The sequence below is a fragment of the Phascolarctos cinereus genome, unplaced genomic scaffold (genome assembly GCF_003287225.1).
Source record: "Phascolarctos cinereus isolate Bilbo 61053 unplaced genomic scaffold, phaCin_HiC Scaffold_2;HRSCAF=192, whole genome shotgun sequence".
Lineage (NCBI taxonomy): Eukaryota > Metazoa > Chordata > Mammalia > Diprotodontia > Phascolarctidae > Phascolarctos > Phascolarctos cinereus.
Window position 1 is genome coordinate 18109994 of NW_027555625.1, and position 72089 is coordinate 18182082.

Below are 72089 nucleotides of genomic sequence, written 5' to 3' on the forward strand. Positions count from 1 at the left end.
TCTCTAAGGTCCCTTCTACCTTTAAATCTATTATTCTAATAATAACAAGGGACCATAATTGTCAGTGAAAATCCAGGGGTCAGAGTGGAGCACAAGATAACAATGAAGTGAGATCAGTGCCTTATAGATAGTAAATAATGTGATGGGACATTTCCAGGATTCTTTGCATTTTTAATCAGCATGACCATGGGATATGGGGCAGCTAGGTGGTATAATAGATAGAATGCCAGGCCTGGATTTAGAAAGACTTGAGTTCAAGTTCAGCCTCAGATATTTACTAGTTTGCGACCCTGGGCAAGTCACTTTTCCCTCTTTACATTAGTTTCCTCATCTGTAAAATGAGCTGGAGAAAGAAATGGTAAACCGCTCTAGTATCTGCAAAGAAAATCCCAAAGGGAGTCATGAAGACTGACAGGGTTGAAAAATGACCAAAGCATGGAATGTACTTAATGGTATCAGAAAGGGTACCACAATGCCATTATAGGTGGTAAGAGGTACTTGGAAGTCAGCCTGGTTTCTGTGGATGCTAGAGCATGGAAAGGCAGAGGTAGTTGTGGTGAATGCAGTTTAGGAATTCAGTTCAGTTTGAGAGCAACGTGAAGGTGTGGAAGAGTAAGTGTTGGGAGTCCTCAGCCCTTCCAATACTGTGTGGATCTGCTCCTGCTGGGGTGTGAAGGTCTACACCCAGATCTAGGGCTTGCGGCTCAGTTACTAATACCCCACCCCCCACATAGTGAATGCCAGGACAGAGGGGGCAATGAGAGCTGTGATTTTCGATTCTGTTTTCTATTTTTATTTGAATTGTGAGCATGTCAGCCCGAAGTCCCATTTCCCTCTTTTGATGGATCAGGCATTACGTAAACCTGGGATCTTCTGTCCTACCTTCCTTGGATTTTTTATAGCGATCCTATGTAATAGGCAGCCAATACAATTTAGTCTATCAGACTTCATACGTCAAATGCACTTTTTTTTAAACCAGGCTGATTTTGAACTTAGCTTTCTGACACTCTAGAACTGGAGTGTTCAAGCCCTGTGGCATCCTGCAGAAGGTCAGATTCACAAGCTCTTCTCCAGCCACCTGACTTACTCCTTCCTCATCACCACACCGCCAGACCACCCCAGACTGTAGCACCATCCCCTCAGCTTCCAAGGCCAATTCTTGAAAATGAGTTTGCCCCACTGACAACCATTGGATTCCAAGCCTTAACACCTTTTAAAATGAGCAAGTGATACAATGCTGGGAAAGATTCAACTTCCTCAAATGAATTAATTAGATTTCCAAAAAGAGCAAGTGGGCTTGCTGTGGTGTGTTATTAAACAGCTTCCTAAGTGGCAATTGAAAGGGGAAAAAAAGAGCACTTGATTTTAAATTCCCTCCCTGAGGTGTTAATTGTGATGGCGAGGAACCACGGAGGTGGAGATCCCTGAGTAGACTGTAATAATTTCTTGGTTTCCAGGCATCACCAGGGCAAAACCAAATCATGTTGGCCTTAGAATGCCTGCTCCTCTTGGGGTGGGTTGGGGGGGGGAGTGTGGAAAGGAGGCTGAGAGATGCCAGGCATTTTGCCAGCTTCAGGGGCCCTGCAAGACATACTGGAAAGGTAAATGGAAAGGTGCTTTTAATTCTGGTTCTATCATATAGGAGACCCAGATGAAATTAAAACTATGTAACACTAGCTCCCCGTTCCCCACGGCTCAATACATTCCCTGAAACATGTGACACCAGTGCAGTGCCAAGAGACCTCTGGGGTGCAGGGCAAGTGAGGGAGAGTACGCTCCATTCCTGAGGAGGGCTCAACAATCCGAAGAACTTTCTGAACTGATGCAAAGGGAAGAAAACAGAAGTAGAGGAACAATGTATCAATCAACACACGTTTATCAAGCTCCTGTTTTACATGAGGCAGAGGGCTGGGTGCTAGGGACTCGAAGGCAAAAACAAAGTATTCTTTGCCTTCAAGAAGCTTACATTCTAGACACAACAGTCAATGACTATAGTAATCTACCATTTGATAAATCCAAAGACCCCAGCTTCTGGGATAAGAACTCACTATTTAACAAAAACTACTGAGGAAACTGAAAAATAGTATGGCAGAAACTAGGTATAGATCAACATCTTACACCAAGATAAAGTCAAAATGGGCACACGATTTAGATATAAAGACTGATACTATAAGCAAACTTTACCTATCAAATCTATGAAGAAAGAAAGAAATTATGACCAAGCAAGAGATAGAGAACATTATGAAATACAAAATGGATGGCTTTGATTACATTAAATTAAAAAGGTTTTGCACAAACAAAGCCAATGCAACCAAGATTAGAAGGGAAGCAGAAAACTGGGAAACAATTTTTACAGCCAGTGTCTCTGATAAAGGCCTCATTTCTAAAATATATAGAGAACTGAGTCGAATTTTTAAGAATACAAGTCATTCCTCAATTGATAAATGGTCAAAGGATATGAACAGGCAGTTTTCTGATGAACAAATTAAAGCTATCTATAGTCATATGAAATAATCCTCTAAATTACTATTGATTAGAGAAATGCACTCTGAGGTACCACATCACACCTATCAGATTGCATAACATGACAAAACAGGAAATTGATAAATGTTGGAGAAGATGTGGAAAAATTGGAACACTAATGCATTGTTGGTGGAGTTGTGAACTGATCCAACCATTCCGGAAAGCAATTTGGAACTATGCCTAAAGGCTATAACATCATGCATATCCTTGTCTAGCAATACCACTTCTAGGTCTGCATCACAAAGAGATTATAAAAATGGGAAAAGGACCCACATGTATAAAAATATTTATAACAGCTATTTTTGTGGTAGCAAAGAGTTGGTCATCGAGGGGATGCCCATCAATTGGGGAATGGCTGAACAAGTTGTGGTATATGAATGAAATGGAATATTATTGTGTTATAAGAAATGATGAGCAGGCAGACTTCATAAAAACCTGGAAAGACTTACATGAACTGATGCTGAGTGAAATGAGCAGAACCAGGACAACATTGTACACAGTAACAGCCATGTTGTGCAATGACTAACTTTCATAGACTTAGCTCTTCTCAGCAACGCGAAGATCTAGGACAGCTCCAAAAGACTCACGACAGAAAATGCTATCTACATCCAGAGAAAGACCTATGGAGTCTGAATGCAGATGGAAGCAGACTATTCGCTCTCCTTTTCTTTTGTTGTTTTGTTTTGTTTCTTCTTTCTCGTGGTTCCTCTCTTTAGTTCTAATTCTTCTTTACATCAAGTCTAATGGGAAAATATACTTAATATGAATGTATAAGTAGAGTCCATATCAGATTGCACACCATCTTAGAGAGGAAGGAGAAGTAGAAGGGGGAGAAAATTTAAAACTCAAAAGCTCATGGAAGCGAATGTTGAAAACTAAAAATAAATATATAAATTATTTTTAAAAAGAAGCTTACATTCTAACAGTATCAGTCACACCAATCAACAAAAACTTAGTAAGTCCTACAATGTGCCCAGCACCTCTCACTGTGGGCACAGTAATCACATCAGTACTTCCATTACTACGGGATGTCATGTAACACTTGGTTTTCCTATGTTCATCATTCTTGTGTAGGACAGGCTCAGTCAAGGGAGGAGAAACCTTCTAGAAGAGAGACCTACCAGAAATGCCATCACTCTGGAAAATAGGGTCCATGACATTTGGAGGTGAAGTAGGGGGAGGCTGCCAGAACAGAGGAGAGGGTCCTTGGCCGCAGGATGCTGAGGGTTCTGGACAAGGATGGCTGCTCCCCTGACTACCCAGAAGTACTTAAGGTGAGCTGCAGGGACAGCAGGGCTTTGGGAGGAAGCACACTCCCCTTCCCCCAAAGTTGGCAACCTCCACCCCATGTCAGTTATGACTCTGATTGCTGTCAATTAAGTGCCTCGGGTCATGATCTTGCTCTAGAAGGCTGGGGCTCCTTGGCCCCTTCTAGACTGAAACTCCAGTCATTCTCAGCCTGTTGGAATCTTTTGTCTTGTGTTCCAAGAGCTGACTGGCTTCTTATCCAGACACCTACAAATCTCCAAGTTTCCCAGGAGGAATAGGAGAGAATTGTTCATCTGATTTGAATTGAAGTAGGGGAGGAGGAGTGTGAAAAGAGGGAGAGTCTGAAATGAATTAGCTGGATTGCTTTCAAAAGCCTAAATCCCAGCCCTTGCACAGGCTGGAGAGTCAGAGAATCATGGCATCTCAGAGCCAGGAGGGCCCTCAGGGGCCATCAGTCCAACCCCTCCTTGAAAAGAATCACTACACACACACACGCACACACACACGTATGTATGTATGTAATATGTATGTATGTATATATGTGTGTGTATGTATGTATGTATGTATATATGTATGTATATGTATGTATGTATGTATATGTGTATGTATATATAACATCCCTGATATATGACCATCCATTTTCTGCTTGAGGACCTCCAAAGGATGAGGACTCACTACCTTTCAGGGCAGTCCAGTCTTCATATCATCATATCATAAGCAGTTTTCCCCAACACCAACCTAAATTGGTCTCTTTATAACTTCCAACAGTTACATGTGGTTCTGTCCTTGAAGGAGCTGGGTGGCACAGTGGATAAGAGTGCTGGGCCTGAAGTCTGGAAAACTCATCTTCCTGAGTTCAAATCTACCCTCAGATAGGTACTAGCTGTGTGACCCTGGGCAAGTGACTGAACTCTGTTTGCCTCAGTTGCCTCATCTGTAAAATAAGCTGGAGAAGGAAATGACAAGCCACTCCAGTATCTTTACCAAGAAAACTCCAAATGGAGTCATGGAGAGTCAGACATGACTGAAAAAAACTGAACTTTGTCCCATCAGGGCAACATAGGACAGTGCTAATATTCCATGGCCTTCCAAACATTTAAATGTAACGATCTGGGGCAGCGAGGTAGTGTAGTGGATAGAGCACCAGCCCTGAATTCAGGAGGAGCTGAGTTCAAATCTGGCCTTAGACACATAACACTTACTAGCTGTGTGACCCTGGGAAAGTCACTTAATCCCATTGCCTAGCCAGAAAGAAAGAAAGAAAGAAAGAAAGAAAGAAAGAAAGAAAGAAAGAAAGAAAGAAAGAAAGAAAGAAAGAAAGAAAGAAAGAAAGAAAAAATAAATGTAACTATCATTCACTTCCACCCTCCACCGCTACATAGTCTTCTACAGGGTAAACAGAACCACTCCTTTCAACCAATTTGCAAATAACTTGGACCCAAAGCCCTTGGCCATCCTGGTCACCTTCCTCTGGATCTTCTCTAGTTAACAATGTTCTTCACAAATATAAAGCCAACTAGGTAAAGTATTTCTTAAGTGGCTGCCATGTGGCAGGCACTGTGCTAAACTCTGAGAATACAAATACAAGCAAAAAGAAAAAAAAATCCCTGCCCACAAGGAGCTTCCATTTTAACGAAAGAATACAAGACATAAAAGCTGCAAAGCAGGAGGTGGGGATGGAGAAGATATGTGTCCTATGTTGCCCTGATGGGACAAAGTTCAGTTTTTTTCAGTCATGTCTGACTCTCCATGACTCCATTTGGAGTTTTCTTGGTAAAGATACTGGAGTGGCTTGTCATTTCCTTCTCCAGCTTATTTTACAGATGAGGCAACTGAGGCAAACAGAGTTCAGTCACTTGCCCAGGGTCACACAGCTAGTACCTATCCAAGGGTAGATTTGAAGTTTTCTGAGTTTTCCAGACTTCAGGCCCAGATTGAGAAGCGGTCCAGGAAGTCAACGGCTGAGTGGGGTTTTAAGTAAGGCTGGCTAGCCTTGGTACTTCACATGGAGGCTCCCAAAGTGACCTGGTGACGTGGCAAACCAGTATCTGGATGTGTCCTGATCTTGCCCTCCCACTCCCACCAGGTGAACCTTCTTCACTGTGTCCCAAATGGGAACCATCTGGTCTCACCTATGGGCCCTGACTGAAGGTATGAAAAAGCATTAAGTGATCACTGCGTGCCCAGCACAGTACTGAGTCCTGGGGACACAGCGAAAAGGCAAGTCAGTCCCGGCTCTCAAGGAGCTCCTGCTGTAACTGACGCAGACAAGAGGGCACAGCTGCAGGGCACCCAGAAAGAACCACAAGTCCTTGAGGGCAGGGCCTGGTCCATTTTGGCCGCTGTATCCCCAGCACCTGGCACACTCCTGGCACAGAGCAGGTTCTAAATAAATGTTTGTAGATTGATCGATCGATTGAACAAGGACGTGCATATCCAGAAGAGGAGGCGGCTGAGTCCTGTAAAGAGATGAATAATGATGAACAAACATTCTAAGTGATGTGCTAGTGTTTCAATATTTGGATTACTCAGGGAAGTCACTTACTTTCTCTGAACCTCAGTTTTCTAATCCACAAATTGGGGATAAGAATACCTCCGGCACACACTTCACAGGGTTATTGTGAGGGGGAAATGAAATGCCATTTGTAAAGGACTTTGAAAACCTTGAAGTACTAGACATTTAATTTTTGGAATGGAGCTATGTGAGAACATTTTCCATGAATTCAGAGTAGCATCTCATCCTCACTGATCAAGGCACTGAGAGATTGAATGACTTGTCTACAGTCACTCAACCAGTGTAAGTCAGAAGTAGCACTGAAACCCAGGACTTGTTCTTTGCTTGGACCAACACCATGCTGCCTCCTCCATGAGTTATATACATTTTAGATATTAAAAAAAAAAAGGTCCTGGGGCAGCTAGGTGGCGCAATGGATAGAGCACCAGCCCTGAAGTCAGGAGGACCTGAGTTCAAATCCGATCTCAGACCAAACACACTTAACGCCAATTGCAAAAAAAAAAAAAATTCTAAAGGAATGCATCCAATATGTATATACTTCTCTTTTGGCACAGTGGGTGGAGTGCCAGAACTGGAGTCAGGAAGATCTGAGTTCAAACCCAGCATTGGACACTTGCTAGCTGTGTGACCCTGGACAAGTCACTTCACCCTGTTTGCTTCAGCTTCCTGATCTATAAAATGAGCTGGAGAAGGAAACGGTAAACCCTCCATCTTTACCAAGAAAACCCTAAATGGGGTCACCGAGAGTCAGACATGGCTGGAAATGACCAAGCAGCAACAACTACTTCTCTGCATGGCCCCCCATCCAGCCCTAACACCATGCTGCCTCCCAAAGTGTTAGACACATTTTAGCTACTAAAATTCATATCTAGGGACAGCTATGTGGCACAGTGGGTAGAGCTCTGGTCCCGGAATCAGGAGGACCTTAGTTCAAATCCGGGTTCAGACACTTGACACAAGCTTTGTAACCCTGGACAAGTCACTTCACCCTGATTGACTCACCAAAAAGGAAAAAGGGAAAAAATATATCCAAAGGAAGGCATCCAATATATATTTACTTATCTGTATACACATCATTTCCCCCAGCAGAATGTAAACTCTTTGAAGGGAGAGATCATTTCATTTTTTCCTTTGTATCCTAAAAACATAGTATGATTTTAATTAATGCTTCTTGAGGTGAGTTAGAAGAATACAAAAATGTTGCTCAGTAGAAACAAGAAAGAAACTTTCAGGCTGAGGGAGGAGCAGCTTCAGGTCTCATTGACCTTGAGGCCTTATATCCCTTGTTCTCACTTTTTGCCTGGTTACTCGCTGATTTGGGTCCTGGGGTCCTGGGTGCTACCTTGTTCTGACTGCCTGTCTACTTACGGACTGACCCTAGAGGCTGCCTTCTTCTGTGCATTTCTTACCTCTCTGAGTTTGGGCTTCCTGTTGTCCTGTTATCACCATCTAGACCAAGATGAAGCCCAATGAATCGTAGATTCTTAGATTTGAAAGAGACCTTGGATGTTGTCTAAGCCAACCCAAACCTGAGCCACCTCTACAGCTTCTCCACAGATGACCCAGCTTCTTCTTGAAGACCTCCTATGATGAGGAGCTCATAACCTCCCCAGGTAGTCTAGCCCACCTTTGCATAGCTCTAACTTTTTGGACATTTTCCCTTCCATTGAGCTGAAATAGCCTCCCCTGCCATTTCTCCCCATAGTTCCTACTGTAGTTCTGACCTCTGCAATGAAGCAGCATCAGCCCAATCCCTCTTCCAAGTCACAAGCCTCCAAATTCTTAGAGGTAGCTATCATATTCCCCTTTCATCTTCTCCTCTCTAGATTAAACATTCCCAGCTCCTTCCAATTATGTCTAAAAGGCTTGGTTTCCAGTCTTCTGACAATTCTAGTCATTATCTTCTTGAAATGCCTCAGTTTACCAACGTAGCACAGTAACCTAGGTGTCATTTGGGCAGGACAGAATATGGAGATGGTGCCTCTTTTTTTTAAATTACTTTATTTAATTTATGGAATAAAACAAGCATTTCCATAATATAGTACAATAAAAAGGCGATTATACATGAAACTGCAAATCTATGTGCAACTTGCTATTCCTTTTGAATATACAACAAAATTATCATGTAAATTTATTTTTTTTCCTTTTTTTCCTTTTTTTTCTTTCCTTCCCCCCACCTTGGAGATGGCTACCATTAAACATAAATAGGTATATATATGTGTGTGTGTGTGTGTGTGTGTGTGTGTGTGTGTGTGTGTGTGTATGTGTGTATGTGTGTGTGTATACTGGACATATATATGTGTGTGTATATGTATAAACACACATATGCACACACATACATATATACTAGACATATTTCTATTTACCAATTCTTTCTCCAGATGCTGATAGTGTCTTTCTTCGTATGCCCTTTATAGTTCATCTAGATATTTATAATAGACAAAATGACTTATTTACTCAAAGTTGTGGTACCTCTTTTAATACAGTTTAAGTTATGTTTCCCTAACATGGTCTTGGCTGTTACGGGAGCTATCTTGTGCAAGGTACATATGGAAGAAGATCACCTTTTAACAAAAAGTCCCTACAGCCGTTCCCATTGATGAAGGACATTTGGCTGACTTTATGGGGGCTCGGAAAACAACTGGATCTTGTCAGCGATATCCATAGGACTTAAGAGAGATCTACCTGGTCATCCACACTGGAAAAACAAAATGGATGAGGAACATATATTGCACGGATTTTGCATAGACTTGCATAAGTTTGGATGTCAATCTAACATTAGTCCTACATAGCTGCCAAATTGATATTGCTGAAGTATTCTGTGTCCTCCCCTGCTCAAGAAGCACTAGTGATTCCCTCTTACCTCTAGGATAAAATGCAAGCTTCTCTTTCTGGCACCTATTTAGTATTTCCAGGCTTCGTTTTCCTCATCTGTAAAATGAAACAGTGGGACTGAACTTCTGAGGACACGCCCAGCTCTGAATCTTTGATATTTTGAAACAATGAAACAATGTGGCTCCACACTATTTTTCCCAGACTGAGCACCCATTACTCAGCCTAACTCACTCTGTGTTCCAAGCAAACTGACTCTTGACTACACATTCTGTCTTGGGCCTTTGCACACACGATCTCTCGAGCCAGGATTGTGCTCCTTCCTCAGCTCAGCCTCGGAGAGGCCCTAACTTCTGTCAAAGCACAATTCACTTGCAGCTTCCCATAGGAGGCCTTTGGGGATCCCCCTCCCCAGTTGTTTTTTGTTTTATCTCCCTCTGACATTACTTTGGATTTCTGTATACATTTGGTATAAATTCATCTGCATATATGCGAATTTCTCCAGTAGAATGTAAGCTCTTTGAGGGCAGGGACTATATCATTTTTGTCTTTCTATCCCCAGCACCTAGCAGAGTGCCTCATACATTGCAGATTAATAATAATAATTATCATTATTATTATTATAGCTAATATTTATATAGTGCCTGCCAGCTGCCAGGCACTGTGCTAAGCAAATTACAATTGTTATCTCATTTGATCCTCATTACAGCCCTGTGAGATAGATGATGTTATTATCCCCATTTTCTGAGTGAGGAAACTGAGGCAAACAGAAGTTAAGTGACTTGCCCAGGGTCACTGGGCTAGTAAGTTTCTGAGGCTGGATTTGAAGTTAGGTTTTCCTAACTCCAGGCCTTGGCTCTATCTATTGTGGCACCTTGTGCTCCCTATTAATAAATGTGTGTTGGATTGAAATGAATCAGTGCATGCCTCTAAGATATAGTTTTCGATGAAAGCGTCTAAGGAATTGAAGCTGAGGCTACCAGTGAATGAGAGGAGGAGGGTGGGTTTGACTGCATTTGGGAAGCTGCCTCACATTTTCAGTGATTCCAGGTTGCTCCTAAAACCAATATTCTCCTAATGACGCTTAGAGTTTTGGAGCACCACGAGCTCAAAAGAATCAAAATAACAGATGGCTCAAATGGCAATGCAAATGTCAGCCCATTGTAAGTAGACTGAATTACATTTACTTAGGAGGACTTGCACATTAGAAACAGCATGAAAACATCACCAAGGACTTGCATGATCAGAAAAGTAGGCGTCCCATTCATGGAACAAGAATGATCGCAGCTTCCTTTTCTGCACAAACCGTCCCCTTCCTAGAACCTGATAGAGTTTTACAATGGATTAGAGCCATACACCCTTCCTTTGCTTGAAAGTCAGGGCATTTGCTAATCTCGAAATCCCAACCACTTCTCCTCAGCCTCATGATTCTTCCAAGCTCACAGACAATGGCTCCGAAATCCTATGGCTGCTCTTGTTTCCAGTGCCCTGGCATGTGGTTTTTCTGATCCTGGTGACTTGAAGGCATCTAAGGCAGTCAGACACTTCCTTAACTCTTGCCTCTTTTCTTTTGGGTTCTCATTCTCCATTAGCATTTCTGTTCTGTCCTTTCCAGTGCCGAGGTCATTGTCATCAGCAGTGAAAACAAGCAAGAGTTGAGTAGTCCTTCTCTCCATTATCAATGATCATTGTCCCCGTCCATCCCAAGCAGAAGTCCTATCTTTTCTTTGATCTTTTTTTCCTGATATAACTTACACACACACACACACACACACGCACACATGTGTGTGACATTCACACAAACACTTATTCATTGCCAGCCCAAACTCATTTTGAGCTTCTCCACTCCTGACATTATCCTTGAAGGACCATGTTATGCTTTTATATTCATCATCCATTGTTTGCTCTCTCTTTTATCTTCTTTACATCTCTACTAAAAATCTAAGTTTGTTGATGTTTGCTGGATCCACATTGATCTCAATTCTTTTTTTTTAATTTTTTTTTAATTTTTAGGCAATTGGGGTTAAGTAACTTGCCCAGGGTCACACACCTAGTTAAGTGTCAAGTGCTTGGTCTGAGGCCAGATTTGAACTCAGGTCCTCCTGACTTCAGGGGCCAGTGCTCTATCCACTGTACCACTAGCTGCCCCTGATCTCAATTCTTAATGCCTGTCATTTGGCTTTTATCAATTGCTCCCTGGCAGTGTAATTCCTATTTTCCTAATAGAATTTTAAGTTTATTTGGAGCAACAACTGTTGCTTGCGTCTCTCTGGGCCCCCTTAGCAACAACAATAATACTAGCTAGCATTTATATAGCAAATAACAGTTTGCAAAGTGCTCCACAAAGTGTTCACAATAAACTTAGAAAGTAGGTATTATTATTACCATTTTACAGATAGGGAAATGGAGGCAGGCAGAGTTAGTAGTTTGCCCAGGGTCCCAATCCAGCAAGTTAAATGTCTGAGACTGGATTTGAACTCATATGTTCCTGACTCTCTCTCTCTCCTTTCTGTCTCTGTCAGTTGGGAGCCATATTGTTTTGTTGTTTCAGAACATCAAAGATTTAGAGCTGGGTATGTCCTCAGAAGTTTAGTACCACTATTTCATTTTACAGATGAAGAAAATGAAGCTCAGAAATACTAAATAAATGCCAGAAAGAAAAGCTTGCATTTTATCGTAGAGGTTAGAGGGAGTCACTAGAGCATTCACCCTACTGTACCACCTAGCTGCCTCTATAATGTGTATTATATACAAGGTCACTGCTGTACTATAGTACACATTTAATATAGACTGGGTGAGAGAAGTCCAAGGCTCTCTGGGAGACATGGTACAAATAACCATGTTATCCATCCCTCTTCTGACTTTGACTGACTAATGGTGAGCCAGTTACTTGGTCGCTCTGAGGTGTGCCTGTTTTCCCACTAGTAGCTGAGGCTGACAAGGAATGCCAAGGGCAGCACGTAATAACTAAGGGACTGGAGTAAAGGACACTATCAAAGAAATGCATCATTGAAGAAGGCTGCTTACATGATAAGACCAAGCAATAACTAGATGATAGCCCCCATGTCTCACTGGCATGCTTGCCTTGTCAAGAGCAAGGAAGGAAGACATCTAACAGTGAATGGATATTGTGATGAAAAACATATGGGAAGGCGTGGACAAGCGCAAGGGAGGAAGGCCCCCAGCACAGTGGATGGATACACCGTGGAAAACACATGGGAGAGCGCAGACAAGAGACACTCAGAATGGGCAGGGAGGGATGGGTTACAGGCTGCATCATTTGAGGGAATTTCCAAATGGATGAGGTCCCAGATCAGTCAATCAATCTACAAGTATTTATGAAGTGCTTACTGTGTTCCACGAACAGTGCTAAGTATTGGGTTTCAAATAAATTGAACGATGTCTTCCCTGAAGGCGTTTACATTCTAAGAGTATAGACAACATGTACATGTGTAAGTATATATGGAATAAATACAAAGAGAAGAGGAAGTAGTTGGATACAAAGTAGCCATGAGCAGTAAAAGAATCCCAGTGCAGGAACTGTCTGTTTGGAGCTGAATGTCCATGAGAGGCTCAGGCACCAGCAGTGAAGGGAAACCATTGGCGCCCTGGAGCTGGGGAGAAATCCTGACCAGATCAGAGACCAGCAGAGCTGGATGGAGACTTAGAGACCATTTAGTCTGACAGCTTGGAGAGGGCCAGCGACTTAACCCAACTCCAAAAGACACGTTAAATGCCAGAACCCAAATATCCTGACACCCAAGTCAGTGACCTTTCCAAATACACCATTCTTCCACCTTGTCCTCATCTCTCTCTCTCTCTCTCTCTCTCTCTCTCTCTCTCTCTCTCTCTCTCTCTCTCTCTCTCTCTCTCTCTCTCTCTCGTTTCTATCTCTCTGTCTCTTTTGCACACACACAGGGGCATAAGAGTATGCACTGAAATCACATGTGATGAGATGAATTTATTCACAAAATTAAAAGTGACTCAAGCCCAATTTTGTTTTAAGAAGTCTTGGGCAGCCCCAGAGGTTGCTGGAGACTCCCTGGGCTGTGGCAGGATCCATGCTGGGAGTCATTCATCCTCCCCAGGCCGTTGCCTCTTCGCAGCCCGCTCCCATACCCCCATCTGTACTCCTGTGGGCACTGCCTGCCTGACCACCACCCAGGATGATCGGATGCTAACTGCTAAGGGAGAGGGAGGAGGGGCTGAGGCCGGCTTCCAGCAATTGTTTGGGAAGCCAGGCTGTGTCCGCAGCCAGCACATTGTGGAGGCTCATTCCAAAGCCCTCGGAACACTCCTGGCATTGGGTCTTGCTTATGTCAGCTTTGGGTGGGTTTTTCTCTCCCTCCTTTCTGGTACAGCTGAAGTCCCCAAAGCTTCTCCTCAAACAATGGAGCAGAATGTTAATTTGTTTCTTCAGAATGGTGGGCTTCCCACATCCCCCCTCCCCATCCCTCCAGGTTTAGTAGCATTAAAATGCTCAGCTGTCCTCTTTCCAGAAGACGGCCCACTTGGCTTTGGTGTCCTTCGTGTTTAATTGCAAAGTATTGATTGGGGGGAAATTCATTTTCAGCAGTTGCCAGGTTCTGCAGCTCCAGGGCTGGCTGAACCCAGCAGGACGCCAGCAGCAATCCCAGTTGGGAAGGGGGGAGGGGTGGGGTGGAGACAGCAGCCGCTCCAGTGCCTGGGATCCAGCAGGCGCCCAATGGAGGCTAGTTGAATCCAACTGTGTCAACCTGCACAATGAGAACTTGAACTGCACTGAGGAGCCCTTATAGTCACGAGGTGGCTGAGAAAGACCTGGCTCAAGGGCATCCAGCTTTACTGCCTCATCTTGCAGATGGGGAAACTGAGGCTTGGGGATGGGAAATGATTTGCACAGTCACAGCTAACTAGAAGGAGAAGCAGCACCAGCACTCAGGCCTCCTAATTTTCAGTCTGATCAAGAGATTTACACCCTTTTCACTGGCTTACACCACTCCCCTCCCCAAGAGGCCATATAGCCCAAAGGCAAATGACCATCCCTTCCCTTCCCAATGGTCTGCCTCACCAAAGCAATTTTATAATCTTTTTCACTTTTAGTGCTACACTGGTTAAGGCCCCCAGAAAGGAGAGTACAATTATTTGCAAATAATTTTAATTCTCATGTAAAAATTTCTTTCCCCCGAAATACAAAAGAGTCCAGTTTTAATAGAGAATTAAGACAATCTTCCACATTCCCCTTTCTAAGGGGCCAACCTTGGGTAGCCCATGTCACAACATTCAACCAGAGTTGATCTCTGAGGAGGTCAAGATTCTTCATTTTGCCCTATGAGCATTAATGGCACCTACAGAAAATCACTTAACTGCTCTGCGCCTCAGTTTCCCCATCTGTAAAGGAGAGCTGGAGCTGATGATCTCCAAGGTCCTTTCTAGCTCTGAATGCTATGAACCAATCTACCTGGTTGGAACTGCTGGATACTGAAGGGGGACAGGGAGTATAATGACACCAGCAAACATTTAGTAATCACCTACTGTGTACCGGGCACTGTGTTATGCATTGGGAATGCAAAGATAAAAGCAAAGCAGTCCCTTCCCTCAAGATTACATTCTATCCAGGAGACATGTCTACACATACAAGAAGATGCAAAATAAATACAAGGGAGTCGAGCAGGGATAAGTCATGTGTATATCATCCTTTAAGAACTTACAATGCACTTGATACATAATATTTCATTTGGTACTCACCACAATCCTCTGAGGAAAGTATGATTATTATCTCCATTTTTACAGTTGAGGAAACTGAGGCTCACAGAAATTAAGAGCTTAGGGTCATATAGCTAGGAAGTGTTTGAGGCAGGATTCAGACCCTGGTCTTCTTGACTTCAAGTCCAAGGCTCTGTTGCTCTATAAGCTAGGGATCAAATGAGGTAGAGAGTATAACTGGAACAAAGAAAGAACCTAGAATAGCATTCAGGAGGAACATGCAGATTCCAGGACACTTTCAACTGGCCTATCAGGGAAGACTTCATGAAGGAAGTGGCACCAGTGAGGAGCCACAATGGCAGAGAAAGATGGCAACAGGTGGGATTTTTTTCTGTATGCTCTTCCTCCCACTGTCCCCGCCCATGTCTCCACTATGCTATTCTGAAAACTAATGACCTTGCTAACTGCTACCCCCATTGCTGTGATGTCAGAGGAAGCGTCCAATCAAAATCGCATGCTAGAGACCTCACCCCTCTCTAATCTTCATCCATTTCAACCACTGAATCTGTTGTGTTGTGTACAGCCTGCCCTGCACTATGAGGAGTGACTTGAGCCTGGAATCACTGGGGAGTCAGGTCAGGAGGCTGGCCTCTCCCTGGATTAGCATCAAGATTGATGCTTCATCCTCCTGCCTTAGACTCAGGACAAGGCTTAGAGGCCCCCAGATCCTGGCCCCTCTGGAGATCAGATGGAGCCTTAGCTTCTCTCCTTGGCTAAGTCACAAGTCCTCCCTGGGGGCAGCAAAATCATTCTGAATAAAAGCCAGGAGCATTTAGCATCACTGGCCAGTTGGCCCCTTCTGGGGAAACCTCTAAGTCACTAAAAGCAGCTGCTAGGGAAGAGACGGGGACAGAAAGGAAAATAGCAGGTGAAACCTTGCAATGACTAAGAGGGAAGGGTTCAAAACCAACCCCAATTTTTTAAATTTCACACCCAACTCCCCATGCATGCAAACATGTGTGTATACATACTAGAGACACATACAGTTTTTTCAATGCACACAAACATATTCATGTATACACATGCAATAGCTAGCTGCATGTGCTCATATAATGTCTTTTTGCATGCATGCATGCATGCATGCACACTATGCCCATAGATACACATACACATGGAACATGCACATGCATTCAAACACAAATGTGCATCACTCCTACACATTTATATGCATATGTGTGCACACCATTGCATGTACATAATGCAAGCACTGCACAGTGGATGCATGTAAATACCTGCATAAATGTGCACATGTGTACAGCAGCCTGCCTGTGCATGCACATATATTCACACATGCACACACGAGAGCCCCACATAAATAAGGGGGAGATGGGAAAGCTGCCGATTTCTGTTTCCATGGAAGCAGCAGCAGATCCCTGGTGGCACAGTGAGGCAGGCAGACTGTGGCAGCAAAGTCAGAGCATCTCAGCGGGTTCCTCCACCTCCCAGCCCAGCACAATCTACTTCAGGAATGTGGGAGGCAGATTTTGCTCCCCCAGCCAAGCCAAGCTCAGTCAGTCTCCCAGGAACGCAAGGTCCCCCATTTTGGAGTATGCACAAATCTAAGCATAGGCAGCTCTTGGAGGGATCTGGGCAAGGGGTCGCTAGCATCCTTTCCAGCCTTAGCATCCTCCCTCACTAGCCACTAGACTAGGCTGAGCTTCTCACGACAATTCACTAAGGGCAGCTTAGAGCAGATGGTGGCACCAAGATGGAGAACTTAAGAGGACTGGGTCTAGGAGTGTTAATACCCAATTCCCGATCCCCCATGTTCAGAAGCACACTGGCAGGTTTCAGCTTCTCCCAATCACCTGGATGGACAGCTTGTACTATTGAGGTTGGGGAGAGTCTCAAATTTGTAAGACCTCATCCTTAATGATGAGAGGCCACAGGCAAAATAGGGCACTGCCCTTTAGGCAACTGATCCTGGATTCTCACCATTTGCTGAGCTGAGTCAGATGACATAGATGCTATTTTTCTTCCGCATGCAGTTATAGGATCCCAGATTTAGAATGAGAAGGGGACAGAGAACGCACTGAGTACAATCCTCTCATTTTACAGATGAGGAAACTGAGGTGGGGGGTTGATTATGTGGCTTTCCTATAGCCACAAAGAAAGCAAGCTTCAAAAATGGAGGAGGGTCCAAAAATACCATACTTGAAACCATTTTATAAAGTGGTAATCATCAGAATTATTTGGTATCAATAAATTAAACAACAAACATATATTAAGTATCCACTATATGCCAGGCACAGAGATAAAAATAAATTCTATGAAACAGTCTCTGTTCCCAACGTTTATTTATTTATTTGTTTGTTTGTTTTGGCTAGGCAATGGGGTTAAGTGACTTGCCCAAGGTCACACAGCTAGTAAGTGTTATATGTCTGAGGCCACATTTGAACTCAGGTCCTCCTGAATCCAGGGCTGGTGCTCTACCCACTGTGCCACCTAGCTGCCCCCAAGGGGTTTATTTTTTAATGTGGGAGACAAGAACATACAGAGGTATCTACAACATAGAAAAAGTAGATCAGGAAGACAGATTAGAAAAGTAAGTCCCGGAAGCAATCGAAGGCAGTGTGCAGTGTTCAATAAACACATGGCCACAAATTGTTGGGAGAAGGCTTCCTAACTGACAAGAATTGGGAAGACTAGAAAGAAATCTGGCTTTCCAGTTAGGCAAGTAGGTTGATACCAGTATCTTACACCATATAACAAAATGCGCTCCAAATGAATATGACACTTAGTTATGAGCCATTAAACATTGAAATACAGGAGAATGCAAGAATTTCCTTTCCACTTTCCAAGTCTCCTATTAGAGGAAGAATTTTAAACAAGGGATAGAGGTGATTATAGAAGATTAAACAGGAAATTTTTATTACATAAAATTAAAAAGCTTTTTCATGGGCTGTCAGTTGCTCTAGAATAAGAAGAGAGACTATCATTTGGGGAAAATCATTAAGTCTCTCTGAAAGGGCTTATATCCAAGATAAAGAGGAAAATGATGCAAATATTTAATAGCAAGAGCAGTTTTTTGTTAATACAGGGGAAAAGTTTCTAAACAGAGTTCTAAAAAGCAGAGATGCAAATAATCAACAACCATATAAAAATGCTCTGACCCATTAATAATAATAATAAAAATGGTAATTAATATGACCCTGAGGTTTTACCTCAAGCTTGTCAAATTGGCAAAGATGATTAAAGATGGGAGTAGTCAACATGAGAGAGTGTCCTGGAAATTCAAAATGTACTCTTGGCAAAGCCGTGAATTGGTCCTTTTCTAGAGAACAATTTAGAATGACCCTGGAAAAGTGACTCAATTATTAATACCATTTAATGCAGTGATCCGAAAGTTGAGCATATGTGTATATACATATATACATATATATACACACATATACATACATACATATATACATATACATACATACATACATGCACACACACATACATGTATCAGGGATGTCAAAGGCAGAAAGAATGTCCAAAATATTTATAGCAGTTCTTTTTTATGGGAGCAAAAAAAAAAGTGGCAGCAAAAATAAAAGCTTATTGATTAGGGAATGGGTGAATACATCATGGTCTGTGAATGCAATAGAACGACGTTGCATCATAAGAAAGAACACATATAAGGAACTTAGAAAAAGCCATACGTAAACTTGAAGGAGCTAATGCAGAGCCAAGTAAGCAGAACCAGAAGAACAATGGTCACAGTGGCCATAATGATAATGCAAGTGAAAACAATACTAGAGAGTGGCTGAACTCACATCAATTGAAATGATGAAACATTCTTTCCTTTCAGGGAGAGGTGGGGGTCTACAGGAGAAGAATACTACATACACTAGCTTTTCTATCTTATCTTGTCAATTTTTCTTAACTGCTTTTCATTGTTACCAGGGAGGGTTCAATGTGGTGATACTTGTGTTGTGAGACATTAAGAAATGAATGTGGTAGAAAGAACAAAAGATACTATTAAAACTTTTTAAATTAAAAATAAAATCCTTTACTGCACCATACAAATTCAAGAACCAAAGTAGGGAGGGACCTGAGAGGTCACTGAGTCCAACTACCACTACTCCTTCATTTTACAGATGAGGAAACTGAAGCAGACAGAGGTTCAGTGATTTGCCAAGGTCACATAGCTTGTAAATATCCAAGACAGGATTTGAATCCAGGTCTTTCTGACTCCAAACCCAGTGATCTATCCACTATACATGTTTTCTCTTAATTATTATCATAACTAACCATGAATAATTAAACAGGGCATCATTTTGTGTCCCTAGACAATGGGAAAAAAATCTTCTCTCTGTAGCCAGAAGTAGTCAGCTCTGCCACTTACTATCTGGGTAACCTCAGCCAATTCACTTTCTCACCCTGGTCTTATATATCCTAAACTGAAATGAGGGGCCTGGACTCCATGACCTTTAAAGCCTCTGAAATTCTGTTTAAACATGGCAGAAACTTACCGCCAGATGTTCCTTGAATCAAGCAGTGTTTTATTCTGAACCAGGTTTACCAGGCTTTCTTTTTAGGGCTACCCCAAGGATGGCAATGTTGCTGCTGCTACTGCTGCTTCAAGGATAGTTACCATACCTTACCACCAAGAAATGCTGTGATTTCCTTTCCCTGCTGGATGTGGGCCAGGGCCTGGCTGCACTGTCAATCTGTGGTGCATAAACCATACTCTATGGCCACATCTGGGCCCAGGAGAAAGCACCACTGTCAGCCTCAGCAGCTGCTTCAAGACACAAGGCTGGCATTGGAAAGAGCAGCCTGAGCTCACTGGTCCGTCTTCCTGAATCCAGCCTGGACAATAGCTAACCATCTGAGACAGATGGACAGACACAATGAGATAGAGAGACAGAGAAATAGACATAGAAACAGAGAGAGACAGAGACACAGAGACAGAGACAGAGACGGAAAGAGACAAAAAGAAAGAGATGAAGAAAACAGAAATAGATACAAAGAGGAATACAGTAACACACACACAGAGAAACAGACATAGAGACTAAGAGACAGAGAAATATACAGAGGCAAAGAGACACAGGCAGAGACACAGAGATAGAGAAACAGAAACAAAGCCAGAGACAGAAAGAGACAAAAAGAAAGAGACTAAGAAAACATAAATAGATACAAAGAGAAATACAGAAACACACACAGAGAAACAGACATAGAGACAAAGAGACAGAGAAATATACAAAGAGAGACAGACAGAGACAAAGAGACAGAGAAACAGAGACAGAAGGAGAAGCTATTTTGCTTGGGTCTCTGAGTGAGACAACATGTCTTCCAGAACACCTTTGCCTATTAGCAATCCCCAAACTGTCCTGTCCCCTCTCTCTTTTTTCTGTTTCTGTCTCATTGTCCCTTTCTCTCTCTTTTTGTGGTCTATCTAGAGTTATACCCAAATTAACTACAAAGGACCTATGAAGGAGGATGCTATCTGCATCCACAGAAAGAACAGATAAATAGAAGTATGTGTGTGTGTGTGTGTGTGTGTGTGTACACGCACATATTTGTGTCTAATGGTAGCTATCTCTAGGGTAGGGGTGGGGAGGAAGATAAAAAGGGGAAAAAAGAAAGTTACATCATAACTTTATTATATATTTAAAAGGAATAGCAAGTGGTACATAACAGATTTGCGATTTCATATGGAATCATTTTCCCCCTATTCTACTGCATTGTGGAAATGCTTATTTTGTTTCTTAAGCTCAGAATAAAATAAATAAATTTTTTAAAAATCCAATATGCAAAAATCTGCAAATAGAAAACCCAGAGTACCAAAGGCAGAGTAGTATATATGTGTGTGTGTGTATATATATATATATATATATATATATATATATATATATATATATATGAGTGAAACTATGATGGACTCTGAAGCAAAAGACTTGGGTTTAAGTCCCACCTGTTACTAACTAGTTTTATGACTTAGGACCAGTCAATCACTTCCCATCTCTGAGGCTTCCTTTGGGGGTTGGGCTAGTGATCTTACTCATTTGCTATACAATTATTGAGAGCTTCTATCTGCAAAGAACTGGGGGGTGGGTGGAAGAGGGGATACAAAGACACAGGAGAGACACAGTCCCTGACTTCTAGGAGTTTCTAATCTTTCTAAAGTTCTATTATTGAACATCTCCATTTAGAATCCTGCAAACCCTCAAGCTTAAAGAAACTTGGCTCCAATATGCACCCATAGGAGTTCATACACATCCCTCTAGTTGGGGCAGTGTGCTCCATCATTGAAAACTGTTTATTATTCATAATTCAGTTTATAAAAATTGCATCTCTTCTCATTCCTCTTTAAAATGTAAATTCCTCAAGGAAGGAGGATTTGTGTATCCCTGTTTTCTGTAGATATTAGAGTAATTCATATTTATATAGTATTTTAAGGCATATAAAGTGCTGTTCTTACAATGACTCTGTGAGGTACATGGAGCAAATGTTATTAACCTTACTCTACAGAATTGGAAACTGAGGCTCCAGAAGGGACTGAGGTCATACAGTAAGTGACAGAGCAGGAATCACATTGGATCCCAGAACTGATCATTGGAAGGGACCTCAGAAGTATGTAGTCCAACCCATCTCAGGAAAGGTACAGTGCACATGATGAGTGTTCATCCAGGCCCTGCCTGAAGCCCTCCAAGGTGGGGCAGTCCACCACATCCTGAAGCAGCCCATTTCACTGTAGGATGGAAGTTCTTGTCATTGAGACTAAAGTTGCCTTTTTGCACCTTCTAGTCACAGCTTCTGATTCAGACATCTGAGTCCAAACAGAACATGCTGAATATCTTTTGTGTGTGACAGTCTTTCAAACACTTAAAACCTGATATTAGGGGGCTTCTAGGTCTCCTCTCTAGCCTAAATCTCTCCATTTCCCTGAGCTTATGCCTAATTCCTTTCTCTAAAGTCTTGTCACCAACCGTGATCTTCTTGATGTGGGGCCAACAAATCCTAGTGTATTCTGGGAGTGGAGATTAGGCGAGTTCCCTTAAGGGGAAGGCAAACTTCCTTCACTTAGGTTTATCTTGGACCCAGAACACCAGTGGTCCAATGGATCTGTAATCTCATCAATGTGGGTTGCCACCATTCATGCCCGCCCATCCTATGTGGCTCTCATTCACGTCCTCTCTTAAATCTGCCTCAAGATGCCCACTCAATGCACTGTGGGCCTCCTTCGGTTTCTTGACATTGCTTAGAACCCCATAGAGCATTTGGGTTCTCATCTATTGACATGTCTGTATACTCTGCCTACCCTGAAGACCACCTTGCTAAAGGCCCCGTCCATTTACCAGACAGGGAGGGGACCTCTTTGTTCCTTATTCATTGTGATGCAGATTCTACCAGCTCGGATCTCACTAGGCTCTCCTCCTCTCCACTCTCCAACATCCTTCTGCTAACCTAATCCTTTACATTTCATCTCCCCAAATTTGACTGAAACACTTTAAGAGTAGAGCCCTGTCCTGCTCTTCTCTGTATTACCAGAGCTTGTTAGGTAGAGATAGTATATCCTTGCCGTAGAGATCTCCTTGGTCAGGAAACTCCTCCTAATGCAGGTCAGCACTTCTCTGCCATTTAGAATGGCAGAGTTACTTAGAGCACTGAGAGGTGAAGAGGCCCAGGCTCACACAGCCAGAGTGTGTCAGAGGGAGGACTTGAATCCAGATCTCCCTAGCTCTGAGGCCAGTTCTCTAGTCACATGCTGCCTCACACGAGGCAGTGCTCGACAAATGCATTATTATTTCATTCCAATTGTTGCCCTCTTTTTATGATGTCACTAGTCCATCATTTATCCCAGGCATTTGTTTCTCTAGTGATATAATTACCACCACTTCTCTTGCATAATACTTTGTCAGTAATATGTAGTGGCCTTCTCATGCCCACCATGCACCTTTCCCTCACCCTTTGCATGAGCCTCATCTTTAATTCCTAGTATTAGTATTATTCTATGACTCACAATGATGCACCAAATGTCTAGAAACTTTGGAAGGTATCTTAAGATACCCTCATTTTACAGATGGGGAAACTGAGACATAAAGGGGTTAGGGGACTTAGCCAAGATCACACCGGTACTGAGCAACAGGCTACCTGTAATTGCTTTGTGTTTCCTTATAAATTTACATGTTCTTTTTCTCTATAGAATGTAAGCTTCTTGAGGGCAGGGACCATTTCCCCTTATTCTCTGTATCTATATTTCTATAGCCATCTGATTGTAGGCATTTAACAAATGTTTATTGAATGAATGAGTGAGTGAAAAGCACTGTGCTAGGCTCTGGGGATACAAAGACAATACAAAATAGTCTCTGTCTTTAAGCAGCTTACATTTTACGGGGTAGGGGGGTAGCAGATGTCACATGTAAAATACGGAATACCCTGAGAAATTAAATACAAGTCCATTTTGGGACTCTGTAAGTCAATCTCTTGGCTCTCTGCCCTCATCCTTCCATGCTAACTGGCTAAAAGAACTCACACATGAGGCAAAGATTCTTCAAGTATACTTCTCTATCCTCACCTCTCCAATACCAGAGGGATCAAGTTAGGCTAAAAGTAATACTATCGCCACCAAAAATATGTGTCAAACAAAGACTTCTAGGTCTCATTTATTTATTCATTCACTCACTCCTTCATTCATTCATTTACTCAGTGAGTATTTATTTTTTCCTCTGTACCAGGCTTGGAGAAGGAAATAGCAAGTCATTCCAGTATCTTTGCCAAGAAAACCCCATACGGGATCCCAAAGAGCCGGACACAACTGAAAACGACTCAACTACAAGCAAACAATGTTCCAAGCATGGTGCTAGTGTTCAGGAGACAGAGGCAGTTCTTGCCCTCAGGGAGTGTACATTGTCCTGTAGGAAACAAGATATACATGGATAATACCAGAAGTGGGAAAAGTAGAGGAACTGACCCCTCTGGGTGGCTTATCTAATTTCAAGATGTAGTTTGTAGAATATTTTTTGCACTTGTCCCTGGAATGTACAGAATGTCAAAGATGGGGTTGGAAGTGACCTCTTGGTCACCTCTTATTAGCCATTGGACCTTGGTAACATCCTTGGAGCTGTCCTTCACTGTTCTCTGGAAGTGATAATAAAACACCTAGCATTTACCTAGCATTTTAAAGTTTATGAAGCACTTTATGTGTGTTACCTCATTTCATCTTCACAAAAACCCCAAGAGATAGGTGCTGTTATTATGCCTATTTGATAGATGAGGAAACAGGCTAGAAGAGCAAGATTACAGATCCTTGGAGTATTCAAGTGATCCAAGCTCCTCAACCTATCCTTGAAGACCCTCCAGAATCTAGCTCCAACTTACCTGCCTTCCCAGTCCTGTCCCACATTGCTTTTCTATGACCAAACCAACCCAGGCTACTAGCAGTGCCTCAGACTGGCCATGTTATCTTTGCTTCCATAAATTTGTCCAGGCTGTCTCCTTGACCTGGCATGTATTCTGTCCTGATTTCAACCATTCAAAAACCCATACTATCCTTCAAGGCTCAATGCAGGTGCCGCTTCTCTGTGTAGCATCCTCCTCTGGGGTCACTCTTCCAACTAACACTGGCATTAGAGAAGTAGGTGCCCAGAGGAGTGGTTACTTCCACTCTCAGGGTTCCTTGGGATAATTCTTTAGGTAGCTCATGAGCCCCTACCAGTGTGTTTCCTATTAATAATCAACCAAAAAATTCAGTTCTCAGCAAAGTCATTTACCCAAATGACATAGCAAAAACTTCAAACAGAAAACATTTCTCTCCCAAACCTGGAAAATATTTTCCCACAATGACACAGAGTCTGATGGGTGGTGGGATTGGAGAGTGGGCAAAAATTACCGTAAAATGGTAATAAGCCAAAGCAACTCACAATTCTGGAACTCAATGTCTTTTTTCCTGAGGGTCCTCACAAAGTTCTCTGCGGAGCACGGCACTTGAGATAGGCATGTTGCTATGCTGCGAAGCAAGCATGGCTTCTCACAGATCTAGGCATCTCACTTGGACAGACTCATGAAGTTCAGTTAGTTATATGATTACAGAGCTGGTGACTCCTTGGGATATGCTGCTGATGGACTGAGCCATGAAGATCACTCAGCTACTTCATGAAGTGAGACCTTTTTGCTGGATAAACTGTTCCTCTGGACTTGCTGGGCTTCCATTTTAATGGGTAGCTGCAGTCTTCACTACCTGTAGCTCCTGGCTTGGCTGGGTTGTACTGGGCTCTTTTTAGCTAGGGTGTTACAGTGCTCCTTTTCAGATGTAGATCTCTTCTTAGCCTTAGCTCTTTCACTGTTAGTACAAAGAGAGTGACCTTAGCCCAGGGATGACAGAAACCTCTCCTCTGTGATTCCCTAAGAATTTTCTCTTTGAGGTTTGTCATCTGCAGGAAGTAAGTACAAGAGACCTCTTCTATTTGACATTCCTTTCTAAGTGGGACTAGGTGGCATAGTGCACAGAGTTCTGGTCCTGGAATCAGGAAACATGAGTTCAAATCAAGCTTCAAATAATTATTAGCTGGGTGACCTGAGCAAGTCATTTAACTTCTGTTTGCCTCAGTTACCTCCAGTATAAAATTGAAATTATAGTAGAGCCTCTATCTTAAGTTTTATTTTATTTTATTTTTTCAATGAACAAATACTTATTACTTGCTTACCAAGCACTGTGATAAGTTCTGGAAATACAAATAGAGACAAGAAAAAGACAGTCTCTACCCTCAAGAAGCTTCCATTCTAATGGAGGAAAAGAACACATAAAAAGAAGGTGAAAAGCTGTGGGGAGGTAGGGGCTACCTAGCATTGAAGTCTGAAGAGGCAGAAGCACATAATTCAGACCCCTGGAAGAACTCATCAATGGGAGAAAGGGTGATAAAGCTGCAGGTGCTGAGGGGCTTGGGTTCAAGTTCTGTCTCTAACATATGTTGGCAGTGTGACCCTGGATAAGTCATGGAACTTTTCAATGTTCCAGGCCACTCTCTGCCACTAGAAGCTGAAGATAAGGTATCATCCTCTACTCTCTATAGGTAGAGGGCTGTCTCCCAAGAGTCCTGTATGTCAGCCACAATACTTGCCTATCCCCTTGTATCCTCAACCCCAAGCTCAGGGCCTAATCCCCCTGGTAAGCACAGAATGAATGTTTGTGGACATGAGTGAAGGTAACTGGCGGAGGCCAGGCAGGCCCTATCCTCTTTCCTAAGCTACCTCATGTGGTAAGCTTTCTGCTCAAATGACTTCCCTTCCAGAGATCCAGAATTTCTCTTCTCTCCTGATATCCAGCCTTGAGATCCAGTTAAATGTTGGTTTTCAAACAACTTTCCAAACTCCCCAGGGAGTTGTTAAACGTCTCTGCCTACTCAGCGTTTGTTAGTTTTACTCAGAAACATCAGCCAATGAGTCATGATCACCTTGGTCTGCTGTTGTGACAAGTCTAAGCCAAGTGAAGCCATGCACCCTGCCTCTCAAGAGGCCCTTCCTTGGTCTCCCCAGCACGTGCATGCTTCCTTTTCCTCTTCTCAACTAACTCACTGGAAAGAGAGAGTTCAGGGCTGGGAAAAAAGAGGGTGAATTCATCAACACCTCTTCAGTGACAGGAGCTTACTCACAGTTCTCTAAAGAGCCGGCGACCAAGCTGTAAAGGGAGCTCTAAGGTCTAGGGTCTGTTAGCACAAGCAACTTCCAAAGACAAGGTCCTTCTGTGTGGCCAGAACCTACTCTCACCTTCTCCTCATTGAAGAAAAATGATTCCTTCTCTCAACTTCCTTGAAATCATCAGCACAATTTGAGCATTCCCTGGTCCTGCCACCAATGCTTATGGAGTGAGTGTAGCATCTCTTCATGTTCCACTTGAGTCTTGTATTTGAAAGTCAAATTTTCAGCTCTGGTCTTTTCATCAAGAATGCTTGAAAGTCCTCTATTTCACTGAATGACCATTTTTTCCCCTGAAAGATTATACTCTGTTTTGCTGGGTAGGTGATTCTTGGTTGTAATCCTATCTCCTTTGCCTTCCAGAATATTGTATTTCTTGCCCTGCAGTCTTTTAATGTAGAAGCTGCTAAATCTTGTATTATCCTGATTGTGTTTCCACAATACTTGAGCTGTTTCTTTCTGGCAGCTTGTAATATTTTCTCCTTGACCTGGGAACTCTGGAATTTGGCTACAATATTTCTAGGAGTTTTCCTTTGGGAATCTTTTTCGGGGGGGGATCGGTGGATTCTTTCAATTTCTATTTAGCCTTCTGGTTCTAAAATATCAGGGCAGTTTTCCTTGATTTCTTGAAAGATGATGTCTAGGATCTTTTTTTGATCATGGCTTTCAGATAGTCCAATTTTTTAAATTCTCTCTCCTGGATCTATTTTCCAGGTCAGTTGTTTTTCCAATGAGATATTTCACATTGTTTTCTATTTTTTCATTCTTTTGGATTTGTTTTACAGTGTCTTGATTTCTCATAAAGTCACTAGCTTCCAATTGCTCTATTCTAATTTTTAAGGAAGTATTTTCTTCAGTAATCTTTTGGACTTCCTTTTCCATTTGGCCAATTTTTCTTTTTAGGGCATTCTTCTCCTCATTGGCTTTTTGGACCTCTTTTGCCATTTGGGTTAGGCTATTTTTTAAGGTGTTATTTTCTTCAGTATTTTTTTGGGTCTCCTTTAGCAAGCTGTTGACTTGTTTTTCATGATTTTCTTGCATCACTCTCATTTCTCTTCCCAGTTTTTCCTCTACTTCTCTTACTTGCTTCTCAAAATCCCTTTTGAGCTCTTCCAAGGCCTGGGACTGATTCATATTTTTCTTGGAGGCTTTGGATGTAGGAGCTTTGACTTTGTTGTCTTCTTCTGGTTGTATGTTTTGATCTTCTTTTTCACCAAAGTAAGATAATATAGTCTGACTCTTTTTGTGCTGCTTGCTCATGATCCCGGCCAATTACTTGAGTTTTAAGCTCTTTGTTAAGGTAAGAGTCTGCTTCCAATGTGGAGAATGTACTGTCCCAAGCTTTGGGGTTTGTACAGCTGTTTTCAGAGATACTTGTAGGGACCTGTAAATTTTCAGTTCTTCCAAGGTGGTATGATAAGGGGCGAGGTGTTTACTCTTTCCCTGGCCTGTGCTCTGGTCTATGAGTGACCGACCACAAGCAGTCTTTTCTGTCCTGGAACTGTGAGGAGGGTTTTCTCTCCATAGCCACTACAAGCTCCACCACGCCAGCACTCCTCCTCACCCAAGGACCACCGCCCAGAACTGTGACCCAGATCCAAGCATGGGCAAAGCAAGAGATTCTTGCCTCAGCACTGGCAAAGAGATCCCTGCAATCCCTCTCTGATCAGCCACCGGATTCCCCCTCAGTCTGTTGGCCGGAAGCTCAGGAGGCAGCTGCCCCCCTCCGTGGCTGTGCTCTCAGGGAATGGATCTGAGACCCCCCTCTCTTCTCTCAGCACTGCAGAAAAAGACTTTTCCCAATGACCTTCTAAGTTGTCTTTAGCGTTCATGGGTTGAGAGGTCTGGAAACTACCACAGCTGCCTGTGATTCAGCCCTCTGAGGCTTGCTTTGGGTTCCCTATGGCCTGTGCACCCATGCCACACTGTGCTGCGCTCCCAGCCCGGTGCGATACACCTTTCTGATCAACCATCCAGGTTGTCTTGGGCTGGATATCTGTTTCACTCTGTCTTTTTGTGGGTTCTGCTGCTTTAGAATTTGTTTAGAGCCATTTTTATAGGCATTTGGAGGGGTTTGGAGGAGAGCTCAAGCAAGTCACTGCTTTCACTTCGCCATCTTGGCTCCGCCCCCTATTATTGTGAGGATAAAATGAGATAATATTTGTAAAACATTTTTACACACCTTAAAGTGCTATGTAAATGCTAGTTATTATTATTATTGCTACTACTATTAGTATTATCACAGCCAGTGAGGCTCTCCACCTTTACTTATAATGGTCAGTAAAATTACACTTCCCAGACCTGGGTTGGGGTTCATACAGAAGAGTAGGTGTGTACAAAGATATTGAAGCTGTATTATTGGCCTCTTCATATATGATGGAGCTATTCAAGCTTCCTAATAAGATGCTTTCTAAGGTGTGAAACATTTTCTTTGCATCTGAAAGGTCTTTCCCTTCACATTTTGATATCTTTGACCCTTACAATATTCAACTTTTTTGAAGTCTAAGTGTGGTCCACATTTACATCTGTTTGACACTTTAATACCTCCACAACTTGGCTTCATCTTCCCTGGTCCAGTTTTCTTACACATTATTCCCTTCCTCATACTCTGTTATCTACTCATTGTTTTGAGAGAGAGAGAGAGAGAGAGAGAGAGAGAAACAGACAGACAGATGGACAGAGAGATAGAGACAAAGAGACAGAGACACAGAGAAAGACATAGAGAGAGTAAGTACATGTTATCTATTATTAGAAGGCAATGTCCTTGAGGGCAGGAACTGTTTTACTTTTCTCTTTGCATTTCCTGTTCCTAGTGTAGCACCAGGTGCATACTCAATACTTAATAAATGTTTTTTGATTGATTTTTCCATTTAGCATCTTTTGATCCTTCCAATTAAAAATTATCTCCTCAGAGATGCATATTCTACTTTAACTGAATCTGTCCTTTTCCTCTATCACTCTTTCTTATAGTACACTTACTTGTGTATTGCTATATCCTGTTTCTCCCAGTAGAATGTAATTTTGAAGGTGTTGTTATTTTCATTTTTCTCTTAGTATTTCCTGTGCCATACATATTAGGTACCCAATAAATGTTTGTTGAGTTTCAGGGAAGTCAGAATGGGATGGAAGATCACAATAGGGTAGAATGATGGACTACAATGAAATTTAATAGAAATAAATGTAAACTTTTATGGTGAGGTTTAAAAAATCAACTATATAAGCATAGGTTAGAGAAATGTGGTTAAACAATATTTGATGTGAAAAAGACCTGGGAGTTTTAGGGTATTGCAAGCTTGGTAGGGATTGTCTTCACTACCAAAATAAATGTGAGTACTTTTTTCCATTGGTTCAGATGAGAACTCACAGTTCTTCCTGTGCAAGCCTTGTCCATGATCACCCATAGAGGACCCACCCACTGCCCAGTCAATGGAGACCAGTTGCTAAATCTCCTTCCAACTCATGGGGGTCAATGCATCACTCAGTTTGTCCATTCCATTCATTCCTTGTCACATGATGGACCCACCTCCTTTTTTCAACCACACATTTCCTGAAAGACTTCCTTTATAGAACTCATCATGCATAGGTTATCATTAGAAGTGGACTGCATCCCATTAGTGCCCACCACATGTCTCTCCACTGCCCTTGGGGTCACCCTTAACTTTGATGCTTCAGAGACTTTGATGTTCTCAGATTCACAACCAAACAGCACCACCGATCTCCAGTGCTATCTCAGGCTGCATGAATAAAAGCAGAGTGTGGAGAACAATAAACTATCTGGCTCAGATCCCACCTGGAGCACAATGTTCAGTTCTGGGCAACATATTTTTGGAGGAACATTGACAAGCCAGAGCAGGTCCAAAGGGAAGTGACCCAATTGGTTTGACACAACTGGAAACCATGCCAAGTGAAGCTCAGCTGAAGGAACCAGGAAAGAAGACTTGAGGAGGGAGGGATGTGATAATGTCTTCAAGTAGTTGCATGCAGATGAATCAGATTAGTTTTTCTCAATCTCAGAATGAAGAACTAGGAGAATTTCAGGGAGGGAGAATTTAGCTCCATTTAAGGAAGATTTTTTTCTGTGGTAAAAGCTGTTCAAAAAGGGAAAGCTCAGGAGGAAGTGAGCTCCGCATCCTTGGAGGTCTTTAAGTAGTGACTCAATAACCCCTAGCTGGGGATGTTTTAAAGGATATAATCCTTCATGTAGAGATGGACTGCAGGGCCCTTGCAGCTCATATTCTGAGATTCTAGGAGGCTAAGTGACCCAGATCCCTCTCAGTGGCATCTCCCCTCTGTGCCAGCCTTCCTCAGCTGGCGCCCCATTCCAATCCTTAGCTAGTCAAAGCTACAGGCCCCCACCTGCTCTCTCGTGGTCATGTTATACCTTGCTACACGTCTTTGGGGGAAAGAGAAAGGAACATAAGTTTATTATGCTCCTATTATGTGCCAGGCACTGTGCTAAGCTCTTTACAAGTATTATCTCATTTCATCTTCACAGCAACCCTGGGAGGCTAGGGCTGTTAGTATCCCCAGTTTATAGTGGAGGAAACTGAGGCAGAGATGAAGTGTCCAGGATCATTCAGCTAGTAAATGTCTGAAGGTGGATTTGAACTCAGGTCTTCCCGACTCCTAGCCCAGTGCTTTATCCACAGGGCCACCAAACAGTATCTAGGTATCTTTACTTTCTCTTTTGAAAATTCTTTTTCTGGTTTCCTGTTTCTTCAGATTCAGGATCTCTGTGCCTTTCAAGCTGAAAACAATCACGGAGATTTTTCAAATCTATACTGTTGAGGGAGAATCTGATTAACTAATTCATGTCAGTATACTAAAAAGAGAGAGACTGATTTCACTGCTTTTTTCTCCTTAGTGCCTTCTGGAGATAGTGCCCTCATCTTTACCAGATATCAGGAAAATGTTCTAACGGTGATAATACAAACTAGGTAGAAGGAGTTAATTGGGAGAAAACTTTTGCTTAAAGTTGGGAGTGAGTCTGAAATCATACCACATCACAGAATCACAGAATTTCAAAGGCACCTCAGTAGGCATTTAGTTCAGTCCACAGAATCTACTTAACTGGTGGCCATCCAAGACATCAACAGGGAAATCTGCTTGAAAGCCTCCATTAAGAAGGAACCTGAGGTTGCCCAATCTGCTTTGGACAACTCTAATCACTAAGTTTTTCCTGATATCAGACCTAATGGCCTCTTTACAGCTTGTATCCATCTTTCCCAGTTTGGCCATCTGAGGCCAAGCCAACTGATACTGGTGGTCTGGTCAACTTGGATTAAGACCCTCTTGCACTCTGGCTTCAGCATCCTCCTCTGTAACAGTGACCGTTGAATTAGGGGACACGAAGGACCTTCCATCCCTGAATCTTTCTTTCTCTTTCACTTGATCCTCTGAAAGGAGGAGGTGTCAGGATGCAAGAGAAGCAGCTGCTTGGGCAATAGAGCCTTTTCTTTGTTCTGAATGCTATTTAAACATTGGCAGGGGGCCTCATTAAAGATGAATCGTTGAATTAGCAAGTAGCGGTGTCGCTAGAAGAGAGAGCATGTGCTCCTGTGGTGAAAACAGATTTGCACAAAGGAAAAAGAGGTTGGGAAGTGTGGGTGCGGGGGCTGATGGTGTGGGGATGGAGGGGAGAAAATATCCCAGCATGTCCCTGAATGCTATGCATTTTAGAGTCGGCAATGTCTCATCCCAATGGGTCAGTGCCACCTGGAACAGCTGGGCTTCCAGAGGTTTGGGATGTCGTATGTTGCCTCCCTGGCCGTGGGTGACACGTGGCCAAAGAGACCTCTCACCACACCACCCCTCCAGAATAATTTTGGCTATTCATCATCATTAGTCCGGCAATCTTCAGGCTTGGCAGGCAACAACCTGCTTGAACTATAGAACAAATGTGCCAAAGGACATCTCCTTCTTAGACATGAGAAGAAATAGGCCAGCCTGGCTCCCTGCACTCTCAATGGACACCACCACCACCAACCACCACCATTGCTGCCCCCAAAACCATTCAGGAGCTGGGAGATTCCAGCAGTTTCATTTCTCTGAATTCAGACACAGCTTCCAAGCTGTTTTCTCACACCTGTTACTGTTATATTGTTATAATGACTGGATTTTAAAAGAGGACTGGGCAGAAGTCAGGAAAGCTGGGTTCTCATTCTGGCTTTGCCTCCAACTATGTGGCCTTCAGCAAGTGCTCTGGTACTCAGTTTCCTCACCTGTTAAAAGAAGGGGAAGGGATTACAATATTACTCTAATATCTGGTGTTCTAAGGTCCCTTCCAGGGACCTCTGACATTCTGCCAAATGTCATTATTCAGTCATACTCTTTGTGACCCCATTTGGGGTTTTCTTGGCAAAGATACTGAAGCAGTTTCCCATTTCCTTCTCCAGCTCATTTTACAGATGAGGAAATTGAGGCAAACAGGGTGAAGTGACTTGCTCAGGGTCACACAGCTAGTAAGTGTCTGAGGTGAGCTTTGAACTTGGGAAGATGAGTGTTACTTACTCCACGCCCAGAACTCTATCCACTGCACAACATAGCTGCCCTTGATGGGACAGATAAGTGAGGGTGAACACAAAGCCATTTTGTTTGGACAGGGAGGAGTACTTTAAGGACACATTTGTGCTTCCCGCCCTGGGTGCCCTGCCTTTTAAGTACATGTCTCAGCATAGAGCAAAATCCCAGAAGTTGAGGGGTTATAAGTACACAGGGAGAAGAATAAGAAGGAGAGGAAGAGCTTGGGAATTTGCTTGGGAAACTCTTGGAAAGCATGGACAATGTCTTGCTCCTTTTGGCATCTCCCACACTACCTAGTGTGGCACCTTGCCCGTTGTCAGCACTGAACAAATGCTGGTTGAACTGAACTGAAGTTCAAAATAACAACAGCCTAACTGGAGACTAAAGGGAAGGCATATGGAAGCAGGATTAGGGGGGAGGAAGCAGAAAATATAAGCTGATTGAAGGCAAGGCTTATTTTGATTTTGTCTTTATACCCCCAGTATCTAGAAAAATGCCTGGCACTTCTTTCTTTGGTTTGAACCTGTGTAATTCACTCTGCCATCCCCTCAAGCTCTTGTCCAATATCTCTTCTATCTTTCACTGCCAAGCTCCCAAGAAGGATTATCCAATCTTATTGCCTCAATTCTTCACCTTCTAATCACTTTTTATTCCCTTGCAATTGGGCTTCTGACTCTACTACATTTCCCAACATTACCACCAATGTCTTAACTGTTAAAGCCAAGGGCCTTTTCTTAGTCCTCATTCTACTTGACCTCTCTCTCTCCAGCTTTTGACATCATCAAACAGCCCTTCCTCCTCCTAGATATTCTCTCTTGGTTCACCTTTCATCATTCTGGACACACTCCCACTCAGTCTCCTTTGCCGAATTATCATCTATCTTTCTATTCATTAAGCATGCGTAACCCCAAGCATGTGAAGACTTCCCCTGCTGGAATGGGCAGCTTGAGAACAACTTGTTCCAAAGCCATGAAGGTGTTGTAGAGTGCTTAGAGTGTGGTCGCAAGTCAAAGACACCAAGGTCATTCAGTGCATTCCTGGGCTGCCACCAGTCATCTTGACTTTTGCCATGCCAATGGACTTGGATGACTTTGAAAGAGAGAGTGAGGCTGATGGCTCTACCTCACCTAAATCCAATTCATGAGCAAGTCAATTATCAATTAATGCCATTGGTCCTCTTCAAAAATGGAGGATAAACAACAAACAACAAATGACAAATGAGTGTAAGTATCCCCCCAAACTCTCTCTCTCTCTCTCTCTCTCTCTCTCTCTCTCCTTACCCAGTTCCCATGGGTTCAGTTATTACTCCACAAGTCCAAATCTATGTATCCAGCCTGTACCAGTCCCAGTGATATATCACCAGATCTCTGCTCCTACGTCTCCATCCAGATGTCCCATTGACATCTCCAACTCAAAAGAGAATTCATTATATTTTATCCCTCCCAAAAAATTCCTCTTCCAGAACTCTTTATTTTCCTTTGGACACCTATCCTTCTAGTTACTCAGGTATACAACTCAAAGGTTTTGGGGATGGATGTGGATAAAAATCAAGGTCTGTCCTGGACATGATAGGACCTGTTCTTCCTTGTCTTTTCACTCCACCACCCATATCTAATCAGGTCCTAAGTCTTGCTGATTCTACCCCCACAACATCTCCCAATTTTGTCTCCTTTTCTACACCCACACAGTGACAATTCTAGTGCCAATTCTCATCACCTCCCACCTGGGCTACTGTAACAGCTTTCTAATTTTTCTCTCTCCCCTTTTTAATCCTTCTCCCACTTAGCTACCAAGTTAATATTCCCAAAACAAAGGTTTGGCTATGTTACTCCCTTACTCAAAAATATTCATTGTTTCATTGTTTTTAGGCTAAAGACAAATTTCTTGAGTCTGGTCTATTTCCACTATCTCAATACTATGTCACTGGCTATCCTCATTTTATTATAGTCTCCTTCATTTGCTCTATGTACCAAACTGGCCTGCCAACTGTTCTCCTTACAAGGGGAGCAGATCAGGTTAATCAAACTGAGAAATTCCCCAATCAACCTGACAGGACAATAGAGCATGGGCCACTGTGAGTCCCTGATTAAGTTGAAGAGTTCCCCAATCAAACTGATGATATCACAAAGTATGAGCCATTGTTGGGAGGCAACTGATGGGACATAAAGAACTCCTGATTGTTGGCTAACTTGGCCTATGAAAAGCAAGTTGGTGATGCTCTTTGGAGGTCTCTTTGGAGGTTCATATCTTCACTCTTTTGATTGTTCCTTCCAGAAGATAGCAAAAAGGTTGAAGGAAGGGGCAGCTAGGTCGCGCAGTGGATAGAGCACCAGCCCTGACGTCAGGAGGACCTGAGTTCAAATCCGGATCAGATCAAACACTTGACACTTACTAGCTGTGTGACCCTGGGCAAGTCACTTAACCCCAATTGCCTAAAAATTTAAAAAAAAAAAAAGGTTGAAGGAAATCCTTCCCCCACTTCACATCAAAATGACACTCATAGTAACTTACAGCAGAAGCCCATGGCAGGAGGAAACATATGCTTGCATGAAGCCTGAGAGGGGAGTTCAAGGACACTGTTTCCATATAGAGGAGAAGGGAGTTTTAATTCTTAAAGAAATCTGACCTTGGAAACTTCCAGCAGAAAAGGGAAACTTTCCTGGCAATTTCCTTGTTGAAAATTGCCCTAAGGGTAATCCCAAATTAAAGAGTTCTTGAGTGTGAGAAGTCAGGCACTGGATCTTCTAGGGAGATTTTCTGATGTAGTCTGTTGCTTGGAGAAAGAATAGAACAGCTCACATGGCTTCTGCCTGGCGTTTTGCTTGGAGAGCAAAACCAGTGAGTTACACAGATAGATCAATTCTAATGGGAAGAGTTTGCAAACTCCGAAGCATGTGTACCTTCTAGAAGACATTTGAATCACAGGTTGGCACTACACTTCTTGGCGAGGCTGTGAGAAGTCTGTGGAAAAATAAGGACCTTCTGGAACGACAGAGGGTTGCATTGACAGCAGCCTCAAGCTCAGTGCCCTTCTGTTCAAATGCTGATTTGAATACTATATGCTTCTCTATTTGTTCATGCGCTTCCATGAGTCATTACAGTCTTGTGTATGTTCTGTTGGAAATAAGGGTTATCCCATGCTCAACAATGACATTGTACATTGCAGGAATTTGGAATGTGGCCACCCACATATAGGACTTCATGAACATGGGCTATACCTCTAGACTTTTCTTGGATTAATCCAGGTCGGGTAACGAGCCAAAGGAAGAGAAATTGATCCTTTAGGTTTAGGGCGATCCCCTCAGGCTTGGACACAATCTGTATCTAATCCTTGGCTAGCATAGAGAACTCAGATGGCACTTGTGACACAGGGCTCCCGGAGAATTCCCGGAGAGCCCTGGACACCTTTACTGTCTCTCGTATCTGTATAGCACCACCTCTGGGCTGATGATCCCAAATCCCCTAAGTCTGGGTCCCCAGAGGTTGGCTGATCACTGCTTCTTTCAGGGCTAAAGGCAACCCTGATAGGTTGACGGAAACAGCTCATGAGATCCCATCTGGTGTGTGCTCCCTACTATCAATTAAATAGTTAATGTCTCTTCAATATAAATTAACCAATTAGCATAATAGACTTTTAGAAAGAGATATTTACTGAGAAAGTATAGCAAGGGCTGAAGTAGAACATCCTCTCCAAAAATCTAGGATACATTGTCCGGCTTTATCCAGAGTCCACAGGGAAATGGGCCCAGTCTCCGAGAGCCCAAATGGCAAAGGTGTAACAGAGCTTCTAGTTGGACAAAAGTACTTTGCTGTCGCCATGGAGTCCTCATGAGGTACCCCTGAGCTGTGGGTAGCTCTCTTCTAGGATCTGCGTGCCACGTGGAGTCCTGGGGTGGCCCTTCCTGTGGTGTAACTAGTTTATCCTTATGCCCCTGTTGTCTCTGGGAAATTCTGCCATCACCAAGGAAGTCTGAATCTTTGAATGCTTCAAAGGGCACGAGACTTTCCACTGGTCAAGAGGGCAGGAGAAGAGAAGACAAAGAGAAAGATTCTATCTTCCAGCCTCAAGTGATTCCCTTTGGGGGGCTTGGCTAGAATACTCCACTGCCAAGCTGGCCTGCTAGCAGAATCCTGGATTCCCGACTATCTTATCCAAGCTCCACAGGACTTGACTGATTCTCTTTAGCCAACCATAAGACATCCCCTATGTGGCATCATCTAATTTCAACTGGTTGCTCAAAGAGTTTCACTCCTTCTAAGTGGATTAAGATTTTTTTTAAATTTAGTTTATGTCTTTTTATTGATTAATTGATTTAAGAGGAGTGTCTAGAAATAGTGCATACATATTTTATGCCAAGGCAGCTAGCTACATAACAAAGAGGATCACATACTGGGCTTGGAGTGAGAAAAACTTGAGTTCAAATGTTGCCTCAGACACTTATCAGGAGCCTCAGTCTCCTCATCTGTAAAATATGGATAAAAACATCTACTTCCCAGGGCTGTTACAATCCAATGAAATAATATTGGCAAACCTTTGAGCACTATATAAATGGTAAGTATTTTGCACCCTTTACTGATGAATTGCATGCCTCAATCATGTGTCATGGACCCCTTTGGCAGTCAGTTGAAGCCTAGGGATCCTGTCTCAGAAGAGTATTCTTAGATGCATAAAATAAAATACATAAGATTACAAAGGCAACCAATTATATTGAAACAAAGATGCCATTTTATGCCCTCCAAATTCACAAATTCCCTGAAGTCTCTTTATAAATTCCTCATGGTTCCCAGGTTAAGACCACTTGGGTAGAGGATATTGTTAGTTACATAAACTGGGGTGAGGGTGATTTTATGGATGGGTTCAGTTGAGAAGCCTACGCCTTCTGAATTTGACTAGGGTAGGGTAGAGTCCCACCCAGTTATCTAAGGAACACTCTCTTCTCATCCTGGCCTCTAAAAACACCTGTCTTCCTTCAGGGTTAAGCTCACAGGTGCCATCTCCTTCAGGAAGTCTTCCCTGATACCCCCAGTTAGTACTCTTTTGAAATAACCTGATACTTACTTAACTATACTATCCTTCTAGTAGAATATAAGCTCCCAGAGGGCTTTTTCTTTTTTTTTTTTACTTTTATTTCCCATGGTAGGTCCTCACACAAGAAAAATAATTAGTAAATATTATGTTGTTGAATTGAATCAAACTGAATAGAATAGCTATAAAAGAGCTGCCCCCCCCCAAAAGGACTGGCTCAACCATGTAGTGAGGATGAGCTAAATAGCCAATGGATAGCTTATATGCTTGATTGATATCCACACATGCAATGTCAAAAGAACTAGAAAACAGGCCTCACTGTATTCAGGGCATCCTCTAGGGGGCAGCTAGGTTTGAATCCTGAGTTCAAATCCAGCCTCACTAACTGGTCATGTGACCCTGGGTAGGTCACTTAACTTCTGTCTGCCTCAGTTTCCTTATCTGTATAATAGGGATGATAATAATAGCTCTTACCTCCCAGGGCTGTTGTTAGGTTCAAATAAGACAATATTTGTAAAGTGTTTTGTAAACCTTAAACCACTATTTAAATGCTAGCTATTATGAGGAGGAAGGGGAGGAAGGTTATGATAAGGAGATTTTCTGGAAACCATAAACAAGAGTCCCACTCTAAGATAGGCAGGTGTGGTTGTGACCTACCCCATACTGATGAGTTCATAGAGCTATTGGAAGTTTGAGGTATGTCACCAATTAGAGTGTTCTAGGTTCGAAAGAAGGATCCTCACAGAGAGCTGAGGAAGAGGGGGAGGGAATAAGCATTTATTAAGGTCCTACTATGTACTAGTCACCATGTTAATCCAAGTGAATGAATGACAAAGGCATGTATTAAGTGCTTGCAGTGTGCCCGGCACTGTGTTAAGAGCTTGAGGTACAAGTAAGCAGATAGATTGTCTTTCTGCCCTCAAGGAGCATGATTTTTCATAGGGGAATGTGATTCAGGAACCAGAAAGTGGCTGGGGGACTGGTCTGAGGGTACACATCTGGAGGTGTGGTTTGAAGCAGGTTAGATAAGGTGGGAGCTCACCTATCAGAGCCCTGGGGCTAGAGGGCATTCTTGTGGGAAAAGAGGAAGCAGGCTAAAAAGCAGACAGGCACTGAGCCAAGTAGTGGGCCCTATAAAGATCAAATGAAAACACTCTCTCCCCTCAAGGGGTCCACATTCTACTGGCAGAGGGATTTAAATGTAACTCTTACAGAGTTAGGAGTTTCAGAATCTGGAAAGGTTACCTGTAGGAAGCTTTGGCACAGAGCTTTAAAGGAAATTATGGATTCTAGACACTTGACTGTGGAAAGAGGGCATTCCAGGTATGGGGCACAGCCAGAGCTAAGGTACTGAGACACTAGATGGCAGATCATATAAAGGGAATTGCAATTAGGTCAGTCTTTTTCTCTTTGTTTCTCTCTCCGAATTTAATATAAAGTTATTACTTTACAGACAATAATTAATGAAGGAGTTGCCTTAATCTGGGACTGGGGAGATTGTGGTGTCAATTAAAAAAGCTCCACTGATGGCCAGAAAGGATTCCAGGGCATTCATCGCCTGGCTGCTGGTATCCGCTCCTTTCCTTGCCTCCCCTTCCTTACAGAAATTGTCTCATAAACCCGGGTTGCACGACATCTCTAACCAGACAGCCGTTCTGTTAAGAAGGGTTTGTTTCATATCCCTCTATACCTCTGGCTTCCCTGTACTTTCTCAGGTTGGGTCATAAAAAAAAAATGTACCAAAAAAAATGTACTTGAAACTATTGATTTCTGTTGTGCTAAAGCCCCTGACATTCCGGCACGATGAAGATATTGCTCTGGGTCCTGTGTGCCTTCCTCCTACCTCTCCTCTGCTTAGGAGGGTCTCTAAGGAGGGCATTAAAGATATTGTAGTTCCCACTCTCTGACTGTGGGATATCAGCGGGAGCCCTCCTGTGTAAAGAATAATTATCAGGACTGCTGTAACCCGTAGTAAGTGTGTAATTACATGCTCAGCATTGTGGGCTCTAGGCTGTGCAATTTTAAATTATACAATAATGGCAGATTCTCTGCTTCTCTCTCCTTTTTTTTTTATTTGAAAAGGGAGGTGTGTAGTTTTGTGGGGTTTTTTTTGAGAGAGAGAGAGAGAGGATAGGACATCTCCACCCCATATTCTCCTCCCCACAACCAGGTTCAGCAGTTTATTAGGGAAAGAGCCAATCTCAGATTGCAACCAAAGGGAAAATCTCATTAAAAATCCAAATCAACTCAGTATACACAACCAGGCAGAATGATAATAACAATAGCAATATCAGTAACTGACATTTCTATGACATCGTAGGAGAGAGCAAGTCATAGCTGATAGAGAGCTGGGCTTAGAATTGGGAAGACTTGGGTTCAAGTCCCGTTTTTAGATCCATAACTAGGACAGGCAACTAAAGCTTTTCCTCAGGGGCCAGAGTTTAGAGGGACCTGACAGAACATGTAGTCCTTCTGCAGCATCAGAACAACTGAACTTAGTGTCTGGTAATAAGTGAACAGATACAGTTAAGGACTGGCTTTGTGATTTCACTAGCACAGGGAACTCCAGGGTAAGGAAAGTCTCTCTACCAGAGTAGGATGACACCTCTTCCAAAACTCAGAGAGCTGCCTAGTAACACTTACTTAGCATCACACAGCCAGAGGCAGGGCTTGAAAATAAGTTTGTTTATTAATTTCCCCTGCCTTGGAGCCCTGCTCTCTATCCACAATACCGCACTGAACAAAGAGTTAAAATAGAAAGTTACCAGATGGCGCCCTATTGGCAATCCCCCAGATGACTCCCTGACCAATCCCAGCAGCCGCTTCCACAGCTGTGTTTGAAGGAACACTCTGTGGTACTTGCCCTGGATGCATTTGGGTTTTATTTTTTGGTTTTTCTAAATGCCTTGAACACAAGAAATGTTAGTTACATCTCCGATTGCACCTGTTACTCATGAGCTTTGTGACCCTGGGCAAGCCTCTTCCACTCTCTGGGTCCCAGACAACCTCCAGGAACTTACTGACTAAGGCACAGACTGGATGCGATCTGCATTGGTGAAGCGACTCTCTGGCCTAATGAAGTCGAGCCTCTTTGGAGAACGGGGCAGCTGGCACCTTCAAGTGCCTTAAGTATAGGATTTCTTTTGGAATTCACAGCCTCCCTGGGAGAAAGTTTCAGTAGAGACTATTCCCTCTGTTTTACAGATAAATAAGCTGAGATGCAGGCGATGTGACTGTGCTGTGGTCATGCAGCTCAGGAGTACCAGAGACAGAACTAGAATCCATCGATTTGTTCCTGATCCCAAGTGCATCATTCTAGCCATGGGGGAAAGGCGATGTGCCCATGCATGCGCGCGCGCGCGCGCGCGCGACACACACACACACACACACACACACACACACACATACGCGCGCACACACACACTCACACCCACCCCCACCTCCCCCCACCCCCCACCCCATAGCAGATAGCCCAGGGCTGGTTTAGGAGTTAGGTACCTTCTGCTCGTAGTCTTTCTGAAACTTACTCTCCTCCACTATAAAATGAGGGAGTTGGGCTAGGCAACCTCTAGATTTCCTTTCAGATCTCTATGATTACGAAGGATTCGGATTTCCATTCTCAAACCACTGATCCTCACCATAACCCCCGGATGTAAAAATCACAATGCCTAGTGGCGCATTTATAAAGTTCTTCAAGGTTTGCAAATCTCTTTATTAATAATCATATTTATTATCTCATTTCATCCCCATGACAAACCTAGGAGGTAGGTGGGATTATTAGCCCCATTTTACAGACCAGGAAATGGAAGCTTAGAAAGATCAAGTGAATTGCCTAGAGTCACACAGCTAATAGGTGTTTGAGGATTTGAACTCAGGTCTTCCTGACTCCTGATTTAGTACTCCATCCACTGAGCTACCTAGCCACTTCTATAGTGTATATACCTCCCATAACTATCCCCTTTTCAAGTGATGAGAAGCCAAGACCAGCTTTTAGTCACCAAATAGCAGAGGCCATCCTTCTATTCCTCTCACACAACACTATACCTCCTATCTCCATGTCTTGTACAGGCTGTTCCTCATGCCTGATATCCACTCCATCCTCACTTCTGCACCTTCCAAATCCTATTTTCCTTTAGAACACAGCTTAAAAATCATCTACAACTCTGGATTTGAGTGCCCCCTCCCCATACTAGTGCATTCCCTCCCCCAGTTGCCTTGCATTTCCATTGTATGTACATAGTGTCTCTCTTGATAAAATTCAAGCTCCCTGAGGCCAGGTACTCCCTCATCTTAGCCTTCCATACAGCAGGTACTTAATAAATGCTCACTGACTGATCATTCCTTCTTCTTCTAGATATTCTTTAACCATTCCTTTAACAACATGTTCTTTGTTTTTGCCAGGAATCCAGCTTGATTTCATTGGCCTTACACTCTCTGGTCTCCATTCAATTTCCTTTTTGGAAACCAGGATATTTGAGTCTCTGAATCAATGGCACCCATCCACCACAGCCTCTTACATATCACCAGCAGTGGCTCAGGAGCTGTATCAGCGTCAGTTTCTCTCAACACCTAAGGACAGAGTCCATCTGGTTGGAGGGCTTGCATGTGTCAAAGGCAGCAGGATACTCTCTTATCTCCTTTCTTATCTTGGGCGTCAACTCTCTATTAGTCATTTTCATTCTGACATTTCCAGACTAGAGATCATTCTTCTTGGCAGAGAGAAGAAACATGAAGTAAGAGTCGGAGCAGCTCTGCATTCTCTCCATCAGTGGTCATCCTCATCCATCGACCCTGAGCATCAGTCCTACTCTTTGATCCTCTTCTTTTCCCCAGTACACCTTAAAACAAAAATCTCTTTAACCACTGCTTTTTGCTAACCTAAATTTCCTTGACAATCTAAACTCATGCCAAGCTTCGGTGATTGTTGACACTGGTTTTACGGGGCTGCGCTCTGCTTTCATAATCATCTTCCATTGCCTGGATTGGCTAATCATGTTCTGTAGGTGTCTTTTCAAACTCTAAATTGGTTGGTGAGGCCCCTCTGCATCCACACCCATCCCTTTGGACAACTCCCCTTTCTCCCCCTCATGATAACTGTTCCTTTTCGAGTCTTCAAAATTCTATTCTAAAGAGTTTTCCACCCCTCCTGGGATGAATTCACATATAGAATTTTAATTCTTAGGATCCTACTCAAACATTCCTTGAACCCTTGAAAGTCTAGCTCTTTTTAAGTTCCAGCTCAAGAATCCCTTTCACCTACACAAGGCATAGCCTGATTCCTGTCCTTTGGTTGCCAGTGTTTCCCCCCACCCAAAAAAAAAAAAGATTGCTTTGAATATATTTAATATTTATTTTTCCATATATTTGTTAGCCCCTGCTGCCCCTGGCCTGGCAATATAAGTAAGCTCCTGATTTGCAGAAATATTTCCTTTTTTCCCCCCTTGGTATCTTTAGACCCTGTCTGGGGTCTGCATCACATAGAAGGTGATTAATACATACTTTGTCGATGGCCCAAACAATGGATACAGATAATCATAAAGGCTAAAATCAATAATTTTGACCTAAAATTGAAAAGATTTTGCTGAAAAAAATTAGTGTGGTTAGAATTTGGAGAGAAATAGTTGTCTGAGAACTGATATAAACCTCTAAGAACAAGAATGATTTCCTACAGGTAGGTGGTCAAAAAACATGAACAGGTTAAAAAAAAAAAAAGATATACACACTGTGTACAACCAAGACTGGAAAAGACTATGGCAGAAAGGAAGTGTAGACCAACATTTCACATAACATACTATGATAACTTCTAAATGGCCACATGATTTAGATGTACAGGATGACATCATAATCAAATTAGATGAGTATGGAGGAAATTACTTGTCAGGTCTGTGGATGGGGGAAGAGTTCATGTCCAAACCAGGGATAAAAAGGATTGAAGGAAATAAAATGGATAATTTTGATTACATAAAATTAAAAAGTCTTTGCACAAACAAAATCAGTGCTGTTAAAATTGGAAAAGAGAAAGTTAAATAGGAAAAAAAATCTTTGCACAAGTTTCTCTGATAGAGTTTTCATATCCAAGATATAGAGTGTCCCAAAGGTCCTAGGATCATTTTAAACTATTATAGCTTAACTTTAAGGTTTGCAATGTACTTTACAAATGTTATCTCATGTGAGCAACAAACCTGAGACAGAGCAGCAAATCTGAGCTGCTATTTTGTCCCCATTTTACAGATGAGGAAACTGAGGCAGATAAATGTTAAGTGACTTGCCCAGGGTCACATAACTAGTATGTGTCTGAGGCCAGATTTGAATTCAGGAAGATGAGGTTTTCTGACTCAAGGCCTGGCACTCTGTCCACTCTACCAACTAGCTGCTCCACAAAACCAGAGATGCTATTATTACTTATTAAAGGCCCTTTACAACCTTTCCCTGCCTTCATGATTGTCATTACAGGTCAGCTCAAGGAGCACCAGCTAGAGTACTGCTGCCTGACAACAAGGGGTAATTTGGCTGAAATGTAGAATATGGAGGAGACCACCATTCAATAAGACTGGAAAGGGAACTTGGACCCAGGTCCAGAGAGCCTTAAATGCCAAAGAAGGGAGTTCCATTTGACCCCAGAGGCAGCATGGTCAAATCTCTGCCTTAGGAAGGTGATCTGGGCAGTTATGTGGAGGACAGATTGCATGGGGGTAGGGGGGAAACTGAAGGCAAAAAGATCCATTAGGAAACGATTACAAGAATCCAGGACTGGTAATTGACTGCAGAGCTCTGAAAGCCATCTCTGACAGCAAGCCTATCCCATCAAATCAGAACCAGGTGTAGACTCACCCAAGAGCTCAGGAGGAGTGGCAAACCTTCCCACAAAGGGGAATGGCTATGCATGCATTTCTATATTGCCATGTGTAAACAGGGCTTTGTTAATGGTACCTTCTCATAAGGCCCTTTTGTAGCTTTTAAAATCTTAAACTTGAATCATTTAGCTTGTCCACATGCTAGAAATAGTGCATATCTTTCAGGAAGCAAAGCATAACTTTTATTCTGATGCTGAAGAATTCAATGCCGAAGCCCCACTTACAAAGGTTCTTGTCTGCCACTGTTGAGGGATCTGAAAAAAGAATCCTTGTGTTATTCCACTTAGGCACCAGATCTTGGGGGGGGGGGCGGCTTTCACTGATCCCTTCAGTCCTTAGGGATCTCCTACCTCAAATATTCTTAGAATTCTCTGCTTCCCTAACTCCTTACCCTATATTCTGCTTATCTGCATTCACCATGTCTGTGCCTTGCAATCATGAACTCAGTCATCTCATTCTTGTCTTTCCTTCCCTTGCTGTGCTAGGTAAGGCTCCATAAGGCTTTTTTGATCCAAACTATTGTTAAATGGAATTGCCGTAAGCTTGAGTACATTTCAATTTCCTATCCTCTTTGTTGTCTAAATAACTGAAGTCAAGAAGACCTGGATTCAAATCCCACCTCTGATACTTAGTGATGGCAGAATCATGAGCCAAATGAGTCATGCTCCAAAGAATCCTGGATTTGGAGGGAGAGGACCTGAGTTCATGTGCTGGCTTCTTGTGCGCTCCCTGCATGACCCCACGTGACAGTGGCTAAATCACTGAATCTCTCTTGGCCTTAGTTTACCCTTATGTAAAGTGGAGGAGTTGGACTACATGACTTCTAAGGTCTCTTCCAAAACTAAATTTATAATACTATGTCATTGTTTAACTTCTCAGTACCCCCAGGCAAAACATTAAGACAAGACAGTCAATAAATTATCATTGGATCAAGGGAGGGAGCTTTCCTACTGGGAGCTCCATATAGCAGTGAAATCACTAATCTGGGCCACCCTGAGCTCCCCAAAAGGACTATATGAAAAGTCTTACATGTTTGTATACTATGGTACACTAACATTACTGGGACTGGTATTAGACCACTGAGGATCAGAATACTTGGGTAGGAGTCTCATCTCCGACACTTCCCGCCTGTGTGATCTTACGCAGATCACCCCCTGTCTCTGATCTTCACTTTACTCATTTATACAATGAGGATCAATCGACCAGCTAGTGTTTCTCAAGCACCTACATGCCAGGCACTGTTCTTGTTCTGGGAAGAGAAAGAGAGAAGTGAAATGGCCTCGGCCCATAAGTAACATATTCTTCTATGGGGGAGACACTATGGACATTTATGTAGAATAAATACGTACATAGAAAATAAGCAAACATGTGAGCCTTGAAGGGGATCGGGACAGGTTTCCTGCAGGAGATGGTGCTTGAACTGCGTCTTTAAAAAGTGAGGGGTTCTATGGAACAGAGGTGAGGATGGAGTGCATTCCGGGCATGGGGTCAGCAAGCACAAAAAACCAGAGATGACAGATGGAGCTGTTCTTCCCATCTTCCAGGGCTGTTGTGAGGGCCAATTGGAATAATGGACACTGAAGAGCCTTGAAAAACAGTAATGTACCTCCTTCTTATAAATGAGGTGCAGGAGAAGAGTAACCAAACACGGAAGAGGGGGCAAGGGCGTTAGACATCTGGGGAACTCAACTCTGAACCAAAGACAGGTTAACCGACAAGTGGTTTGGTGTAGAAATACATCAAACTCAACAGGGAAAAAATTGGGGGAGGTGAATATCAAGGAGGGAATAGAGGCAACCAAAACAAAATTCCTACTGAAGAAGAAGAAGGAAAAGAAGAAGAGAAAGAAGGAAGAGGAGGAGGAGGAAAAGAAGCAGAAGCAGAAGCAGAAGCAGAAGCAGAAGAGAAGAAGAAGAAGAAGAAGAAGAAGAAGAAGAAGAAGAAGAAGAAGAAGAAGAAGAAAGAAGAAGAAGAAGAAGAGAAGAAGAAGAAAGAAGAAGAAGAAGAAGAAGAAGAGAAGAAGAAGAAGAAGAGAGAGGAGGAGGAGGAGGAGGAGGAGGAGGAGGAGGAGAAGGAGAAGGAAGAGGAGGAGGAAGAGGAGAGGAAGAGGAGGAGAAAACAGGGATTTGGAATGCAAGGGATGGGGTGTGCATCAGTTCAGGAATGGCCAAATAAACTGGCTTTTGAATGTAATGGAACGTTGTTGTGTCATAAGGAATGATGAAGGTGATAGTTTCAGAGAATTTTGGGAAGTAGGAACTATCACAGAGTGAAATGAGCAGAACTAGGACAACACTTTATAGGACAACATTATAAAGAAAAACAACTATGAAAGACTTCAGCACTCTGATCAGAGAATCGACCAAGCACGGCTCCACAATGGAGCAGATCACCCCCTTCCTGACTGAGGAATGGGCTCAAAGCGTAGAAGGAGACCCACACTTTGGGACATGTCCAAGGAATGGGTTTGTTGTGCTTGATCATGCTCATTTTTTGCTTGCTTTGTAATTCTTTTCTTAACTGTATTTTTTTTCCAATTACATGTAAAGACAATTTTTAACATTAATTAAAAAAAAATCTGAATTCCAAACTTTCTCCTTCCCTTAAAAAGCTAAGAACTTTAAATAGGCTATATAAGTGCAATGACAGTGCCTATTTGTCATATGGATTAGGTTTTTTTCTGTTTTTAATTGGGGAAGAGAGACAGTAATAGTGATTTAAAAAAAAAAAAAGAGGATGAGGCAGCTAGATGATGCAGTGAATAGAACACCAGCCCTGGAGTCAGAGAACCTGAGTTCAAATCTAGCCTCAGACACATAACACTCACTAGCTTTGTGACTCTGGGCAAGTCACTTAACCCCAATTGCCTTCTCTCTCTCTCTCTCTCTCTCTCTCTCTCTCTCTCACACACACACACACACACACACACACACACAAAGAGGACCATTGAAATGTTTTTTTAATTTCACAGAAGTGAATAGAAGGAATTTCAGAAAGAAATACAAACAAGAAGAACAATCTTGAAAATAACATGACATACTTAAAAAAAAGCAAATAGTATAAAATGGAAATTCATGGTTTAACATACAATTCTCTTTTTACATTATTATATGAATAAGGGAATGCTCTTTTGTGTTTAAATTCAGAATAAAAAACATTAAATAAAAAGTAAACAGGAAAACACCACATAAATTCGATGTGTTATTTGTAGCAATATTACCCACAAACAGCCCAGAAAACATTTCACAGTCTTAGGTCTGCCCTTTTTCCAAGAGGAAGATGTGATGGGAGTTGGTTTACATGAGCTGTTTCAGGTTGAAATATATTTGGACAAATCTGTGACCTTGGCTGTCATTTTATAGATTGGGGGTTATAAGGCTAGCCCTACAGAGCTTAGGAGTTTATAGGGTTAGGTGGAAAGGCTAGCCCACTAGGGGCTGTGTTTTTCCTTTTGGTTTCTTCACTATATAATATCAAAGATTTAACACTATTGAGACTAACTATAAAAGCCAGAAAGGCAACAACATAATCATTGTTTCTGATCCTGAAAGTTGGGGATTAAGGATCGTGGATGGGAGTTAGAGCCCAAAGAGGTCCTAGCTCCTCGTTTGACAGAGGGTGAAGCTGAAGCTTAGGGAAAGTAATTCATCCAAGCCCACACAAGTAAAAAGCAGCAGATTCAAAAAGAGATTTAAAGTTGCAGAAAAGCAAATTTAGCCTTGGTGTAAGGGAAAACTTCCTAACAACTGGACTCTGCTAAAGTGCAGCTCTTGGCCTGTCATCCATCCATCCATTCCTTCCTTCCTTTCTTCCTTCCTTCCTTCCTTCCTTCCTTCCTTCCTTCCTTCCTTCCTTCCTTCCTTCCTTCCTTCCTTCCTCTATTGTCTCTCATTATTACAGGACTTGTTCACCTCCATTTTCCATTATACTTATTAGGAGAGTCTCTCCATCCCCTCCCCCACCATTTGATGCAATCACAGAAAGAGGTAGATAACAGAGGAAACAAGGTTAATTTAAGGTGTTCAATGAAATATTTACACCCTGTTATCCCTTTACAAGCAGCTAGGTGGTGCGTTGGATAGAATGCCAAGGCTGAGTCAGGAAGACATTTACTAGCTGTGTGACCCTGGACAAGACACTTGATCCTATTTGCCTCAGTTTCCTCATATGTAAAATGAGCTGGAGAAGGAAATGGAAAATCACTGTAGTAGTTTTATGAAGAAAACCCCAAATAGGGTCATGAAGAGTCAGACATGACTGAAATGACTGAACAAGAACAATGACAAAATCCCTTTACAAATTCTTCAGAAGTTTTGCTGATGAAATTAGAAGAGCAGCTTTTCATTGGTTGGCTGAAGACTGCCCACACCCCTGATGGCATTTAAAATGCCAAATTTGCAGCTCCACAATCAGTTGACCCGGGAAGCAGCTTTGTAGATTGTGTCCCTGGAGGATCAGGAATGAGGAAGACAATTCTTCTCCCTTCCCTAGACAACTCATTAGTTGTGGAATCTTTACCATATAGGAGATAGCACATCGAGTAAGGAGTAAATAGAAGAGAAAAGGAGAGAGAGAGAAAGAGAGAGACAGACAGACAGACAGACAGAGAAACAGTAAATAAGACAGAGACAGGAAGACAGAGAGAGAGAGAGAGAGAGAGAGAGAGAGAGAGAGAGAGAGAGAGAGAGAGAGAGAGAGAGAGAGAGAGAGAATCAGTGGAGTTGATTTCAAGGAATCTCTGGCAGCAGAGAAGAGAGCTATAGAAGGAGACACTAAGCCCTGACAGTTAAGAATAGAATTGTAGAAAGGAGCAGGTCCAGGGAACCCAAATGAGGGATCTTCCCTGAAGAAGCAGTGTGAGGACCCCGTGAGAAGAGACAGGACGTTGGGGTCCTGCAGTACAGGAAACATAAATTGTCTTGGCCATATGTGTTCCCTAACTAAGTGCTTCACTAGTAATGTTGAACTGATGTGATAACCCAGGTTTGTGGAGGAAATGTTTTGTAGCTCCTTTTCTTAATATTTTAGCTTAGTAAAAATGCTTTCCCCCTCTAGTTCTGTTAACAAGAGCCAAATGAACACTCTCATTCCTGGAAAAGACCTATTAGTCAATTGTTCTATGCTCTTACTTACCATTCCTGTGACTTCCTGAATATTCTCTGAATATTTAGAAAATATTCATTCTCTCCTGGTTGCCAGGATACACAAAATCACAGAATCTGACATCTGAAAAAGATACCAATAGCTAACCCATATTCCTGGGTTCAAGCCCTACATCTGACACATACTGAGTACTTGCTTAAATAAGTAGAGAAGAATGATTTATGACATTAGCATATCAATTATCATACGTAGACATAATGAACCAGTGAATGAATTAATGGAAACATATTTATTAAGGACTTACTATGAGTGAAACGTTGTGCCAGGCGCTGGAAATACGAATGTCAAATGCAAGACAGTCCCTATACAAAACACTTCTGTGATTTTGTGATTCTGTGACTCCAATCATTATGCCAGCCCTCTTATGGTGTTGCCTTTTGAGGACAAGTGTTAACCCCATTTTAAAGATAAGGTAACTGAGGTTCAGAGTTGTAGAATGACTTCCTCAAAGCCACCTAGTTAGTAAGTAGAAGAGACAAGACTGGAACCCACGTCCTTGGAGCCCCAGTCCAGTGGTATTTCTAAGGCACTAACTTTCAAAAAGAGTTCTGTGCCTCAGTTTCCCCACATATAAAATGAAAAGTCTGTTACTTGTCCCCATTCTTCATCCAGATATTGCTTGTAAGAAGGAATATACAAAGCTGAAATTCTCTCCCAGGGCTCCCATGTTCCTCAGGGGCGCAAAGCAGCAGGGACACTGCCGCCATCTGCAGGGCCCCTGCTCATGCTAGGCAGAGGAAGTCACTGCCTGCTGCTCATGGGAGACAGTCAAGCTGGTGCAATGGCTTCCCAAGAGAAATTCAGCAAAGTCTCTATGCTTGGTGTATTTAAAGCATTATTGGAGAAAGCTTCCAAAAACATTCCAGAAGGAACAAGCCAAGCTAGGACAGAGGAAGACAAATGGAGCCCTTTCCCAACTCACATTTCTGTCATGCAGTTAGTCCTCAGGGAAAAGGGCAGAGCGACCAGAGTAGCTTTTGGAAGATACTTGTCTAATTTTTTTTCTTTTCACTTCCTCATTAAAAAAAAAGAAAAAAGAAAAGCTTGCTTATCCCAAGTCACAAAATCAGCAAGCATTTATTAGGTTCTTACTATGTGCCAGCCATAGCTAGGAGCTCCAGCTACATAGACATAATGAATGAAACCATCTCTGCTCTCAAGGAGCTGACATCCTACTTTGGGAGACAATAAATACAAGAAAGTAGACACAAAGCAAACATAATTGGCCAGCAATGCTCCCCACCACCAACCTGGGTGATTGCTAGCTTCTTGGGGGCAGCAACTGTATTTTGAGGTTCTCTTTTCACTTTTGTGACCAGATCCACTAGCATGGCACCTTGAAGATGTTTGGTGCTTTAGGTATGACCCCTGAATTAAATTGAGTTGGAGTCAGGAAAGTTCAATTCAAATCCTCCCCAGACACTTTCTAACTGTGTGACCTATGGACAAATCACATCATCTCTCTGAGCCTCTTTCCTCATCTTCAAAATGGGGACAACCATGCCTTGAATATCCACCTCCCCAGGTTATGGTGAGGTTCAGATGCCAGTGGATGCAATGCTCTGTAATGGATGATATGAAATGTCAGCTTTCAACGTGGTGAATAGGACAGCAGCATGGTACACTGGAGAGGGCTCTGATTGCAGAGCCAGGGAGACCTGGGTTCAAATGGTTTACTGTTTGTGAGACACTGTGCTGTGTTGGAGGTATAAAGAAAGGCAAGAAAAAAAATCCCTGTCCTCTAAGAATAATAGTAATAATGATAACACCTCCCCCCCCCAACATTTATATAGGGCTTTACGGTCCAGAAATATTATTTCATGTTATCCTTACAATAACCCCGGGAGCTAGGTGCTACGATTATCCCCATTTTACAGATGAGGAAACTGAGGCAGAGAGAAGTTAAATGCCTTGCCCAGGGTCGCACAGCTAATGAGTCAGTGAGGCTAGATTTGAACTCAGGTGTGCCTGACTCCAAGTCTAGTACTCCATCCATTGTGTTATCCAGCTGCCTCTGGAAGAGCACATTTTGATGCGAGAGGCAACATGGAACAACACACGTATAGAGTAACTGCGTGGGAGGTCATCTCAGAAGGGACATCACTTCCCTCTCTGGGCCTCAGTTCACCTTATCTCATGAACAAGTTGGATGGATGGTGTGTGAGGTCCCTTCCAACCTGCAAGGCATGCTCTTAGCATCCCAGGAACTGCTACAAGAATCCCCCATTAAAGCTCTGGTGAGAGGAAATGCAGTCTAGCCATAAAAATAACTATTCAACTCAAACAAGGTAGCACTCTTCACCTGAGCCAACAGGGCACCTATATCAGGGAGTCATGTGCTACCTCCAAACTGCTGAGGAACCACCTTTGCCAAGTTCCCTCCATTCAACAAGCCGGCCACCGGATGGTTTGGCCATGGCCAGGTTGGGTTCAGCCTTGGCTCTCCCACAGCTGCCCTTTGGGGGCTTCCTCTCCCCTTGAGCATCTCCTGCCAAGCAAGACCTCCTGCTTCCCCACTTCCCACTCCCAATCCCAAGGAATTTAATTGTCTCATACTTACAGGTCTTTAGTGGGTTCTGGGAGTGGGGTACACCAAGCACCCCCTTCCACGCACCACCTCCATTCCATTAGAAGGCCTGCATTTCAGAGTTTGAATGGCTTTCCTTGTCCAGCACTAATTGACAGTGAAAACCCACTTTTTCAAGGCAAGGTAGAGCATGGAAGGTAAGTGATCAGACCAGTGCCCCCGTAATAAATCACCAGGGCCCAGGTCACAGTTTGGAGTGTGAATGCAGTGTTCAATAAAGCAGTGCACTCCACCTTTCAGCTTCCAGCCGACCCGGGCTAATTGACCTCATTGCAGTCCCTCCATTAATCATTCTGGCATATGGGGCAAGAGGCTGCTGGGCTGCTTAGATCTGCAGGGAGGCAGGAGGGGGCAGAGGCATGGGGGCTGGGAGAGGTTACAACGTAAAAAGGAATCATAGACAATTCCTCCTTAATTAACTCACTGAATTTCCAGGTTGACTCTGCCAGCGGAACACGGGGAAGAGAGGACGATAGAAACCCTTGGTTAACTTTGCACTTAGATGCAAGGGTTCGAGGTCCTCTAACGAAAGCAGATGTGAGCATCTGTGCCTGGCCCATGAGTGAGGTGGCTATGGCATAGGATTAGGAGGAGAGCCTAGCAGTGCATAATCATTCAGCATCATTGATCTCTGTGAGCTCTGATTAATAAACTGCACCAGAAGTATTTTCTTGGGTGACTACAATTTTATTTCACCTATTAGAAGATTGTCACACCCCCAGCACCAACCATGTGGGATTGGCTTGGCTCTCACCTTTGCTCCCTCCTGATGGCCCTCCAGCCTTGCCTGTACACTTACATCATGGCTCTGCATCTGCTTTTCTGATGGATGGACAACAAATCCATTCCCATTCCGATATCTTGGAGCAGTTTCTCCTATGCTGTCATTGCTAACATTTGTATAGTGCATTAAATTTCTTAGAATCAGAAGACCCATCCTTACCCAGCTGCTGGTGCCCAAAACTTTAGGATGACGGCTTTAGGGCCAGAAAGGAACTGGAGAGTCAACTCAAGAAGTACTAATGTATACCAGACACTGTGCTGACCACTGAGATACAATCAAAGGCAAGGCAAACAGTCCCTGCTCTCTTTTAGAGGGGCCATCCAGGCCACCACTCCCCTCACTTTACGGATGACAAAATACGAGTCAAAGAGGATAGGTGACTTGCCCAAGGTTACGCAGGTACTAAGTGGCAAAGAAGAATTGAACCTCGTTTTTCCGATTCCAAATCCAGTATTCTTAACAATGGACCATCTTATCCCATTGGAGCCCTCCAAGAACACCACAGGCATTGTTATCCCCATTTTTCCAGAAGAGACTTATTGAGATGAAATGACTTGTCTGTGATCATGCAAGTAAGAGGCTAGAAAAGGGGTTTCAATCTAGCTCTTGACTCTAATGCGAGCTCTCCAACAACTAGGCCATCCTGCCTCTCCTGCTCTTGACAGAGAGAGAGCCTGATATGTTGAGGGTGGGAAGAATTACAGGATCTAGAACTTGAAAAAACATTGCACCTAATCCCCCTCACTTTACAAATAAGGAAACTGATGCCCGGAGAGATTAAATGACTCTCCCCAAGGTCCCACAGCTAAGAAGTCTCTGAAGTAGAATCTGAACCCAAGTCTTCCAGCATCCTAGTCAGAAAACCATGCGTCTCCTTTGTATTTATCTCTCCTGATGCCTCTTGAAGGCCACCTTTGCTGCCAAACTGCCTTGAATCTCAGCTATTAACATGTTCTTTCTTCCAAGAAAGGTTGCTGTTCCTTAAGAAAGTGGGAAGCAAGTAGGGGAGAATGAGGGCGTGGAGTGGGAAGGGGAGACCCATGTTCATTTTTATCTCCAGAAGAGAGAAGAGAAAGACAAGAAATTGGAAGCAGCCAAGTTTTTCCCCCATTTCTAATTGATGACCTTAGTTGTTTGGCTTCCAAACCTCATCCTGAAGACATCAGACCCCAGCCCCTAGGTGCCCACACTCAGTTTTGCTGATCTCAAAATTAGCTTGCAAGCACATTCTCCAAGCTGGAGGCTTTTGCTCTTCAGCACCTGGAGCAAGAGTGCAGATTAAGTGCATTTGACCAATCCAGTTGAAGTATAAGTGAGTCCCATGCAGCTCTTCTGTGGCAGCTGTGGCTGGATGCCAACCCCAAAGCTGGCAAAACCCTTCTTAGTTCAGCTGTCAATGCTGGACTCATTCCTGACATGTCAGAAAGTGATAAGCAGTGAAGAGGAGTTCATTCATTCTCAACATCTATTAAACACCTACTGCTTGGTGCTGTCGGTGCAAAGGTAAAAACAGAACAATCCCTGCCCTCAAGGAGCTCATAATCTACTGGGTAGGAACATGCAGACAGACAATTAAATTTAATATGTATGCTGTGTATATAACATGTATGCATCATACATACATACACATCGGGTAAATATGAATTAATATGGCAGGGGAAAGAGATGGGGCTAACATCCCAGAGAGTCAGGGAAAGCCTCACACAGCAGGTAATAATTGAACTGAGCCTTGAAGGAGGATAGGGAATCCTAGGAGGAGAAGGGAGCGCAAGGGAGAAAAAGAGTGGTGGTTGTAACAATGACAATGATGATGATAACAGATTTTTATAGTGGTGTAAGTCTAACATGCTCTTCAGAACTTCTTACCTAACACCCACTTATACTAGCAAGTTGCGTCCTCCAAAGTCATCTGACGACTTTCTCCCTTCTACAGGTAACCTGGAAGTATTGTGGTTTCTAGAACTGTTGCTCAAGAGTCCCCATCTAGTGTGATCCCCAATTTCAATGACACAGTTGACATTAATTAGCTTTAACAAAAGGTGTATTTATTGAGAAGATATAGGAAAAAATTAATTATAAAAATAATCTCCCCAGACTATGTCCATATTCTTTGCTTTCATACACAAAGCTCCTTGGTGGAATAGCTTCAGTGGCCAAAGAGTTTGGGTTATTTCAAGCATTTTTTCTTTTTGTGTAGCCCTCATGAAATTTCCCTTAAATGTAGCTCTCTGCTGGCATCTGAGGGTCAATGCCTTTACAGAGCCCTGACGCCAACAACTTTATCATATCTAGCATGTCCCTAAAGTGAGTCTCAGCTCCCCCTGAAGACAGTGCCAACAGGGATTGCTGTTAGGGAACACTGACACAAACACCAGGGGAAGCTCCAAAACTTCTGACCTTTCAAAGTTCATGAGGTTGTCAGCTGGTCAGTCAGGGAGGTGAGAGGAGGAAAATTTGATCCTCTCCCCGATCCCCAACAAAGGGAAATTCTCTTGGCCACCATTTGACTGACCTGTTGCTAGAATGATCAAACTTCTGGATTGATTTGCTGTTTTATCCATGGCCCCAGAGAACATGACTGACTCTCTTCAACCAGTCACAGAAATATTTCCTGCTATTGTCCAATGATCAAATCGTGTCAGTCCTGCCAAATTGATTAAGGATATGGCTGTACCCATTTCATACTTTTGAGTGATTGAGTCAAGCGAGCAATCTGGGTCTTCTGTGTTTATATTAATAGGGCAGCATGAAAACCCCCAACCTTACAATAGCATCAGACTATAGAATTTTGAGCCAAAAGAGACCTTAGAGGTTTTCTAATCCAACCTTCTCACTTTACAGATATGGAAATAGGAGCCCAGGAAGGCTAAGACTTGCCCAAGGTCACACACATAGTAAATGGCAAAAATTCCAATCCAGCTCCTCTTAGAATTATTAGTAAATTACTTAAATAAATTAAATTATTATTTAAAAATTATTCTTAGTCCAAATTTAGCATTTTGTCCACCATCTTATATCCCTTCTGTTTCTACTATTCTGTTCTAAATATAAGCTCTAAAATTTTATGTGCCATAGGCTCTCCAAGCTCAAAAAATTAAATGCTTCTCTCCCAGCTCTTTTGTTGTTCAGCATTTCAATTGCTTAAGACTCTTTCTGATCCCATTTGGGGTGGTTTTCCATTTCTTCCTCCAGCTCATTTTATAGATGAGGAACTGAGGCAAATAGGGTTAAGTGACTTGCCCAGGGTCATACAGCTAGTAAGTGTCTGAGATCACATTTGAGCTCAGGTCTTCCTGACTCCAGGCTCAGCACTACATCCACTTCGCCACCTAGCTGTCGTCCCGGCTCTAACACTCGATGTTTTATTCTTACACTGTTTTCTGAGACCTCTTTCCCCTTTAACATTCCACATTCTAAGTTCCCTCCTAGCCAAGACATTATTTTGCTGTAAGGCTTTTCCCAGCTCAGACATTCTATATTCTAAGGTCAGCCAGTCTAAACATTTATTAAGCTTCTGGCATGTGCCAGGTGCTGTACTAAACACTGCAGATACAAAGAAAGGTAAAAAACAGCCTCTGCCCTGTATAAGCTCACAGCGTAATGGGGGAGACAGCCTGCAAACAAATATGTACCAAAAAACTATAAAAAGGCGTCATCAACAGGGAGAAGGCCCTAGGATTAAGATGGATCAAGAAAGGCTTCCTGAAGAAGGTGGGAATTTAGCTGGGACTTGAAGGAAACCAGGAGGTGGAGATAAGGAAGGAGAAAATTCTAGACATGATGGACAGTCAGAGAAAATTCCTGGAACCAAGTGTCTGGTTCACTGAATAGCAGAGGCCGACGTCACTGAATCAAAGGGTACGTGCGGAGGTAGAAGGTGTAGGAAGGACCGTGGAGAGGCAGAGGAGGGGAGGAAGAGGTTAGCTTAGAAAGGACTTTAAGGCCAAATCAAGGATTTTATATTTGTTCCTGGTACCACTGCACTCTACTGAATAGGGGCAAGGGGTGACATGATTGGACCTGGGCTTTAGGAAAATCCCATCACTGTCTGAATGGATGATAGACTGGAGTGAAGAAAGCTTCTGGCAGGCATTCTAATCAGAAGGCTATTTCAGTGGTCTAGGTGTGAGGGACAAAGGCCTGTACCAGAGAGGTGGTGGCATCAGAGGAAAAAAGGGACTATTCAGGAGATGTTGCAAAGGTGAAATAGACAGGCTTCGGCAACAGATTGAATGTGGGGGGAGGAGATAGTGGAGAGTTGAGGGCGACATCTCTGCTGCAAACCTGGGGGGACTGAGGGGATGGTGTTGCCCTCCACACTAATAAGGAGTTTAGGAAGCATGGCAGGAGTTTGGGAGGAAAAGTAATGAGTTCAGTTTTAGATATGCTGAGTTTAAGATGTCTACTGGACATCCAGTTCAAGATATCTGAAAGTCACTTGGAGATGTGAGAGTGGAGATCAGCAGAGAGATTGGGACAGGGGTAACGTATGTGAGAATCATCTGCATAGAGATGATTTTACCCATGGAACCTGATGAGATCACCAAGTGAATGAGTATGAAGGAGAGAAAAGGGAAGGCTCAAGACAGAGAGAAACATGTGCACCACTCAAGGCTCCCCACTCTGACATTCTAAGGTTTCAGGCCACTTTCATTTCTGCCATCCTATGACCTAAGAGATTTACAGTCCTTATTATAAAGCCCCTCTCCTGTATGGCCTTCCACATCCTTCCAGAACTGACCCTCTATGTCCTAAGTCCCCTTCTGGCTTTGGTGTCCTAAGACCCTGCAGTTCTGATTCACTTTTATTTTCCGGCATATGTGAATATAGTGTTCACCTTGTAGGAATGTTCAAACATTGAAACTGAGGCCTACAGTCCTTAAGTCACTTGTCCAAGGTCTCACACAAAGTGCCAGAGCCCTCATCCCAACCCAAATTTTCTGATTCTAAATCCAGTCTAGGGAGTTTCCCATGGGACTATGCAGTCTTAATTATGCACCATCATAAATTCCTTTGGAAAGACCTGGGAATTTGTATAGAGCCATGGAAAAGGCTTTGGGTTTTTTTAAATTTTTTTATTATTATTATTGTTATTATTATTTTTATTTTTTGTCTATTAAGTGGGTTTGAGGAGACAGGGCAGCCCTCGCTCTGTTGTGTCCTGTTAATGTGACATTGCTCTGAGGTATCGGCTCAGCCCTGTTAGCGGCATCTCGCTCACCCATCTTCGTTCAAGCTGTTTGCTCTTGCTGCCCCGTTATTCCCGATTTCCATCAAACCGGGCCTTGAATGTTTTTCCCCGATAGCTATTCAAAAGGGGCGGTTTCCCCTGGAGCCCGCACGGCAGAGGCTATTAATAAGCAAGCAGAACGCGCTGGCACATATCCCTCCTGGAGAAATGCCTTCTCCGGGCTGTTCTCAAACATTTCCCTTCAGGGTTTTCCTTCAGGGTCCCATTCATTTGGAGGTAATGTGGAAAATTGCTTAATGTTTCTTGTCGTAAGCAAATGGTGTAAATGCAGATCGCACAGGGGAGCAAAATGCCTCTCTTCCACTTGGCTTCCATATCCATCTGGTGGCATTGGCAAGGCACGAACGTTGGGACGTGAAGCTTTCCCCGAGCTGTGCGAGCATGCTCATTGCGGAACGTTGTGATCCGTCCCCTTGTCTCATCACCTCTTCTAGACTGCTGGCTCATGGAGGGAAATGATCGTGCTCAAAAAGGCATCGGGGCAGAAGGAAGACCATTCTGACATCCCTCCTGTGCAGAAGTGGGGGACTGTGGGTATGGAGCATTGTGTATACTGCCAGACTCAATTGATGGCCGGCTTTGCTGAACTGCTTTTATTTTTTTCCTTTTTCCTTTTTTTTTTTTTTTGGTTCTTAGTTATAATGGCTGCTTCTCTGGGTGACGGAGGAAGGAGTGTATTGGGAAATGAAAGTGATATAAAAGCAAAAGATATGAATAATTTTTAAAAATAGAAAACGGGGGCTATTCCTCACACACAACTTTCCGTCTCCCATCCTACGCTTCCTCATTGGCAGTCTCCCTCACCTGGGATGCAGTCCTTCCTCACCTCTGCCTCTTAGTATCACCACCCTCTTTCAAAGCTCCCATTGTGCAAACTCCCTCTCTCCACTGATCCAAATGACCAATTCATTGGCTGCCTTGTCTTAGAATTTTGTCTGGGACCACTAGAGGTTGATTTCATAGTTATACTAAATTTAGAACTGGAAGGGACCTTAAAGTTCATTGACTCTAACCTCACCCTTCACCGATGAAGCAAGTCAGTCAGAGAGAGATGAAGCCACTCATGGTCATGCAAGTGTATGGGGAAGTAGGGGGAGATTTGAACTCAGGCCTTCTTGACTTCAAGTTCAGCACTCTATCCACCCTACCATGTTGTCTTAATGTTGCCTCTTTCTGTGGAGGGTAAGTTCCTTGAGGGCAGGGACTGTTTCATTTTGGTCTTTGTATTTTTAGTGCCCAGCTCAGGACCTGGCACACAGTAGGCACCTAAAGAGACTTGTTAGTTGATTGATTAAATAACCAGAAGATGCTGGTTTAAGTCCCAGCTCCAGCACTGAACTGTGTGATCTTGAGCAAGTTCTGAACCTATTTCCTTTAAAGATTTTTAAAGTTTTATTTAATTTTGTTTTATTTTTGTATTTTAATATTTTATTTCTCACAATTACATGTAAGTAATCATTTTTAACTTTTTTTTTTTACAATTTTGAGTTCCAAATTCTCTTTTACCCTCCCTCCTCTCCTCCATTATTGATAAGGAAAGAAATTTGGTACATGTGAAGTCATGGAAAAGATATTTCCATAATAGTCATGGTGTGAAAGAAATCACAGAAAAAATAAAAAGAATTTTTTTAAAGTATGCTTATAACTGCATTTAGATTCTATCAGTCTTTTTTTTTCTTCTAAAGATGAGCAGCATTTCTAATTATAGGTCCTTCAGAACTGTCTTGGATCATTGTATTGCTGGGAATAACTGAGTTATTCACAGTTGATCATTGTATCATATTGATGTTACTGTGTACAATGTTTTCCTTGTTCTGCTCGCTTCACTTTGCGTCAGTTCATGTAAGTCTTCGAAGGTTTTTCTAAAAGCATCCTGCTCATCATTTCTTACAGTGCAATAATATTCCATCACAATCACATGCCATAACTTGTTCAACTATCCCACAATTAATGAACATGCTCTCAATTTCAAGTTCTTTGTCACCACAATAAGAGCTTCTATAAATATTTTTATACATATAGGTTCTTTTCTTTTTCTTTTTTTTAAAACTCTCTTTGTGATACAGACCAAATAGTAGTATTACTGGATCAAAGGGTATGCACAGTTTGATTGCTCTTTGGGCATAGATCCAAATTACTCTCCAGAATGGTTGGATCAGTTCATCACTCCACCAACAGCACATTAGAGTCTCAATTTTCCCACATTCTATCTAACATTTGTCATTTTTCTTTTCTGTCATATTAGCCAATCTGATAGGTATGAGGTGATATCTCAGAGTTGTTTTAATTTAAAGTTTTCTGACAAGTAGCGATTTAGAGCATTTTTTTCATATGACTATAGAGAGCTTTGATTTCTTCGTCTGAAAACTTCCTGTGCATGTCCTTTGACCATTTACCAACTGGGGAATGATTCATTTTATTATAAATTTGACTCAGTTCTCTGTATTTTTTAGAAGCTTTTATCAGAGAAACTTGCTGTAAAAAGATATCCCTCAGTTTACTTCTTTCTTTATAATTTTGGCTGCATAGGTTTTGTTTGTGCAAAAACTTTTTAAATTTCAGATAAGCAAATTATCTAATTTACATCCTGTAATGCTCTATCTTTTTTTTTTTGGTCATAGTTTTTTTTTCCCCCTTATCCACAGATCTGACACGTAAACTATTCCATGCTCCTCTAATTTGCTTACGGTATCTATCAACTTTTATGTCTAAATCATGTACCCATTTTGACCTTATCTTGGTATCCAGGGTGAGATGTTGGTCTATGCCTAGTTTCTGCCATAGTGTTTTCGAATTTCCCAGCAGTTTTTTTTTTGTCAAAGAATGAGTTCTTGTCCCAAAAGTATGTATCCTTGAGTTTATCAAACACAAGATTACTATGCTCATTTCCAACTGTATATTGTGTACCTAATCTATTCCACTGATCCACCACTCTTATTTCTTATCCAGTACCAGATTGCTTTGATGATTACTGCTTTGTAATAAAGTTGGAAATCTACTATGGCTAGGCCACCTTCCTTCACATTTTTTCTCATTAATTCCCTTGATATTCTTGACCTTTAATTCTTCCAGATGAAATTTTGACACTGTTAATTTGTTTTTTTTTCTCTTTTAGGAATCAAATTAACCAATGATTTATCTATTTTATTGTTTTTCATAAAATCAGCTCCTACTTTTATTTCTTATTATCAATGGTTTTCTTACTTTTGGTGTTATTAATCTCTTGATTTTCAGGATTTCCAATTTGTTGTTTAGTTAGAGATTTTAAGTTTGTTTTTGATGTTTTTAGTTGCATGCCCAATTCATTCATTTGTTCTTTCTCAATTTTATTGATGTAAATGATTATAGACATAAATTTTCCCCTAAGTACTGCTTTGGCTGTATCCCATAAATTTTGGTATGTAGCCCCATTGTTGTCATTCCCTTTAATGAAATTATCAATTGTTTCTATGATTTGTTCTTTTACTCACTCATTCTTTAGGATTAGATTATTTAGTTTCCAATTAATTTTCAATTTATGTTTTGATGGCCCTTTATTAAGTGTTAATTTTATTGTATTATGACCTGAAAAGGATGCATTTCTTATTTCTGTTTTTCTACAGTTGGTTGTGAGGTTTTTACTCCCTAACACATGGTCAATTTTTGTATAGGTGTCATGTGCCACTGAGAAAAAGACATACTCCTTTCTTTTCCCATTCAGTTTTCCCCAGAGGTCTATCATATCTAACTTTTTAAAAGTTGTATTCATCTCTTTAACTTTTTTCTTGTTTAGTTTTTGTTAGATTTATCTAATTCTGAGAGGGGAAATTTGAGGCTCCCCACTAATATAGTTTTATTATGTATTTCCTCCTGTAATCTTTAACTTTTCCTTTAAGAATTTGGATGCTGTACCATTTGATACATATATGTTTAGTATTGATATTTCTTCATTGTCTATGGCACCTTTTAGCAAGATGTAGTTTCCTTGCTTATCTCTTTTAATTAGATCAATTTTTGCTTTTGTTCTGTTTGAGATCATGATTGATACCTCTGCTTTTTTTTTAACTTCAAGTGAAGCAAAATAGATCCTGTTCCATCCCTTTATCTTTCTTCTCTATGTGCATCTTTTCATGTTTGTTTCTTATAAACAACATATTATAGTATTCTGGTTTCTAATGAACTCTGCTGTCTGCTTCTGTTTTATGGGTGAGTTCATCCCATTTACATTCACAGTTATGACTGTGTATTTCCTTCCATCCTATTTTTCCATGGTTATCCTTCTCTCTCCCTCCTTCTCTCTCCTTTAACCCTATTCCTCCTCAAAAACATTTTTATTTCTAAGCACTGTTTCCTCCAATCTACTCTCCTGTCTATCAGCCCCTTTCCTTCTCTTATCCCCTTCCTCTCCAATTTTCCTGTTGGGTAAGATAGATTTTTATACCCAACTGAATGTGCATGTTATTCTCTCTTTCAGTCAATTCTGATGAGAATAAGGTTCAAGCATTGCCTGTCACCCCCCCCATCTTCCCCTCCATTGTAAAAGCTCTTTCACGTCTCTTTTATGAGAGACAAGCTAACCCGTTCTACCTCTCCCTTTCCCCTTCTCCCGGTGCTTCTGTCTTTCTTTCTCCTTCATTTCTCTTTATATCATTTCATCAGAGTCAACTAACAACCATACCCACTGCCTATGTGTATACCTTCTAACTGCCCTAATAATGATAAAGTTCTTAGAAGTTACACATATCATCTTCCCATGTAGGAATGTAAACATTTTAACATTATTGAGTCCCTTATGATTTCTCTTTCCTGTTTACATTTTTATGCTTCTCTTGAGTCCTGTATTTGAAAAATAAAGGAATGCTTGAAGGTCCTTTATTTCATTAAATATCCATTCCCCACCCCTACCCCAGAGGATTATATCCAGTTTTGCTGAGTAGGTGATTCTTGGTTGTAACCCTAGCTCCTTTGCCCTCTGGAATATCAGATTTCAAGTCCTCTGCTTCTTTAAGATGGAAGCTGCTAAATCTTGTGTCATCCTGACTATGGTTCCATGATATTTGAATTGTTTCTTTCTGGTCACTTGCAATATTTTCTCCCTGACCTGGAGCTCTGGAATTTGACTATAACATATCTAGAGGTTTCATTTTGGGATCTCTTTCAGGAGGTGAGTGGTGGATTCTTTTGATTTCTATTTTACCTTGAAGTTCTAGGATATTAGGGCAGTTTTCCTTAATAATTTCTTGAAAGATAATGGCTAGGCTCTTTTTTGATTATGGCTTTCAGTAGTCCAAAAATTCTTAAGTATCTCTCCTCAATCTATTTCCCAGGCCATTTATTTTTCCAATAAGATATTTCACATTACTTCTATTTTTTTCATTCTTTTGTTTTCGTTTTATTGTTTCTTGATGTCTCATGGAGTCATTAGCTTCCACTTGCCCAATTCTAATTTTTAAGGAATCATTTTTCTTCAATGAGCTTTTATACCTCTTTTCCCATTTGGTAAATCCTACTTTTATAAGGAGTTGTTTTCTTCAGTGAATTTTCATAATTTTTGTATATCTTTTTTTCCATTTCACCAATTCCACTTTTTAGAGTTCTCCTCTTCAGTGTACTGTGTCTCTTTTACCATTTGGCCTATTCTGGTTCTTGAGGTCTTATTTTCTTCTTGCATCACTCTAATTTCTTTTCTCATTTGTTTCTCTCTCTCCCTTGTTTGATTTTTAAAATCGTTTTTGAAAAAAAAATCCTTTTTGAGCTGTTTCATGAGTTCTTTTGAGACCAATTCGTTTTTCTTGGAGGTTTTACATGCAGCTGTTTTGACATTGCTGTCCTCTCCTGAGTTTGTGTTTTGATCTTCCCTGTCACCATAGCATCTTCCTAGGGTTAGGTCCTTTTTGTTGTTGTTGCTTGCTTGCTTATTTTTCCAGCCTATTCATTGACTTTTCACTTTGTGTTAAAGTTGGACTCTGCCCTTGGGGTGGAGGGGTCACTGTCCCAAACTTCAGATTTTTTTTTTGTTCTATTGTTCCAGAGCTAGTTCTGGGAGTCTGTAAGTTTCCAGTTCTTCCAAGGTGCTATGATTTTAGGAGAGATGTGGTCACTTCTCTCCCGGCCTCCATTCTGGTCCGAGTGACCAAAAACACTATGTTCTGCTCTGGAACTGTGACCAGGGTCCCTGCTCCCCTGTAGCCAGGAACTCGAGGGTGCCAGTATTCCTGCTCATCCTGAAACTGTGGCCCACACTGATTGTGGGTAATACAACAGAATCCTGCACTCACTGTCAGCGAAGGGTTTCTTATAATCTCCTTCTGACCACTTATCCAATCTCCTCACTATCTGTGGGATGAGAGCTCTGGAATTTGCTGCCACAGATTCAGTTGTCCCAGGGCTTGTTGCTAGCTTTCACAGTGCACGGCCTGGTTCTGGGGGCCTTGTGCAGGGATTTGGGGCTTCGCTGCTGGCTTGCCAGTCATGGCATACACTGGACTGTGCTCTCTTCTTACACTAGTGATAAACCTTTCCTGCCAACCTTCTAAGTTGTCTTGGGCTGGAATGGTGTTTCACCCTGTCCTTTTGTTGTTTTGCTGCCTCGGAATTCATTTTGATGCATTATTTTGAAGTTGTTTGGAGGAGAATTTAGGGGAGATGGGGTGACTCCTTTCCCTTACTCCACCATCTTGGCTCTGCTATTCACAATAACTTTAAACATTTTTAATTGGAAATTCTAACACCTTGAAGCACCTGCTTCACAGGGTTACTGGGATGAGCATGCTCTGTAAATCTTCAACTGTCATGGGACTATGAGCCCTTATTGCTGAACTTGATTCCCCTTCAGGGCCAAACGCAGTGCCTTGAACAGAGGCACCTGAGTGGAACCTTGGAAGGAGATAAGGACCTGGGAGCCTCCTGGTGCCCAGAAGTGAATGTGTTAGTCCTTTTCTTTCCTGCCCATCCCCCACCCCCTCACTGAGAAGGAGTGCAATGGGTTGACTGTGCTGGGGAGGAAAGGGTCAGTCAGCTCCACCATGTCTGCAGGCATCTTCCAAGAGGGTTTATTAGGAAGAATCCCCAAAGGATCTCGTTATGCCACCATTCTACCTCTAACACAGCTTGGACCCTGAGGACAGTATCATAGAGAGGCTCCAGGGGATTTCAATCATACAAGTTTCCATCCGTGTTTAATGCTGTTTGTGTTGAGGGTAAAAGAAGGGGGGTGGGGAGGATGATAGGAACTCCTGGATAAGTTCCTTGCCTTTTCTGTTGGAGACTCAGGGGGTGAAAACATGTATGAAGGCTTTTTGCATATGGAGAAACTGAGGCTGGAAGAGGTAAGATAGCCTGCCAATGTCATGTGGTGAATTAGTGACAGAGAGCCTAGGTCTCCTGACTCCTGCCCTCATTCATGGTACATGTCTTCCATCCTTAAGAAGCCCTGAACATCTGACCAATTTCAGCAGCAGGGTTCAAAGCTTAGCTCAAGCCCCACTTCCTCTTGGAAGCATCTCCTCATCCCCACAGCTGATGGCGAACCTCTAGCCCACACTTATCTCTCACCTTCTATAGTATTTACTGTCTGCTCATGTGGCTTTGCAGCTAGGTGGCACAGAGTGCCAGGTCTGAAATTAGAAGGACCCATATTCATGAGTTCAAATCTGGCCTCAGACACTTGCTAGCTGTGTGACCCTGGATAAGTCATTTTACCTGTTTCCCTCAGTTCTTCATCTGCAAAATGAGCCAGAGAAGAAAATGGCAAACCACTCCAGTATCTTTGCAAAGAAAACCCCAAATGGGGTCACAAAAATTGAAACATGACTGAAAAATGACTGAACAGTAACAAATATATAGCTTTAACATAACACTTTATGTGTTCCTTTGCATCATTCATTACTTGTCTCATAGCTCCTTAAAGGCAGGGCTCATTGTTATGCTTCTTTGAATCAATGCCAGTGTTTCCCCATTACTTCTAGAATCAAGTATAAACCCCTCTAGCTCTGAAAACCCTACCCAGCTTGGCCACTCCCTACCTTTCCAGTCTTCTTATGCTTTCCTCTACCAACTCTCCAATCCAGTGACTGGCCTCCTGGCAATTCCTGAAGAAAGATCCTCCATCTCCCTATTGTGTATGTTCACTGGCTGTCTTTCATTGCTGAAACTCTCTCTCTCTCTCCTGCCTTCCCTGACTTCCTTCACATCTCAGCAGAAGCCTGGCCTTCTGCGAGAAGTCTTTCCCAGGCTCAAAGACTTGCATGAACTGATGCTGAGTGAAGTGAGCAGAACCAGGAGAATATTGTGTACAGCAACACCCACGTTGTGCAGTGATCAACTATGATAGACTTATCTCTGTAATACAATGATCTAAGACCACTCCAAAACACTCATGATGGAAAATGCTCTCCACATCCAGAGAAAGAGCTATGAAGTCTGAATGTATATTGAAGCATACTATTTGCTCTTTTTTTGTTTCTTCTTTTTCATGATTTTCCCTTTTTGTTCTGATTCTTCTTTCACACCATGACTAATGTCATGTACATATGACTGTACATGTATAGTCTATATCACATTGTTTGCCATCTTGGGGAGGGCAGAGAGGAGGGAGGGAGGGAAAAATTTGGAACTCAAAATCTTATAAAAGTGAATGCTGAAAACTACCTTTTCATGTAATTGGAAAAAATAAAATACTATTAAGTGGGAAAAAAATAAGTCTTTCCCAGGCTCCCTTCATCGTAGCACCTTTCCTCTGAAGTTACCCCCAATTTATCCAGTATATATCTTGTTTGTATATAGCTGTCAGCATGATGTTTCCCCTATTAGACTGTGAGCTCCTTGAGGGCAGGGACCATTTTATTTTATTTTATTTCTTGCATTTCCTTGTATCCTCATCCCTTTGCACAGTGCCTGGAACACAGTAGATGCTTAGTAAATGCAATAGCATTGGCCAACTAGCACATTGCCTTTCCCATAGTAAATGCTTGATAAATACTTGTGATATGATTAACTCTTGAGAGTTAATCTAATAATGATTTATATAGTGCTTTAAGATTCACAAAATACTTTTCTTTTTAAGGATGAGGAAACTGAGGCTGAGAGAATAAGTACAACACATGTCCCCCTGTACTTTACTGGCTCCCCCATGTCAGTCAGGTGCCACTGAGTACCTCCCGCTTTTCTTTCCCACAAAAAAATAAAATGAAAAATTACAGCACATGAATGTGCCAAGCAGGGATTGAACCAACATCTCCCTGCTAGCTACACATCTCATAGTCCTTATAATGAAGAAGCTGTATAGGTCAGGGACCTCTTTCCCCTCCCCCTCTCCATCCTCCTCATCCTTCTGTGTGAGTTCAAATGTCTCTGTGGAACCTGCCCATTCAGGGCTAAGTCCCGGGAATGGTGTACCATCTATTTATTTCCCAGGAAAGTAGGCAGCCCTCATAGGAAGTCTGCTTCATGTCTATTTGTCCACAGTAGAAGTGAGTGGAAGATCCAGCCTCACTTAATAGCACCTGGACTATTGCAGTAACTGTTGGTGGGTCTGCCTGCTTCATCTCTCTCCACTCCAATCTGCCCTCCCTTCAGCCACCACAGTGATTCTCCTAGGATGCAGGTCTGATCATAACAAATACAAAATGCTCTGTCTGACGTTCAAAGCCCTTCCTAACCCAGCCCCTTCCCACCTTTCTCATCTTCTTACACCTCAGTCCTCAACATGTGCTCTTCAATCCATGGCATTGGCCTCCTGGACCAGAACTCTTTCCATTGCACCATTCTGTCACCCAAAACCAAAGGACCAGAGCCAGAATCCCATCTTTAACCTGAGGTTCCTTCGGAAAGTGTAGCTACAAGTTCGGCTCTCCTAGTTGAGCTCTTAAGACTTCAAGATCTGAGGATACATGTCATGTGCCATGAGTCCTCTTCTCTCTAGATAACCAACCCCAGTCTCTTTAACTGATCCTCCTGTGACATGAACTCCAGGCCCTTCACTGTCCTGATCCTCTGAACACTCTCTAAATTATCAATGTTTTCCCTAAATTATCATGTGCAGACTCCAGGTATGGACTGATCAGGGCAGAGTATAGTGGGCTTACCTCATTCTTATTCCTTGATGATCTCTGCCTCTTTTATTGCATAATAATATAGCAACAGTTCTTTTGGCCACCACATCACACTGTTAACTGTTATTGAGCTTGAAGTCCACTAAGACCACCAGATAGTCCTCATTCAAACTTCCATCTAACCATGCCTACGCCATCTTGTCCTTGTATCTTTATAAATGGAAAGAATACTCACCCCAATGAAATCACACTCTTCCTAAATAATGAAGTAAGGTCCTAACCAGCTCTGAAGTTCTACAGCTCTATAACAAGGATCCCTTTCATCAGGAAGGGTTCCTGCTGTTTAGTCATCCTTAGGATTGCAGAATTGAATGTATGATGCCTGAGCTCTCCCTAAACTCCATCTCCTCCTCACCTGCTGCACTGACTCCCTGGGAAATTTTTCCCGTGGCTGTCTTTTTCTCGTTGGTGTTTCCTTCCTTGGAACCATCATTTTAGAAAGGACCTCAGATACCTTTCATTTGACTCCACCTCGACCCTCTCCAGACTACACCAGCTTCTTGCCAAATCCGTGGCCCCCCATGTGAATACCTTTCCTCTAATATCCTCCCCCACTTTCCAGCTTCCCTTTCTGTGTTTTTCCCATTATTAGAATGTAAGTTCTCTGAGGACAAGGACTGTCCTATTTACATGTGTTTGTATTCTTGACACTTAACTTACTGTTTAGCATATAGTAAGTGCTTAATAAATGTTCTATCATTTAGCTATCCATTTGTTAATTTATCTATCCATCTCTCTATCATCTATCTACCCATCTATTAATCTAACCTACATACCTTTATTTATCTATTATCTATATCATTTGATCTATTTATCTATTATCTACCTATCTTTCTATTTATGAATCATCTATCTATCCAACCTATCTGTATTTATCTATTATCTATCTATCTATCTATCTATCTATCTATCTATCTATCTATCTATCCATCTCTATTATTTTGGCTATTTATCATCTACCTATCTTTCTCTGTATGTATCACCTATCTATCCATTCATCTATCTACCTGTCTCCCTTCCCCCCCCATCTCTCTCTCTTTGTCTTCTCTTGGGCCAGTTCTACTCAAGAACAGATTCATTCTTTAACAGAGCTTCCTGCCCTTTTATCAGCCTCAGAACACCAGCCTGGGGCCTCCCAGGCCACCTGTCCTCACCATACCTCTGCAAGTCCTTCTGTTTCCATGGAAACTCAGCCCCTAAAGCCAGCTGGCCTAGGCCCCAAAAGATACCTTCCAGATTTTGTAAAACCCTGTTTGACTCAGAGGATCGCAGGATTTAGAGTTGGAAAGGATTTCTGAGGACCTCTAGTGAAACTGCCTCATTTTACAGATAAGGAAACCTCAAGGACCTCAGAAGGTAAATGTCCTGCCCAAGGTAATATAGCAATAAGTAGAAAGGTCAAGACCTAGAACCAAGGTCTTCTCACGTCCAACTCAGGTTCTCTCCACACTTAGATCACAAAGCCCTCCCCCCATGAAAAGTAGGCACAAGGGAAAAGGTGGCATATTGGATTAAAAGAAAGCCAGGGTGCCACAGAGTCAGAAGAAGGAAGCTTTCAACCCCAAATACTTTTTCTTCTTAACTCAGACCCCAACTGGCAAAATACCCTATGGGGAATTATGTTCCCTTTGGGTGGTAAGATAAAGCTTCTTTCACCCCAACAGTCAGCATGGCAAAGAGTCACTGATAGGGGTAAGTGAATCTTAAGTCTGGAGATCTGAAGAAAGCATATTCCTCTCTGGAGATTAAGTAAAGGTGAGATTTCCTTGTCCTGTTCTTTTCAGGACCTGAGATAGAAGGAAATGAACACATCTTTCTCAGGCTGTCCCTCACACCTGGAATGCTCCCCTTCCTCAGCTCCACCTTGGGCTTCCTTCACTTCCCATTTTCACCTGATCCCCCTTAACGCTGGTTCCTTCTCTCTGGGGTGCACTTCCAATTTACCATGACTATCACTTGCTCATCCAGTTATCCCTTCCACATTGAAAGGTTTAGGGATTGTTTCCACAAACTGGAAAATCTGCATAAAAATTTTTGGCCCTCCCTTCATACCAGAGAAGAAATCAGAATTATTATGGTATTAAAAGATAACATATGTTGATATTACACAATACTATGCATATATTTTATGCATTTCTGAGTTTCTAAACTTTTTTCTGGGTCATCTGCTGGCCCTCACATGCTGTCTGTGGCTTCTGCAAAACTTCCCCCAAATTCCCATTTAATGTCTTTTACCAAAACCTGATATGGGGAAAGTAGCAATGTGGAAGGGCTAACAGCACTATGTGGTTTGCCTGTTGTCTCCTCATTAGGCTGGGAGGGCCGGGAGGCCCTCTGAATCTCTCACACTAAGCAGAGTCCAGCACGTAGGCAGTGCTTAATAAATATTCTTGTCAAACTGACGAGAGGCAGCATGGCATGGGTTGCATGGAGCACTGTGGTTGGAGCAAGAAAGAACTGGGTTCAAATGTATATGTATATGCACATGTATGTATATGTTATATATAACATATATACCTATATATACAACTTTGCAATATATATAGCACTTTATTAGATTCTTTAATAAGTATTCATTATTATCATTTTTATTGTTCTTAGCAAAAACCTTTGTTCAAGTAGCTGACCCTGTGACCTCATTGAGTTAACTACTTCCCTTCTCCAAACCTCAGTTTTATCATCTGTGAAATGAGATCGTTGAACTAGATCATCTCTAAGGACCTTTCTGGCTCTGACATTCTATGACGTCAGGACTCAAGACCTGCCCTCATTCACCTCCCCTTTGATTTCACCTGTCGTGGGGCCAATTTCAAGGCAGAAGGAACCCACAGCATCCTTTCCTGCTTATTCTCCATTCGGTTTTGTTGTTCCCATGGAGTTTGGCTTGTTTTTTCCTACCTGTGTTATTGACGTAATTTCTGCTTTCCATTTTCCTGAAAAACTGAAAATATAGGAAGATTTTTTTCCTAGGAGGTAGGGAGGGAGTTGATGGGGGAGGGGGGCAGTATCCCAGCCATTCAATTATCTATTTCTCTCAAACCAATTAGAGAAAAAAGTTTTTATTAAAGCCCTTTACCAAGCTCTTTACTAGAAACTGGGATTATGGAGATAAAAGTGAAACAGGACCTGCCCTCCAGGAACATGGACATCATTCTACAGACATTGTTGGAAGGGCTACTTACTACTATTACTATTACTACTACTATTACTGCTACAACTACTACTACTTACTACTACTACTACTACTACTACTGATAATAATAACTAGTATGTATATAGCACCTACTATGTGTCAGGCACTG